Source organism: Eptatretus burgeri, chromosome 2, assembly GCF_056783735.1.
Source record: "Eptatretus burgeri isolate ZD-2024b chromosome 2, Ebu_testis_v1, whole genome shotgun sequence".
NCBI lineage: Eukaryota > Metazoa > Chordata > Myxini > Myxiniformes > Myxinidae > Eptatretus > Eptatretus burgeri.
In genome coordinates, this window is record NC_140962.1 from 114,684,338 (window position 1) to 114,756,426 (window position 72,089).

General features: G+C 43.9%; 1 protein-coding gene and 1 long non-coding RNA gene across 3 annotated transcripts; both read right to left on the reverse strand.

Moving 5' to 3' along the window:
- Nucleotides 1–17,488: 17,488 nt before the first annotated feature.
- Nucleotides 17,489–54,927, reverse strand: LOC147032878 (uncharacterized). Its single transcript, XR_015055385.1, has 4 exons — nucleotides 54,650–54,927; nucleotides 54,201–54,284; nucleotides 19,276–19,379; nucleotides 17,489–18,378 (listed from the first exon to the last, which is right to left on the reverse strand). It is a non-coding gene; the product is annotated as an uncharacterized LOC147032878 (long non-coding RNA).
- Nucleotides 54,928–60,809: 5,882 nt separating this feature from the next.
- Nucleotides 60,810–69,557, reverse strand: GDNF (glial cell derived neurotrophic factor). Of its 2 annotated transcripts, XM_085870836.1 has the most exons (4): nucleotides 69,360–69,557; nucleotides 68,830–69,145; nucleotides 64,333–64,646; nucleotides 60,810–63,798 (listed from the first exon to the last, which is right to left on the reverse strand). In XM_085870836.1, exons 3-4 carry the CDS (start codon nucleotides 64,508–64,510, stop codon nucleotides 63,374–63,376), a joined length of 603 nt encoding a protein of 200 aa, XP_085726962.1. In that variant the 5' UTR covers nucleotides 64,511–64,646; nucleotides 68,830–69,145; nucleotides 69,360–69,557; the 3' UTR covers nucleotides 60,810–63,373. The 2 variants fall into 2 exon arrangements, with proteins under 2 accessions (XP_085726962.1, XP_085726963.1); XM_085870837.1 differs by lacking the exons at nucleotides 68,830–69,145; nucleotides 69,360–69,557 and adding an exon at nucleotides 66,258–66,496.
- Between the last annotated feature and the right edge of the window lie 2,532 nt (nucleotides 69,558–72,089).

The following is a 72,089-nucleotide window of genomic DNA, read 5'->3' on the forward strand; positions in this document are numbered from 1 at the left end:
TCTATCCCTGCTTGCATACAATAATAAATCCATTCACTGTGCCAAATATTTGTCCTCGCCTGTTTGTTGATAAATGCTTGTGTAGAAATGGTCCCAGCTCGTTTTCGTCTTTTCTTTCTTTGGTCCAGCATGTCCCGTGTCCTAGCCGAGCCGGGACTTTATCTCCCATCGATCCATTCTACTAGTCGGTACGTTCCTTGGCAGTTTCGCTCGTGCTGCATCTGACCCGGTAAGGTGACCCGATTCGGACAAGGCGTACCGAGGTGTGTTCCCCGGTAATTAGGTCACATAATTATTTTTGGCAACCGGTTAAACCTTAGACGGAGGATCCTTGGTCACTTGGTTGAGTTATTGGCATTCACTGTCGATTCGCGACCCGCCGCGTCACAGTGTTATCCGTGTGCAACGGCCTGCGATTCCGGAGAGTCTCGTGGGAACCCAAGATAGCTTCCACCCCCCCCCCCCATGGTCATCTTGCCCCGACCCCGGGCCGCAACTATATATGCATGTATATACATATATATATATATATATGTATATATATATATATATATGTATATATATATATATATATATATATATATATATGTATATATATATATATATATATATATGTATATATATATATGTATATATATGTATATATATATATGTATATATATATATATATATATATATATATATATATATATATATATATATATATATATATATATATATATATATATATATATATATATATATATATATATATATATATACTAATGCGTGTGTGTATTTCATTGATCACAGATTGCCTCTACTTAACCTCCTGCTATCAGAGATTGAGAGCATTCTTATTATATTATTATTTTACATGCAATACATGGCTACAGGTAGCATAATTGGCTGAGAGGGGGAGGGATGGGGTGGCTGCACCACTGATGCTGTCCCCTGTATGTTAGAACAGGAATTTTGAATTTGCCCAGTGATAGCTGACCGTGATAGCTTACCACCTCGAGAAAATCTTTTTTGTGGAATCTTTAACGTCCTTCAACTAAAGCCAGCAGACTCACCCAGTTTAACATCCATTTAAGGACAGCACACACATTGATGACTTGATGCATGTGAAACACCAAAATGACAGTTTATGGCTGGGCTGTGATTTGACCCCAGGCTGGACACCTCCAAAGCGAGTATGCATACTTCTGGACCAGTGATCTTCACTATTTTTTTTAGAGGGGGGCCACTTTTGCTCATGAGACGTCAGTGTGAGAGCCTCCACACTGACTGCACGGCACCATAATGGCTGCGATTAGGCCCTGCCTCCAAACACTATTCTTCGTTGTGGTTAACTGGGCTGCAAGTGTAATTGTTTATATACTGCAACCATCTCCTGATGTACTTATGTTACTTTTATGCCTCGTGTTGGAACACTCATTTTAAATCATTGGGTCAATTGGATAGCATTTATGGTGGATTATGAAGGGGTGTTTTCACATTTGTGTATTATCGGCTGCACGCCAAAGGGCCACACTTTAGGCCACCAGGGGCCGCCAGTGGCTCGCGGGCCGTGCAATGAATAACAGGGCTCTGGACTATATTGTACCCCCATGGAGAGCATAAAATTCTGGGAACTACCTGGGTTTATGTTGATTATTTATTTTCTAAGATTTGGTGGGGGGGTCTACCAATTGGCACCCATTGCATGTATCCCATTGGGCTACTCACAGTACATGTCCTTCCCAAACAAAAAGAACAAGTCAAACATGGAATTAGATCTACAAGATGCAGTTATAAAGTAATTTCCTTTCCAAAATGTTTCAGAACCAAAAACATGACTTCAATTCCATCAGGAAACACACTGCTAAATAATGCATGAAACTAGTTGGAAACTACACAGAGTATGACTAATATCTATTTCAAATAATTCCCTGCTGCAGTTTCATTCATTCCTCAGGAAAAAAACCTTTTGATGTGTGTGTGTGTGTGTGTGTGTGTGTGTGTGTGTGTGTGTGTGTGTGTGTGTGTGTGTGTGTGTGTGTGTGTGTGTGTGTGTGTGTGTGTGTGTGTGTGTGTGTGTGTGTGTGTGTGTGTCGTTGGTTGTTATCTCCACATGCAGGTTTCAGAAGATGGAATGCTAATGACAATTAACATCATGTACGTTTTAGGATGCTCATGCATGACTAGGATGCTAATGACAATCAACAAATCGTCAACGTTTCAAGTCAGCTTTCCAATTTTTCAGATAACACTAACCTTAACGAAGAATGATGTAGATAGTCGAGGGGAGGAGGGGTGGGTGGAGATGATCATATTCAGGATACCTTTATAGACTGTGAAGAACCTGACTTTAAGGACGGTTTAATTACCCACAGAATGAAGGATGGGTTAATTCCCCTAGAATTATGGACAGGTTAAATTTCCCCAAAAATACAAACGGGATAATTCCTCCGGAATTGGCATATTATAATACCATACACATTTATGTGCAATTTATTTTAAATGAAGAAATGTTTATTTTGTGTAACCAATTTGTGTCCCTGCTCCTGCCCCTCTGTTCTCCCCCTCCCTCTCCCCCCACAACCATCACACTCACTCGCCCCACAGAATATGAGTCCATAAATTGATTGATTGGATTAATGTGATATTGATGTAGTGCAAGCATAATGGGCCAATTTACTTTGTCCCACATTAAAGCTCCTTGTATTTCCTTGTGAGAGCATGGATAAACCTAAACACTGAAATTTTTACATGGAAACGTTGTGTCGCTTCCTCAACATTGTCTCCTCAAATACAACCGTGCCCAGAGGTTGTCAATACCTATATGTACTCAAATTTTACTTTGTCAAGCTTGTGGCTCTTCAGACTGCTTTCTTCAGCAGGTTTTATCTTCTGAGCCATCCTCCATTCACATTGAAAAATAGCAAATATCACCCTTATCCAAAATATTGATGCAAACACGAATCATGTCACATGGCCAGTGTGATTCCAATTATAAGCAAAATGAGAGGGCTGCAATTAGAGATAGTTGATGGTTCCAGTCTCACCAACTCGTAATATTTCTCAAATGGTAACACATGAAATTCTGCCTCAAAATGAAAACAAACGTTTTTCTTTCCAAAAAGCAGACATGGAAAAATGAAATAATTGGAAATATTTAAATAACTGGAAATTGGGAGAAAAAAAAATGGAATCTAAATATTTGAAAATTGGAAAAAAAAAATAATTGAAAATTTAAAAAACACAATTAAATATTCAAATAAATGAAAAATTAAATAATTGAATTTTTTTATAATATAAAATATAAAAAGTAAATAATTAAATAATACTTTTAATAATTAAATAATGGAAAGACTATTCTTCAAAAAGCGGAACACCACGGACACCAAGACAATGCCTCCTTTGGAAACCAAAAGCAGCACACAACTTCAAGTCGTGATTCTGACATCTCCAGTAATGTTCTGCTCATTAATTCCCAGCTATATTTTGGCCTGATCACTCAACACAAATATTTTACTCTTTGTTAATGGTGAGAGATGAAAGTTCTGAAACTCAAACAAGGTGTTGGAGTCATGTCTCTGGACATGTAAATCAACTGATCCATCAATCACTGCTTTCATGCTTGTCATTCGAGTCCACTTTTTTCCCCCTTTTCTTTCCCACCTGTGAAATCATGTCTTTTCGCACCACACCAACCCCACTCAAGTCATTTTCACAGGATTTTTTTTAATATATACATGATGGAGGCTAGTGGAAGAACAAGAGAAGAAAAATAACGGAACAAAATGGAAAGGGAGAAACACCGACAGCAGAGTAGAAGTGAGAGTTTGATCAAGTGGAGGGGGCGGACACACGGCGTGAACAAGCTACACATGAGCTGAATGAACACAGCAAAAAGAGGAAGGGGGAAAGCATGGATGAAACAGAAAAGGAACAAAACAACCGACAACTAACAAATGAAAAGAGGTGAAAAAAATCACAACAATCTGGAAAAAAGGGAGTGCTTGGAAAGGGGTCATTTGGGTAGACGTGATCATGGGTATAGATGGTTGATGACCAGAGGTAGTAGTGAACAGCCTTGAAGGGAAGAATGGGAGGGGGGGGTTCACCAGGTGCACGTGAACCCCCCCTCCCCTCCGCCCTTACAATTATGTCACATGATCCTCGTGCAAGATATCACTGGACAATTGAAGTCTTGAAGCCTTGAAGGGAAGAATGGGACTAAAGAGACTGGGGAAGGTTTTTCCACAGAAAGGAGAAAAGAGGAACAAAGGAGTGGGTGTGAGCAGTAATCCTGGATTTAGAGAGTTTAACAGGAAGAGGGTTACTGCAAGATAATGTGCACCCTGCAGAAACCTGGGAGGGACAAAGCCAAGAGAGGGATGAGGGAGCAAGACAAGAAAGAGGCGGTATAATACAGAGAGGCCCACCAACCTCTGTGTGATGCAAAAGTAACAGGCCAAGACACTCAACTTCTTCGTGGGAGATCCCAATCATTTTGAGGGTCTTGCTTTCCATGGCATCAAGAAGGGCAAGATGTAAGGCAAGGGTGCCAGCCCAAAGGGAGGAGCGGTACCCCATCAATCTGTGAATGAAGGCCCTGTAGGTTGTCATAAGTTCATATTGGCCAAAAATAGACATTGCATGATGAAGGATTTCCAGTTGGCTGGCTTTGGAGGCCATCTTGGAAATATGGTCTGCCCAAGAAAGATCATGGCTGATGGTGAGGCCCAAATGTTTGAGTGAATTAACCTCTTCAAGTGGTTTGTTAAGGAAGTAGATGGGAGGGTTTGCCAGCCTGTATTTTTTGAGAGACAAGGTCAGTGTGTCAAATTTGTCAGGGTTGAAAGATATTGTTATGTTTTGGTGGAGGGTTAGATATTCCCAGAGAGAAAATAGAAATGTATAAAGTAGCATAATCCGTGTATGAGTAGTTAGCTATCTCGATGTACAAGTCGGGAAATATCAGCTTAAGAATTGTCTTGTTTGTATGTGCACCATACAGAGGGTGGTGCATGTTAGGGATTATGGTAAGGAAATTGTGTGTGTAAAACGTCGATGTAAACCTCTATCGGGGGGGGGGGGCGCCAGGAGACTTGGAAAAAGACAGGGGCGGAGCTATGAACGCCTTCATGGGTGAAGTTATGGATGCCTCCCAAGGGGGTGGAGCATTGCCCAGACAGAGAAGAGGGTGGGGCTAATCGGGCAGTTGGTATGAGGAGAGCAAGAGAAAGAACCAAGAGTTGGAAGGTCGGAGCAGAAAGTCGGTCTGAGGAGAACGCGGCTGGGAATTTTGTGTGCGAGTCTGAGGTAGACTGAGAAGAAAGAGGAGGTCTCTGAGGAGAAAAAGTTGAGGAGGTCATCTTGCCTGCCTGCCTCTGCCTATGTTCATAACCTGAAGCCTATTCGTCCTCTTGCCCATCACCTCATCATCCATGACCACTATCCTGCCCATCGTCTGCTCACCTCATTGTTGTCCTGCTCGTCCCTCTTCATCGCCTGCTCGCCCGCGCTGCCACCAGAGCTGAGTCCCCCGGTTTTGTCCCCTTCCCATCAGTGACTGAGTCTGGTGTGGGGTGCCGTAGTTTTATTCTCATTGAATATAAATATTTATTCATTGCATCCCTTCTTCCCAACCTGCCATCATCTCCTCATGATTACATCATCCCTGGTTCTTTTTTATTTATTGTGGGAAATAAACCAGTTGGTTGTAAAAAGCTTTAAGGCTTTCGTGTCTCTCCTCACGACCCGCACACTTTGTCCACCATTAATTTGGAACGTCTCCTCAGGAGTTAAGCCGCTTGGACATCATGGGATTTTAACCTCCTGTCACAATGAGTTTGATGTTAGTTGAGCCATCTATGCTTCAATATTTTTCAAGTGTTATACCAACTCCTGTTTTTATCAAGGTCTGTGGAGAGGACAGAGGCCCCTGCCTGCCTGTGTGAAGGATGATGAATTATATGGCACAGGGTGGGTGAAATCATCAGCAAAAAGATAGGCAGGATTTTCCAGGGAATTCAAAAGATTGTTGATGAAGATGAGGAAAATCACTGGGCCATCAGTAGGGCGGGTTTTTAGGACAGATGCACTGATGCCACTTGGGACTGTTGCAGAATCAGAGTTCAGGTTTGCGAGGATGTCACAAAATATTTATTTTAAAGTTTGTTCTAGACTTACTCATCTCTGTCCTTGCCTTTTATTTTCATTTTGTCTCGTTTTGAACAAGCCAAATGTGCGTGTTAGTGGCAGCATTGTGTACTCCATTAGATGCTCCATTCCCCATATTCACTGAATCAACCTGCCTGTCCCCCATAATCCCTTTGGAATATCTTTGTATTTGTCTCCCTCTCCTTAGCAAATGTTCTGTTTATGTGTGTGGTCTACTATCCTTCCAACTGTGATAAATCTGTATATCAGACTTTCTCAGCCAATTTGGAATGCCTTCTGTCTTTCCTTCCCAACTCTCCTTTCCTAATCCATGGTGACTTCAACTGTCACCATTATCAGTCGCGGTGTCAGTCCCTACACCATTGTCAATAGTATTGCAGCCAAGGCCATTTATAACACTTCTGGCCTCATCCAATCTGTTGTATTTCTATTGCATATTTCCACGACTAGCTGCCACTCTGCCTGGCTTGATCATGTCCATATTTTCCTGTTATTCATTCACTCCCCTTGGCTCTCATAAACTCTTGAAAATGTCTGTTGGACAGATTGGTGTGGTCTGCAGCCCATTATATTTTCCACTGATTGGTCCACTATCTCACCTCTTAACATACAGTATCTCTTCTCTTTCTCTCTCTCTCTCTCTCTCTCTCTCTCTCTCTCTCTCTCTCTCTCTCTTTTTCTCTTTCTCTCTCTCTCTCTCTCTCTCTCTCTCTCTGTCTCTCTCTCTCTCTCTCTGTCTCTGTCCCTCTCTGTCTCTGTCCCTCTCTGTCTCTGTCCCTCTCTGTCTCTGTCCCTCTCTGTCTCTGTCCCTGTCCCTGTCCCTCTCTCTCTCTCATTCTCTCTTTTCCTTCACCCACCTACTTCAGTAAAAAAAACAGCAAAAAATATAAAAAACGATTATATATATTTTTGGGCCTCCCTATCAGCCGTGATCATGATTGGGCAAACCACACTTCTTAGTTGGCCTCCAAAGCCAGTCGCCCACTTGGCATCCTCCATCATACAAAGTCCTCCCTTGGTACACCTGAACTATGATCAACCTACAAGACTGTTATCCACAGCTTGATGGTGGATTTAGTGTGGGGGGAGGGGGTTCACCAGGTGCACGTGAACCCCCCCACTCCCCTCCACTCTTACAATTATGTCACATGATCCTCGTGCAAGATATCACTTGACAATCGGCAATCGCACGTCTTTTGCTTTCCATCGGCAATTAATCCGAGCCACGATACTTTTCACCGCTGGTTCTGTGTTCATCCCTGTCGTGGGGCAGATAACAGCAATTTTTGAGAGGAATCGTGCAAATGATGATACAAGCATCAAATTTTACACATTTGTTCTCCAGGGGATTCTAATCAAACCTGCCTCAGTGGCCATTTGAAAATCCAAATTTTGAAAAATTTGAAAAAAAAAAAAAACTCAAAAAAGTCAAGATCACGAATCAATGTTGGATGCTGGCTGAGATTGGTGAATGTTTCAGAAACATCATCAAAGACGTTCCAAGTCTGCCATGCAGTTTTCTTCCCTTTACCGTGGAAGGCAGACATGACGTCACATCCAGTGAACGCATGGAAGTATGGGATCCCTCACTTTCTCAGGCCCTATTGCAGAAACTACCTCATGAACTGGAATCCATCACGCATTGGCTCCTTGGCCAAAGGCAATCCACATGTTCTCAAGACCTAGTTCCTGTAAGGATGGCAGTACAGATATTGCTATGACTAGTACGTCCGTATCATTAGTCTTATGATAATGGACTTGCCACCATCCGTCGTTGCATCCCTGGCGTGTACAAATATTTGAGTGTCAGCTTCTTCATGACAACATGGAGACACAGCATCCAGTGACTTTGTGTTGCTAATGGCATCTTCTCCTTTTGTGACAATGACTGTGCTTCACACATCTTTTCCGCAAGGAAGTGAAACAGCTCAGTCTTGTTGCTGTCATCTCGAAGAAAGCTTCTCCAGTTACTTGGGGTCTTACTGGCTCCTGTCACTCTTCTTCTGATTCCTTGCCCCCTTTTCGACCTTGCCTCGGACTTCAGACTTGACTTCTTGTACACATCAAACACTACGTCCACCCTCTCGTACCTGGCACCATAGGATTCCACCTTTGGGATGATGTCTTCTTTAGCATAGTCATCAAATATCTTTGAAGTGCGTGGAGGTAGGGCATTGATAAGTGCTGAGCCATCAATGATGACTGCATCTCCCCTTGGTTCTCTGTCTGGGATGTTCACTTGCGCTTCAAGAATTTCAGCCAGCTGTGACTTCAAATTTTTTTGAAGTTTTTTTTTTTTTTCAAATTTTTCAAAATTTGGATTTTCAAATGGCCAATTAAGCAGATTTGATCAGAAAGCCCTGCAGAACAGAAATGCCAAATTTGATGCTTGTATCATAATTTGCACGATTTTTCTATTATATACTACACTACTGTGACTCAATGTTTAATTATGGCTCCGAAGAGAAAGGCAACATTTTCGGGATTGTGTCCTACAGCAAAGCGCAGGACAATTCAAGGATTCAGTGGCTACATCGTCTATTATTGTAATTAATGATCTGATGATCCGCAATAGCGAGTTCAAGTTTCGTGCTCAGGGTCATTCCGCCGCATTTTGTTCTTGTCCGTTCGATATTGTGACGTCCACGGGACTTGAACAGTCCCGCCAACGTAGAATGAGCCGAAACGATGGAGGCGGTTTATTTGTTTATAACCCAAACATGGCGGTTCTAATCGCTCTTCCGCAAACGGGACGAGGAAGGTGGCACGAGTCACTTTTCACTGAGTTGATGATGTTTATTTGTTTTTACTATTAACCAGAAATAATAAGACTCGGCAAGAAAAGGGATCCGGGGCGATTCGACGGGATGGTGTGGGATCGGGCGTGGGGAAAAACACAGACAATTCCAATGAATATACAGATCTCAAACCCTCTAAGGCGCCAAGCACACACACACACACACACACACACACACACACACACACACACACACACACACACACACACACACACACACACACACACACACACACACACACACACACACACACACACACACACACACACACACACACACACACACACAAAACGTAGCTATTTCTGGTGGTAAGGCTGGACCGTGGTGTGGACGCAACTGTCCCTGGATCGGCGTCGGACGAGCTGGCCTTGCTCTCGTCAGGGGGGCAGGAGAAACCGTGGTGCTGTCGACCTCCTGGTCCTGGCCCAAGTCCGCTCACAGCCACCAGGGAACCAGTTCTGGCGCCAAGTTGCGAGCAGGAGAGGGAGGCAGGTCCGCCCGCCGTTCGACCCCGTACTCCGAGTCAGCAGAACCCCAGAGCCAACCAAGGTGAGGCACGAGGCTCAGCAAGGCTCCAAGACACGATGAAAAACACGATCGAATCAGCGCAACAACAAGGACGCTCTCCGCGCAACAGCCTCCACACCAAAAAAACACGATCTTTTTGTCCCGATCTTCTTCCTCTTCCTTTTCGACCCCGAACAGAACCTTTTTATCCTCCTGTCCTCGTCACTTCCAATTGAGCCGTTTATTGGCCCACCGCCGTTACCTTCTGCCAATCATGACCACGGGGTGGAGCCATCCGCTGCACTGTCCTGTGGCGTCACGGCCAGCTTCCAGAGAATACCAAAAGGGGTTTACGCAGACACACTTACCCTATCCCGTGTCCCTATCTAATTACGTGACAATTATCATTTCCCCCTTGAAGAAATGAACATTTACTAGACAACTTATCACCACTGAATTGCTACTTATTACATCGAGATCCTGGTAAACTCGAACAGCATGGCATACCTAATTAAACATCCTAATTACCCTTTGAATGCATACCCCCCCCTCAAACGTAACACTGCCCCCTCCTCTGGTACCGCAGCTCCTGCAAGGTATATCACAGGCGCTACCGTACCAGCCTTAACACTTACTGACTCACACCTAATTAACCTAACGAAATAAAGTAGGAGGGGCAATGGGCAGTGAGTCGCAGCTAACTTACCTATCCTGCTTAATGTACTACCCCCTTATGGCCTTATCCTCGCCTAAACAATCATTCATTTTTTTAATTATTTTATTTTATCACATGAGAGCACTGAGCGAAGTTGCACTCCATCCTCTGGATCATCGCTCTTGCCCAACACTCTTCCAGTGATCTGGGGAGGGGAAACAAAAGGTTCCACAAAAACACAACTTATACTTTACATTCCTACTCTAAGCCTTAACGACACTATTCACAGGATATATACACTTGACCGCCTCCCCCAGTGGATGCTAATAGACCCAGCGTTACCTGGGGAGCCAATTTTCAAATTTGCTTGCCCCAAAATTATGCGGACATCATGCCCTTGCTGCACATGTCAAGTTGTGCGGGATCGAGTGGGGCTCATACATCTTTACAACACTCACACCATGGTCATCATCACATTTCTAGGTCATGGTCCTCATTTTAATCATGCAGGCTGAATCCCGTCATGGCCGTGGGGTGGGTTACCACAAGATGATGGGGGCATCTCAGGTGCAACCATGCCCACAGGTAAGCTTTAATCCAACCCGGACGTTTCTCCGCCCCGCTCCCTTTGATTCCCTCCCCCCTGGTAGCCATCAGCTCTAATTCCGTACAACACTCTGGAAGGGGTCTCACTGGCTCCTCTGGCCTTCCTGGGTCGCCAAGGTCCTACCCGCCTTGGTCGCCCAACCAGACCCTCTCCCAGTTGCCTCCAGACACTGTCACCATTAGCCACCAGGTGGTGAATCTCCTTGAAGGGGGTCGCAATTCACGCTCACCGTCAGCTTCAGCAATCCCTGTGGACAAGCACATCATCCCCACCCACAAAACCCACATGACTCCCCCACCCCATCGGCCTTACATGTGACACCTGAATTTCTAACACTTCGCCGACCATGACCTTCCCTGTTACCACACCATGTCCAATAAAAATCAATGTGTGCACCATACATTTCACTTCTTAACTTGAAGCAACTCACACAGCACTTCTCCTCACCCGATCCACGCACCAGCCATTGGACAGCCACTCGTGCCCGCTTTGTTACCAATTACCCACTGTCCCGATTGTCACTCTAAAACCCAGCAGAACTTACAAACACATGCCAATTTTCCCACAATTCATTTTTTTCCACCAAAGGAGGGCACTTTGCCACAATCTCAGCAGCCGAGCATGGCCGTATATGCTCAGCCCAATCTAGTCTCCCCGACCCCCGACAGTGATCTCCGGACCCGACCTATGAAAGGGCATCTCGGATAGACCTGGCGGTTCAGCAGGAGGATTCACCCTCTCCGAGTCTAAAAGTCTATTGGAGGGTCCCTCCATCGCCGGGTACGGCAATATCGTTGCATGTGTCCTCTTCGCCCGCACCGGAAACAACTCCCCATAAAAGGCCCCTGTGAGTATCGGTGAAATGTCTCTTCCGGTTCCGGACCCCCTCGGCCATAATCGAATTGCTCTATTGGCTGGGCTGGACCCCGCCGCTTTGGCACACCAACTACCGAATTACCCCTTATCAAACTTAACAGTTTCTGGCAAATTTCCTGTAACATTTGGGTAATGCCAATTTCTCCCAGCCCCTCTCCTTGATCCTGGATCTCCGCCTGTCGGACCGTCACCGATGGCCTCTCGGGCACCCGACCCGGCCGCCTCCACGAGGCCAGTCTGGCTGCGCACTCAGCCGCTTGGTGAACGGTGGGTGGATCCTGTAGCTCCACTAGCGCTCGGACCTCAGGGTCAGGAAGGGCAGCTAAAAATTTCTCTAGTGCCACTCTGTCCCACGCCTCCACTGTAAGGTCCTGATACGCGATCCTGACTGATTGGTAAATGTCCTGTGCCAGCTCCTGCACCGTCTCACCCGGCTTTAATCTGCGATGCTGGAGTTGAGCCCGCACCAGATCACAGTTTGCCGCGAACCCAAACCGACGGCTCAACTCCTCGCAAATGTGGGAGCTGGTCAACATCCCCTCCGCGATCATGTTTAACACATCTGCGGCTGGTCCCCGCAACGTTGCCACCAAATTCCCTGTACGTTCCCGCTCATTCCACCCGTTTAGTCGGGAAATGCACTCAAATTGCGTCAGAAAAGCTTCAACGCTCCCTGACCCGTCAAAATTTACCAGGGGGATCACTTTTACGGTGGCCCGCTTCTCGGTTTCTCCCTTGTCCGAATCCAGCCCAGGGATCAAACACCCTTGTGGCTGCGTATCCAATTTCGGAGCCCACTGTGGCCAAAGATGTTTTGTGGTGAGGGTCTCATGGGTCAATTTTGCCTCCTGTTCCAAACGTTGAATGGACCGATTCACCTCTTCCCGCAGGATCTTCTGGGCCCGCACAACCTCCTCCAAGGCTCCGTCGCGAGTTTGTAGCTGCTCCTCAACCAACCCGGCCACTCTACTTACAAAAGACGGCTCTACCAGGCCTTTATCCAAGACTTCATCTTGGCTCATAATTTTATCTTGTTCATCCAAACGAGCCTCCAATCGTTTTACCTCCTCCGCCAAATTCATCCCTTGCTTCCTCAGCTCTCCCCACTCTTCAACTTGCAGCTGCATACGAGCATCCACACAGGCACGATGACGTTCCAGGCTTTCATCCACTTTATCAACCCGAATGTTCGTTGCATCAATTTTATCTACCAATTTTTTCCGTATATTTTCCCCCTCCAATGTAATTTCTACCTTTGTTTCCTCCAATCTATCCTCGAATTTACTTTGTATTTCCCCCAATTTAACATCCACACACTCCTGCATCTCAGTTTTCATTTTCTCCATCTTTTCCCCCAATTCATCCCTCATTAAATCAATCCCTGCACCCAACTGTACCCCCATTACCCCCAATTGATCTGTCATTTCTGCCCTCTGTGTCACGAATTGATTTTCCATTTGTGCCGTCATTTCTGCCATTTGTGCCCCCTGTGCCGTCATTTTTGCCCCCTGTGCTGTAATTGCACTCATTAAACGTTCCAACATTGTCCAGATCGTCATCGTGCCGGTTTCCGGCGCTGCCGGCTCCGTTACGGGCGATGAAGCACGGTCCACGCTCGGAATGGGGGAGGTTCCAACCCTACCCCCGTCTCTCCCTTCTTCCCCCGACTCGCTGCCAGACACGTGGCCTTCCTCCTCAAACATCTGCACATCCGCCATGGTGCAGAAGTCCCGTTTGCCGCCAATTAATTTAAATTTGAAAAATCCCACCAAAATTTTCCCGCGCTCGCGCGCTTTTCTGTAGTACTTTTATATTCCAATTCGTGGCGAGATTTTAATCTTGGTATATTCTCCCGATACCAAATATAATTTAGAGGGGTTCGAACATCCCACTCCTTACACCAATGTGACGTCCACGGGACTTGAACAGTCCCGCCAACGTAGAATGAGCCAAAACGATGGAGGCAGTTTATTTGTTTATAACCCAAACATGGCGGTTCTAATCGCTCTACCGCAAACGGGACGATGAAGGTGGCATGAGTCACTTTTCACTGAGTTGATGATGTTTATTTGTTTTTACTATTAACCAGAAATAATAAGACTCGGCAAGAAAAGGGATCCGGGGCGATTCGACGGGATGGTGTGGGATCGGGCGTGGGGAAAAACACAGACAATTCCAATGAATATACAGATCTCAAACCATCTAAGGCGCCAAGCACACGCACGCACGCACGCACGCACGCACGCACGCACGCACGCACGCACGCACACACACACACACACACACACACACACACACACACACACACACAACGTAGCTATTTCTGGTGGTCAGGCTGGACCGTGGTGTGGACGCAACTGTCCCTGGATCGGCGTCGGACGAGCTGGCCTTGCTCTCGTCAGGGGGGCAGGAGAAACCGTGGTGCTGTCGACCTCCTGGTCCTGGCCCAAGTCCGCTCACAGCCACCAGGGAACCAGTTCTGGCGCCAAGTTGCGAGCAGGAGAGGGAGGCAGGTCCGCCCGCCGTTCGACCCCGTACTCCGAGTCAGCAGAACCCCAGAGCCAACCAAGGTGAGGCACGAGGCTCAGCAAGGCTCCAAGACACGATGAAGAACACGATCGAATCAGCACAACAACAAGGACGCTCTCCGCGCAACAGCCTCCACACCAAAAAAACACGATCTTTTTGTCCCGATCTTCTTCCTCTTCCTTTTCGACCCCGAACAGAACCTTTTTATCCTCCTGTCCTCGTCACTTCCAATCGAGCCGTTTATTGGCCCACCGCCGTTGCCTTCTGCCAATCGTGACCACGGGGCGGAGCCATCCGCTGCACTGTCCTGTGACATCACGGCCAGCCTCCAGAGAATACCAAAAGGGGTTTACGCAGACACACTTACCCTATCCCGTGTCCCTATCTAATTACGTGACAATTATCATTTCCCCCTTGAAGAAATGAACATTTACTAGACAACTTATCACCACTGAATTGCTACTTATTACATCGAGATCCTGGTATACGTAATTAAACATCCTAATTACCCTTTGAATGCATACCCCCCCCCCCCCTCAAACGTAACAATATTTTCATTGGATTTGCATTGGAAACATTTTGTGTATTTACATTGTTGTTGTAAAGATCCGTCGCAAAGATTCCAAAATCTTCAGCTTTTCTTTAGAATCAGTTAGTGACAGGCCTGAGGCCTTTTCGTCAAGTAGCTCGATATTCCCAAATTTTACTGTGGAGAAAGTAAATTTATGGTCGGACACTGCGAGCTCTGGATAAATTAACCATTTTTTTTCTCGACGATTACATTGACTTGACTAAGACTTGGTGGTATATTTCACAATATGAGAACATCTTAACCTTAAGTTAACCCCCCCTCCTAAAAAAATTCTGGATCTGCCCCTGTGCTTTCCCCTCTGGGTTGAAGCCCATGCCTCACACCTTACTCAGGTTGATGCTGTAGAAACCAAGACCTTCAACATCATTGGAATCTCTAGCGATGAAGCTGAGTCTATGGGCCTATCACATTCACATCCACAGACAGGTCGATGGTTTCCCTGTGTTCTACCACCTCCTTTCTGGTATTGTATGCTCTGTCCTGTCACCCCCTCCCAACCCCAAGGTTTTCCGCAGGGCGCACGCAGTCTGCCAGCAACCCCCTTCTGGCAAAACTCCTAAAATCCAGAATCACTCCTCACCTCCACTCATTCGTTCCTCTTTCTTCTCACCTGTGCAACCAACTTCCACATTCTCTTCAATGTCATTCTTATCTCCAAGTCTTCAATATAGCTGTTCACCACCTTCTCAGATTATCCTCCATCCAAAACCATGATGTTCTCTATGTCAAACTACTGCTAAACGGAAGGGGTTTGAAAGTGCTAAAAAGGTGATTTGTGTTCTCATGTTCAATTTATCATTATTATTATTTTGACCCTGAACAATAACAAAAAAACACCACCTTATTTAACACATTACATTAGTACTTCATGTCTGTTGTTTGTGACCTTTATGACGTCCTTAAAAACGGTAAGATTCCTGTTTGGAATTATTTTCAATTTTGACAGCCAGCCAGACAGAGTACAAAAATTATCTCACTCTTCTCTGCGAATGTGCAATTGGGATGGATTCAGAGACAAAGTACTGTTAAACTATAGGTCCGTTTTCTGATGTGTGTTCAAAATATAACATTCAATTAAAATTAAGTTGTTCCTCGATCATAAACTGAAGTTCGTAGATAGACAGACAGAAAAAGTGAACCAATTGCTTAACCCTGCTTTTCAGTTTGCATGCGTGGGGTAAAAACCCCACCCCATTGCTTACTATCCCCCCCTCCCCCCCCTCCCTCATACCCAACCTCCACCTATTCGTTCACAATGCCTTCCCACATTACAGAGCATCTCATGTGATTCTCAGTCTCGCAGCTACCACTGAAAAGCTAACTAAAGCAATTTGCTGTTCATACAAAAGAGAGAGTTTAATGGAACGTGAGGAGTGACTGATCGGAGAAAAGTCCCTTCAGTGCGAAATATGTGTCACTTCTCCAGTGCCTATAGGAATGCCGATGCAATGAGAAAAGCAGGTGCACGTGGTACATGAAGTGCTGCGCAGGAGGGGCTACATTCGAACAGCGACCAGACGATTTCCGCAGACAACCTGCTTTCTCAATCCCAAGCAGTAGAGTGCAGTCCAAATGGGGAGATGTGATTAGAATGCACGCATTGCGTGATCTGTGACCATATGCTGGAGATGTCGTTGATGGCGTGCACGGGTCCCAGCTCACGCCAGATGGGTTTAGTCCGAATCGGATGAATGAATCAAAGAATCGCCAACTGGAAGAGCGGCTCAAGCAGGCCAAGCCCCACCGCCTGTAATTTCCCCTTCCTTGTAATAACTCCCTCTGATCCAAGCCTTACCGCGTGCCTTCCTGCTCATTCCAGATTCCACCTGGTCCCACTTCACTGCTGGAGCCTCCAGGCTAATGGCGCCTGTATAACTTGTGTGTATGCGAGGCCCTGCATCACTAAAGTGACCCCAAATCAACCCTGCTTCCTCTCCACTTCTTTGTGTACCTGTGTTTATTTCCATATGTTTACATACACCTCCAGCCCATCCAACCTGACTGCATGATAGTGTGGGGCTCATTGTGACTACAGTGGTTCATGTGGCAGCAATTATTTGTTTTGTTCATCTATTCTTCACTGGATTAGGACTCACCTTTGATTTGTTCGTTTATGGCCGAGCAATTCACTGGTGCTTATTTCATGTGGAGGCGCAGCACCTTGCATGCCAGTATATATCATTTCAGGGGGGCAGGGGTGTGACGATGATACAGCGTCTCCTCCCAACCCCTCTCTTCCATTCCCACATTCATTGGGGCAGGAATTTATCATTTGGTCAGGCGACTAGCACAAAAGGTGTAATTTGACTTCCACAAGAAATTTTAGCAAATGTGATAGCTGGCTTGACATCACCTATCAAGACAGCTCAAGTCAAGTATGCTATCTCTAAGTTTAAGCTAAACTGTCAGTAAAGTTTTGTGAATAAATACAAGGATACACAAATATAGCATATCCATCCATCCATTGGAACCATACTCTGTGCAGAGCGTCGGTGCTGCTGAAGCAGTTTCCTTGGCTATTGGGCACAATCCTGGACGGGTCGCCACTCCGACGCAGGATACTCGAATGACTGGATCATCCCAGCAAGCTGGTACTCATTTTGCCGACCTCTGAAGGATGGCAGGTTGAGTCAACCCCCTGGTGAAGTAATTCAGCGGGCAACGAGGCTTGAACTCAGGACCCTTGGATCCCAAGCCACCACCCTAACCACTGAGCCAACACCAGGCTTAATATAGCATATGGGAGAGTTGAAATACAGTTAAATATACTCTTCCTAGATTATTTTTTATTGAGCAACCAGAAGGATACACTGTTAAGTCAAAGAACAATAAATATTTGCTTTGTAGAGTTTGCATTATCCTGTGTTCTATACATTCTACCATATATAACACAATGTGTGTTTGTGTATTTGTTTGTGTGATGTCTGTCCCCCTTCAAAAGGATGATTTAAGAAGGGTTTTAAAGGACAGTCTTTTAACTCGACTGTGTGTTCACTACGGTCTATTTTTTCAGGATAAAAAAACACTTGAAAAACATTTTCCATTAAAGAGCAGTTACGTCTCTTCTTTTGGAAATGTGGACAGTGACTTGCAGCCAGGCCTCAATGGTGGTGTACAGAAACGGTTAAAAAAATATATATATATAACAATAAATACAAGGTGCAGGGAGTGAAATTCGCTACACGTGGTGTGTAATGCATGCAGAGTAAAACGAGTGTTCATTTACGTACGTGTGATGTCTAAAAAATAAAGAAGATATAAGCACACCTGACGCTAGGCCAAGGCTTCAGGATTTCACACGCTGATGAGGCTGTACCCTCGAAATGTAAGGTCCCAGAAGATAAAGAAAGTAGGATAACATTTGAACATGTAGTGTAAAAAAAACACGCCTTTTCTTGCTACAAAACATCATATCTTCCAGTCTCTGAATATTTTGAATAAAACAATTCTAACCCATCATTTTTTATGGGCTTTTATGCTAGTTATCGATAAGTATCAGGCTGGCAGGATGGCCGAGAGGTATGCATACTCGCCTTTAAGCTGTCTAGCCTGGGTTTGAATCTTGACCCAACTACAAACTGTCGTCCTGGTGCTTAGCAGGCAAGATGGTTCATCAATGTGTGCGCTGTCCCTCGGATAGACGTTCAACTGGGTGTCCAATCTGCAGGCATTCGTCGGTGGACATTAAACATCCCGTGGTGTCCTTCATGAAGAGTAGGCGAGCTATCGCCGGCATCCTGACAAAATTACAAATTCCTGTCCTAATCTACAAAAACGGACTTTGCATCAGCAGCATAGCTGCACCATCAGCCAATGATACTACACGCAGCCTTGTGCTGCAGATAACGAAGAAGAAGAAGAAGAAGAAGAAGAAGAAGAAGAAGAAGAAGAAGGAGGTGAAAAAGAAGTAGAAGTAGAAGTAGAAGTAGAAGTAGAAGTAGAATCAATAAGTATATAAATTTATTTCCCAACTGGTAAACGTTTTACGCCATAAATGAATAAGTCGCGGAAGATGCACATCCCAAAGTCGGTTTATGATTCAACACAAATAGTGGAATATATCTTTCCGAACAGCTCAGACAGAGGAATTTGCACGTTTCATGCAGAAGAGGAACATTAGGACACATTGCTGTACTTTTCCATGAATTTGAAGGGTATTGAAAGACAATGCACAAATCAACACAGTATTTTGGATCTGTAGCTTTCAGATATAAGCATCACAAACAAACAAGTTGAACTGAAATAACAAATAGCCAATGATTATAGGCATGGTCAGTCTTCATGTTATAGTATTATATGGTTCTTGTGTTTTGTACATTTGAAATTTTATTGTTATTTGAACATCTATTTATTGACGTATTGTATCTTAATGTAGGATGGAGAACATCAGAAATTCACCCAGTAACTCCAGAACAATTGTGTTTATGCGCCATTGCTGGGATCAACATTACATCATTTGTGGGAGCACGGCTGTGCCGGTGATGCAGTGCCCTCTGTTACCAGCAGGCTGATACTCATTTAGCAAACCTCGGAAGGATGACAGGTTGAGTCAACCCACCTGGTGTTAATGTACAGCACGACAGGGGCTCGAACTCAAGACTGGAAGATCTTAATTAGCCAGTGTTGCTGTCATTGGAGTCAGGCCAGGATAGGGATCATAGCCTGAAAATATAGAAAAAAAAATGGTGACCTATCTGCAATCATTAAACTTCCTGTGGTTTCTTGTTTTTTTCAATGAAGACAAGGGTGTTGCTGTCACTGGCAGCTGGCCAAATCATCATCATCATCATCATCATCATCATCATCATCATGTACCATCATGCCCTATTCAGAGCGTTGGTGCTGCTGAAGCAGTTACTAGGTTATAATCATGGTCGGGTCGCCACTCAGACTCGGGAAGTCAGGGCAGGAATTTGTAATATATTAATGGTGCCGGCGATAGCTCGCCCACTCTTCACAAAGGATACTGTAGCATCTTTAACGTCCACCAACTAATTCCGACAGATGGGACACCCAGTTTAACGTCCATCTGAGGGATGGCACACACATTGATGAATCACCCTGCCTGTGAATCACCATAGCTGGGTCGGGATTCAAAGCCAGGCTTGACATCTTAGAGGTGAGTGTGCGTACCTGTAAGCCATCCTGCAACCCCCCAGTAAACCTCATTTTTCTGATATTCAACAGGATATTAAAAACACGCAATCCTTAGCATCCAAAAATATTTTGAAACACAGTGTACGAATGCCATGGTGGAAATGTGAGTGATTGCCTTCTATAGGTTGAAAGAAACAATGAGATAAATGAGTCAGATATTTTGATGAAGAAAAACTTTCATCTCAATTTGCCAGGATGAGTCACAGCCTGGCAATCCTACAATCTAACAAAGGGAGTTTTGTTGGCATTTGTCTACAAACGTTAGAGGACAAGACTCGTGTTCCGGCAAGCCATGCATTGTGTGTTGTGTAACCCAGTCATTGCTCGCAGCAGTCAACAAACTCACGTGACCCTGTGTTGTACAGAGATGGGGATGTAAAATCATCCCAAGGCCTTGAGGCAAAATAACCCCAAATCATAAGTATGTCACCGAAGATAAATGTATCTACTTCTGCCAGATTAAAGCGTTCACCATTCATATGGCAATGAATGAAGAAAACAACAAGGTAAGAACGAGAAAGGCACTCTTTGACATCGCGATGTTGCCAGATATGCCTGCTCCCATATTATTACATCATTGTACATACTTGTACCAAGTTTGATTTAAATCCCTGAACGCAGATTCAAATAATTAAATAACTCTGGCCACCAGACCATGTGTCCGATCAGGTTGAAATTTAAAACATATATTCCACATCGCTCGTACACCATAATTGTGACGTTTCACGTCGCTCGATGATGCAGTTCAAGAGAAATATATTTTTTTTTTTAAAGATTTTCGTTCAATCCAATATGGCTGTCAAACCATGTGACCTATTAATTATTTGTAAACACCCTGGTATCCCCAAGGCTTGGGGAACATGTGAGTGAAGTTTCCCTGCAATTTGTCAAGCCATTATGGAGGAGAGAATGAAAAAAAAAAACTCATAGCTGCCAAACCATGTGACCTATGACGTTATAGGTGGAGAACTTTTTGTTCGTCATGGATAGGCGATCATACTGTAAAGTTTCACCTTGATCTGTTCAGCCGTTTCAGAGAAGAAGATTTTTTTATAGGTGTGATTCTTGACCCCACTATAAACTGTTGGAATCGTCATTGTTGGTAGGTTGTCACATCATTAAGTGTACTGTTCTTCATATGTAAATTAGGCTGGTGACCTGTCAAGGGTATTACTTATCATTTCGTATGCAGCCTGTGACTGATGGTTACATCATTGCTGGGTGCATAGCTGTTCTGCTGATGCAGTGCCCTCTGTTCCCAGAAAGCTGGTACTCATTTTTCCAATCTTGGAAGGATGACAGGCTGAGTCAACCCACCTGGTGTTATTTAATCGCACAACAGGGGCTCAAACTCAAGACCTGAAGATCTTAAGCCAGCCACCCTTACCGTTAAGCCAACACCAGGCTAAGGGTATTGCTATCATTGGAGTCAGGCCAGGATAGGGATCATAGTCTGAATTTTTTTTTTTTTTAATTGGTGTCCTGTTTGCAATCATTAAATATCCTATGGTTTCTTTCAATGATGACAAGGGTGTTGCTATCACTGGCAGTTTGGCCAAATTATAAATTATTTACTTCATGTGGAAGGGCATTGTATCAGCAGCATCGCCATACCTCAGCAAAAATGCAAACAGCAAATAAAATTCATAATTGATATCCGAGTCCAATAAGCATTCGCTAACAATAACTTCCTTACGTGCTGCAGGCGACTTGACTGCATAACTGTATGTATGCATGACAAGCCGTTGCAGGTCTGTTCCCAAAGAAGGTGTCATTTCTCATAGTGTTGGCTTGTTTTTGGCAGTACCATACTTTAGCAATAGTGCTCCTTTATTTCTTGTACACAAATTTAAGCTTTTGCATTTTATCCTGACATTGCTTCACAGAACGATGCACATCCTTGAGTAACAGCGAAGCTGAGATGCGACTGAAGTCCTTTAAATTTCTCACACGTGACACCTTGCCAGCCTGCATATTCTCTTATGCCCGATGTACCAGCAATTTTCCAATTGCAAAACAGCAACTAGATGAGACCCTCAATTAAGAAAATGATAATGCGACTCGACCAATGCAATGTTCCATCTGCTGGCATGAGATTGGAGAGCATGCCAAATGATATTTCAGCAGCTTTTTTGAAGATGACTTCCTGTGTATAACCTGGGACTAAGGGGGAAAAGGAACTGTCTCCAGCTTTATGGTCTTTGACCAAACAGAAAGGGGGCAAAAAGAAAGGGGGTAGCAAGGTTTGCAGTGAAAAGTGAGGAGAGAATTAAAGTAATGGATTCTGTTTGGATAGAGACTGGAGATTGTAAGAAGAGTAAGATATGTGCAGAATGGTTTTATCAGGATCCTGGTGTCATGAAAGAGGATAGAAGGGTTCATGAAGAATTATGAAAGGCACACGCTCACTGCTCAGGAAATAGAATTGAATTATGGGGGATATAATTTTCCAGTGATAAATTTGTTCCAAGAAAAACAATTAAAAGACATAAACTGTCATAGCCCTCATTGTTTTAGTAATTTTGCTGTACGGAGTTAAAGGGGTAGCCCATATTTATGTCCAACTAAAATGGCCACCAGTCTACCAGTCAACCATCTTTGATCAGATTGAAAAATAACATGAGGTGCACATGTATGCCATCATTTACTGTGCTTGTGCCAAGTTTGAACAAAATTGGACCATGCATGTCTGAGAAATGGTTGGGGACACATTCGAGCAACAAAATAGCTGCCAGTCGGCCATCTTGCATCTGATCTCGAAAAAAAAAAATGATACGCATATGTTTGCCATCATTCCTTATCTGTGTGCCAAGTTTGAACCAGAAAAGGCATGTCCGAGAAATGTTTGAGGATGTGTTCGACACTGGGTTTTTTTTTTTACAACTAAAATGGCCGCAAGTCGGCCATCTTTGATCGCATCATGAAACAAAATGATGTGCTTTATGTACACCATCATTTGTTGCCTTTGTGCCAAGTTCGAAAAAAAATTGGTCCATACATGTCCGAGATTTGGTTGCGGCCGCACGCACACACTGCCACGAAAATTGAGACCAAATCCTTAAGCCCCCGTTTCAGACAAAGTCAAACAGGGGCCTAATAAAAGTGCAGAGCACAGGAGGAATTTCTACATCGAGTGAACGTGTTGGACCTCCTTTTAAGTAATGCTCCTCCAAATATGGTGGAGAAGTTTGAGGACGGGGAGAATTTAGGGACAAGTGACCATAACATAGTGTGTGCAAGTATTCTGTGAATAGTTAGAATACAATTAGAAAAGGGATAATAAAGTTACTATTACATTTCAGAAAGATTAACCTTATAGGTATGAGGAAAGAGTTATGTGCTTTAGTTTGAGACAAGCTAACAGAAGGGCATTCAGCATCAGATAAAGGGGAAACATTCAAGGAGCAAATATGATGCGCAGAGAAAGTATGTGTTAGACACAAGCAGGGGTACCCAGCGTTGCCCGGTCGATTTTTGTGTGGGGGGCCTAAAACACTTCCCCACACTCACTTAAAGGAATGGGGTCGGGGATAATTTAATATTATCTTTCAGGTAGCTACAAATGATTAGGCACGATACAGCGATTAAAATTTTAAAATCCCCAAAAATCGAACTTATTTTTCAATTTTATTATTGCACAAAACACTCCCCGTCATTCACTGATGACCCTCTAAAAGTTAGACGAAGATCCATTCAGCCATCTCTGAGAGAAATAGACACACACACACACACACACACACACACCTCTTATAGTTTCGATACGGTTCCAATAATGATTTTGGTGATGACAAGTGACAACAAAATACTGATTTAACTGGCGGCCAGGCCCAGTTAATCTACACTTGTTAACAAAGCAGGCAGCCCACCTACCTATGGGCAAGCATGACCCAAGACATGTTGTCTGCGTTGGCCTGAATGGACATTCACTATGACGTTGAGGTTGATGAGGAAAGGGTGGTGGATCAGTTTGCCAGGAAGCACCGCAGAAGCCTGGAACCTGGAACTCGCTAAAAGACTCAGCGAACGATTAGTACCTGCCTCGATGTATTTTTAAATTTGATCAGATCCTGTCATTATCCTTTATGAGGCTCATGTTTACCTTTGAGAATGTAATTGTTTACCTGTGAAAATGTAGTTGTTTACCTGTGAGAATGTAATTGTTTACCTGTGAGAATGTAATTGCTTACCTGTAATAATGTAATCGTTTACCTGTGAGAATGTAATTGTTTACGTGTGAGAATGTAATCGTTTACCTGTGAGAATGTAATCGTTTAGCTGTGAGAATGTAATTGTTTACCTGTGAGAATGTAATTGTTTACCTGTGAGAATGTAATCGTTTACCTGTGAGAATGTAATTGTTTACCTGTAAGAATGTAGTTGTGTACCTGTGAGAATGAAATCGTTTCCCTAAGAGAATGTAATTGTTTACCTGTGAAAATGTCATTGTTTACCTGCGAGAATGTAATTGTTTTCCTGTGAGAATGTAGTTGTTTTCCTGTGAGAATGTAGTTGTTTACCTGTGAGAATGTAATTGTTTACGTGTGAGAATGTAGTTGTTTACCTGTGAGAATGTAGTTGTTTACCTGTGAAAATGAAATTTAAGATAATGCTTTTGATCATTCAATTCGTGTGCAATAAATTTTCTCGTCTTTTCCTCCCCCTCCACGAGTATTGACCACAAACAAACACGACTTCGATAGACCTTATAATGATGAACCTGACGAATATCAGAACGCACTGTGGTCACAACCTGTGAAAAAATCCCGTCACGGTCCGATAAGGAAACGCACACTTACCACGTTATTAAAATATTAACTCGACACCTCTAATCCATGTCAACCTCCACCACGGTTATATCCGAACGAGCTGATTCGTTACGTGGTCATGGATTGTTTAACCCCAACAAGGGGCCATTTACAAACGAGGTAACACTTCTTTTTTTTTTTTTAGTAATTCACGTTGTAACGTAATACTTGATTACATAATGTAACACTTGATTACTGTGGATTCTGACAGACTTGATTAAGCCTGACGAATAATTTTCATTCGACATATGATTATATTTTGTTGGTGTCCCTCATTGTGATTAACACTCAATCCAAACAAAGCCAATGGAAATCTGAAGCAACAAAGCTAGACAGTGTATCACCAACAGAGGCCTACAGGCCAGATGTGTTGGACCCGCCGGAAAACCAAGAAAGCAGCCATATCATTTTGTTTGGGTGCCATGGTGGGTGGAGTCAAGCCACAGATGTGGGTTCGGCAGCTGTCCGACCAATGGGTAAACGTTTCAAAAATCGACCCCCAACAAGAACACCAACAAACGCAGCGACAGAAGCTCTTGTCGACCTGTGATATGTGGCAGGTGAAAAGAGAAGTACATGTATATTCAAAGCTGCGTATTCATATTATGTTCCTTTTTCTGATGTGGCATTTCCCATCACGAGTCACTTGGTGAATTGAACTTAAATTAGAACATCGATTCGACGATTTATAATTAACTAGTGCGTTCCCGTACGTGCGTGGCCGTACATGCAAAAAAAAAAACTTTCAAACCGCGTGCCAGAAACAACAACACAGGCCGTTCCTTCACTCTAGCGTGCCCGTACGTACGTGGCCGTATGTGCAACGCCCCCCCCCCCCAAAAAAAAACTTTCAAACAACCACACAGGCCGTTCCTTCGCTCTCGTAAACAACGACTGGATTGGGGCATTATGTTTATCTATAAATGCGCATAAGAAATCGAGAAATTATTAGAGTACAGTAAGTCATCACTATCCGGAAGTGGTGCGTGCCCATACAGAATGTTTACATTCATCCCACGAATTATCGCTTGCATTGAAGTAACAACTGCTGTGATACTTACACACACAGAGTTAATTAAAATCAAGTTTACCTCCCTGTCTTTGCTTGCCATGACATTCGCTGCCATTGACCATTGCCACTCGTACGCCACGGTCACTGAGGCACCGATCGATCCCCATCGTAACCGGCACGGTACGTGACGTCATCGTCGGCCAGCCGCGCACCGGCCTACACAGCCACGCCTACGCAGCAACGTGTCTTGTTATTGGTTTGGTAAATTAATGGCCGCAGCAACGTGTCCTGTCATTGGTTTGGTCAATAAATGACCATAACTTGGGGAGCACTTGTCCGATTAATATCAAATCTTGAAAAGGCACATCCTCAGGACCCCAGCAATATACCTGGGAAGTTTCAATTAGATCGGACCAGAGGTTGTCGAGAAACAGCGGTCAGAGACACACACAAAGACACACACACACACACACACACACACACACACCTGGAATTATAGATAGATGAAATAGTATTTTAAATGCTGCCATATTATTGTCGTCCTGACGGGAAGCCTGAAAACACCTCAAAATGATAAGCTATTGAGCTCTGTATTTTCGACACTTTCACTTTCTGCAGTAAAGCAATGTAGAGTGTATCCAATCCCACAACGGGCATGGTGGTGAGGAGTGTATCCCAACCCACAAAGGGCATGGTGGTGTGGAGTGCATCCAATCACACAATGGACATGGTGGTGAGGAGTGTATCCCAACCCACAAAGGGCATGGTGATGTGGAGTGCATCTCACCCCACAAAGGGCATGGTTATGTGGAGTGCATCCCATCTCACAATGGGCATGGTGGTGTGGCATGCATCCCCACACAATGGGCATGGTGGTGTGGAGTGCATCCCACCCACAATGGGCATGGTGATGTGGAGTGCATCCCACCCCACAAAGGGCATGGTGGTGAGGCGTGCATCCCATCTCACAATAGGCATGGTGATGTGGAGTGCATCCCACCCCACAAAGGGCATGGTGGTGAGGTGTGCATCCCATCTCACAATGGGCATGGTGGTGTGGAGTGCATCCCACCCACAATGGGCATGGTGATGTGGAGTGCATCCCACCCCACAAAGGGCATGGTGGTGAGGCGTGCATCCAATCTCACAATAGGCATGGTGATGTGGAGTGCATCCCACCCCACAAAGGGCATGGTGGTGAGGCGTGCATCCCATCTCACAATAGGCATGGTGATGTGGAGTGCATCCCATCCCATAAAGGGCATGGTGGTGAGGCATGCATCCCCCCACAATGGACATGGTGGTGTGGAGTGCATCCCACCCCACAATGGGCATGGTGGTGTGGAGTGCATCCAATCACACAATGGACATGGTGGTGTGGAGTGCATCCCAGCCCATAATTGACATGGTGGTGTGGAGTGCATCCCAACCCACAAAGGGCATGGTGGTGAGACGTGCATCCCATCTCACAATGGTCATGGTGGTGTGGAGTGCATCCAATCTCACAATGGGCATGATGGTGTGGAGTGCATTCCCACACAATGGACATGGTGGTGTGGAGTGCATCCCCCCACAATGGACATGGTGGTGTGGAGTGCATCCCACCCCACAATGGGCATGGTGGTGTGGAGTGCATCCAATCTCACAATGGGCATGATGGTGTGGAGTGCATTCCCACACAATGGGCATAGTGGTGTTGAGTGCATCCAATCTCACAATCAGCACGGTGCTGTGGAGTGCATCCAATCTCACAATAGGCATGATGGTGTGGAGTGTATTCCCACACAATGGGCATAGTGGTGTGGAGTGCATCCAATCTCGCAATGGGAATGGTGGTGTGGAGTGAATCCCATCTCACAGTGGACATGGTGATGTGGAATGCATCCCACCCCACAATGGGCACGGTGGTGTGGAGTGCATCCAATCTCACAATGGGCATGATGCTGTGGTGTGCATCCCCCCACAATTGACATGGTGTTGTGGCGTGCATCGCACCCCACAATGGGCATGGTGGTGTGGCGTGCATCTCACCCCACCATCGGCATGATGGTGCAGCGTGCATCCCATCTCACAATGGGCATGATGGTGTGGCGTGCATCTCATCCCACAATGGGAATAGTGGTGCGACATACATCCCATCCCACAACGAGCATGATGGTGGGATGTGCATCCCATCTCACAATGGGCATGGTGGTGAGGAGTGCATGACCCCCCCCACAACGGGCATGGTGGTGAGGAGTGCATCTCATCCCACAACGGGCAAGGTGGTGCGGTGTGCATCCCCCCCCACAACAGACATGATGGTGCAGCGTGCATCCCATCCCACAATGGGCATGGTGGTGAGGTGTGCATCCCACCAATCAATGGGCATGGTGGTCCAGTGATATCATTGTCTCCCAACTCCCATCTAAGATCTTGCAGACGGGCATGGGTTAGTTAAGAAAACAAGAGGGAGAATTGTTCAGTATTGCAAAACATGCCCCTACAGGTCCCAATGAATGTTCATATATTTGGGTGGTGTTTATGTCACGCTCGGTGTCTAAAATAATAAAAATAATGCGATGTTCATACATGAAGCAAAAACATGTGTACGGCTGAGGTCCATTTATAATACATCATGGTTATGGACATACCTGGGATAATTCCAATTGCACTAGGCCATGGACCCAGGCCTTGAGCCTGAGGCCTGCCAATCTGTGCTGCTTCATGCAATGGTGGCACATTATTTTATTGGGGTGGAGTAAGACCAGCTGTCCAGCCAATGGGTCTAAAGTAGACGGACGGAGAGCAAACCCATAGTTTGCTCCGGTGAAACCGGTCGGGGACTAAAAACGAGGCAAGCCAATAAATAATGTGAGAAGGATATGGCCAATAATATTAAATATATTAGCAAAGTATTTTTTATGGTAAATGGTGAAGACAAGTGTGCACAGACTGAGGGATAGGAGAGGAAGATTGGTTGGTGATTAAAGTAACATGGCATGCGTATTACACAGTTATTTTGCTTCAACATCTTTTACAAGAATAGTCAGGGGAATTAGCAGTCGCTGAGAGAATCTGTCTCAAAGGTGAGGAAGGGAGGATTTCCTTGTAGGAGCAGCGGAAGTAAAGAAAGAGCTAGGAAAGCAGAAGATAAAGCTCCGGGGCTAGATAATACCGAATTCATCCGAGAGTATTGAGGGAGGTGTCAGACAGAGCACCGAAGCATGATGTTTCACCGATATCTTCAACGGCTCATTGGAGTCAGGCACGGATAGGGACTACAGCCTAAAAATAAAGAAGAGGAGAGAATTAGGACTTGGTAAGGCCAGGGGACTTTGACTCAGAGAGAAGTTGATGCATGGAATGGTGTCCCTGGATTGGTAGTGACAGCAGAAACACTAGATGAGTTTAAACTGGAATTATATGGGTATCTAAAATCAATGGGGCCATGAAAAAGTAGATGCGCTCTCGGTGTTTGTTCAAATTCCTCAACTTCCAACCATCCTCCTCCAAAAAAAAACAAAGAATGTGAATTTTTTTTTTTTAAACCAAGATGATTTCTGTTTGTCTGCTCCTCTGCTCTCCTCCTTATTCATCCTCCCTCCCCCCTGTGAAATTAAGTAGGCAAGATGCTGATAGAATGCAGGCATGATGGGCCGGATGGCTTCCTCCAGTGTCAAAGTTGTTTCTGCATTCCTTAATGCTGTTTGAGATTTTCAGATGCAAGGCAATAGCTTCCATCCTTTTGGTTTTCTAAACAAATACATGTGACCTTTGCCACAAGGCTTGCTGGGAAGGAAACGCCCATGTCTGTAGAAATATCCCATTGTATGGAAACAGAGTCTTTTCACTCAATACGAGTAAACAGTCAGTCAACGGAGTTTGTGGGTGAACCTAATCAAGCTCACATTTGCTCAATGAAATGAGGTACAGCATACCGGTAAGTGAATTCGAGAGAGTAGGGCTACAGATTATGGTATTATGTATTAGTGTTTGGGTATATTGATTTTGTAACGACCGGTACGTACCATGTAGACAATAACGATTTATAGAAATTTTTAATTTTTTATTATTATTATTCTTTTAATGCTCAATTATTTATTTTTCTCCAATTTCCAATTATCTAAATATTTTCGATATTAAATTATTATTTTTCACTATTTTATGATCGCTTTTTCATTATGAGGCAGAATTTCAAGAGCTATTATAACGAGTTGGCCCTACTGGGAACCATCAGCGATCTCCGATCGCAGCCCTCTAGATACGGCTTGCAATACCAACTTCCACAAAGTAGAACTCTTTTACAAAGAGAAAATTGGGGTCCTCTGATGAGAACTTGCCTACTGTTAATTGAAAGAAACTATAAGATGTTTATATTGCCCACCATTTATTTTCAGAACATGAGTCACCGACTTATCGGACATCCAAGAGACAGCACACTTAATGCTCTGCCTGAAAATCACCAATCCAGTAATTTGTAGTTGGGCCAAGATTTGAACCCTGACCAGACAGCTCACAGATAAGTGTGCAGATAAGTGTGCTTCCTCCACACCACCCTGTCAGAACATTTATTGAAGTAAAGGATTTAACATCTATTTGTGGTTAACCATTTTATTAAGTTGAAGGGTTTAAAATATTTTAGTTTCTTTTTGTAAACGAGCTGTCTGGGTCCTTTATTTATCAGGCACTGTTGAGCTTGCACAAAGTAAAATTTTGGTTACAATTGTAAGGCCTTATCATTGAGCTATTCCTTGTGATAGAACAACGGTGAGAAGGTTATTAAGACCATTGGGTCTGTGGCACATAATTTATTTGGCAAATTCAATTGAACCATTGAGGCATTACTGAGACCCATCATGTGACAACAGCGTGTGGGTAGTGAATGTGTGCGTGTGTGTATTGTGTATAAATAGTGTATATATTGTGTGTGTATATATATATATATATATATATATATATATATATATATATATATATATATATATATATATATATATATATATATATATATATATATATATATATATATATATATATATATATATATATATATATATATATATATATATATATGTTCTAATTGTGATGTACCATACTCTGTTACAAAGTGTCAGTGCTGCCGAAGCAGTTTCTTGGCAAGCATCCTGGATGGTTTGCCATTGCCTTCCCTGCAGTAGTTCATGGAGGAATTTGGAATTTGTTCAGAGTGCCAGTAATAGTTCACCTACTCTTCACGAAGGACACCGTGGCATCTTTAAAATTCATCAACGATTCCTGGCAGATGGATCGCCCAGTTTAACATCAATCCGAGGGATGGTCCAACCATTGATGAATCACCCTGCCAGTGAAGCACCAGGACGACAGTTGAAAGCTGGGTCGGGATTTGAACCCAGGATAAATAGCTTAGAGGCAAGTGTGCGTGCCTGTCGGCCATCCTGCCAGGATTCGTTTTTTATTTATTTATTTATTTTACGGTTTTTATTATAGCTGTTTGGAATTATATATATATAAATATATATAATTCTAAACAGGTATAATAACACATGGGAATAATAAGATGTATGGAAAACCCTGTACATTACTTTCACGTTCTTGGAATTTTCACTTTCGTATGCCAAACCATCCTGGCGTTTATACTTATTTTCGTGAGAGCAATTCGGCAGCGTCTAGTCTCCCGCCAGCAAAAATGGGACTACTTCGGACTGGATTAACGAGATGATTACCAAAACTTCAAACCACCATTCATCCCAACTTCAAACGTCGCAACAAACTTCCATTCATCCCAACAACTTTCCCAATCCATCCTCCCCTCTCAAGGAGAACATGTCACGCACTTGCGCTGTGCTTATCAAGACACTCCAATATGCTGCTGGAGATCATGTTGCTCCTCAATACAGGATCAAAACCGTGCTCTTGCGGTACTTCAAACAGTTTGGAGAGCACGGGTGAAGGTGTCTCTGCATGTTGGTCCTGATATACTGTGGATTTCCTTCCCACAGTCATCTCGTTCCCAATCCCCTCCCTTATTCCCTCAACCCCTCGGAGGGCATTCCTTAGAGCTAGTTCATACGAACAAACCCGAGGCAAATTCCGACGAACCTCTCAACATTATGAACAAAATTCTTATGCTCAACCTACGTGTATCATATAATAATGGTCATAATAATGATGACAACTATAATGATAGTAAAAATTATGAGAACAACAAGAATAATACTGACTCCAATCTTCTTAATTATCAGTTTTTTGCACTAAAAATTAATCACTTGGCAACACAATCCTTTAGAGATGGAATAACTCTGTCAAAATACTGAACTTGCATGTTGGAGGTAAGAGTGCTTCTGCTTTCCCACCTTGAAAGCATTCAAAATATGTCCTTTCCCACGAAACATTTCAGCAAATTGCAGTACTTAATGCTGTGCATGCTACACTATGTTGTAGTGAAACAGGTGAGTAAACTGGACTGAGACCTTGTTCACCTTCCATTGCATTTAAGTCTATTTCATTACACAATGCAATTTTATTAAGTATCTCTGATAGGAAAATAAGTTGAGTGAATGATTGTTTACTTTGACAAAAAACATACGATGGTTCAATCATTTTGAACCCCACCTGCAGCACTTCGACACACTTCTGTGTGAGACACCTATGACCGAGATGTGCAGCTAAACTGTACGTTCCTGGTTCCTCATTGGTTGTTCAACACAAAATTCATGACACCGTACTGTCTCATACCACTTGAAATACTGTTCGCTCTCATCTTGGAAATGCCCAGAATACTTTGTACAGCTGTGATAGTCACTTCACACTGAATTTGCCAGATGTTTCCACTGCCACTCCACAGACCTTCAGCAAATCAGGCATTATTTTAATGTCTTTTCAATGATCTAGGAATATATAAAAGTAAAATGGCAGGCTATCCTTAACCAAGAAGAATACTAGACTTTCCTCTTGCTCTCATGAAAGACCAACGCCTGAGACGTCAGCTACGTATACTTTGCTTCCCACGGCAGTTAGGGTGAGCAGAGCTTTATAAAGCAGCAGTTGATAAAACTTCTCTTTGACCAACACTCCTATGTCAGGTCCTCATACGTATGCTGTTCACTTCCTTCCTTTGTTGCATACATTGTTTTTTTATGAACCTAGACTTGTGTATCTATAAATATTTTCAAGTGTTTGTGCGTTTGTATGTTCTTCTTTGATGGCTGAACCGTAGCATCTAGAGACCCCAAGTTTTAGTTGTAGGTACTTCCGAATCTGGGCAAGGTTTTAATCTACTGCGAGTTAGCCTTGACATCCATTTTGAGGCCACCAAAGGCCACTACAAAGTGTATATTAGGATGTGGGGTCAGGTAGTGCTGCCGCCAGCCCGCAGGCAAAAGGTAACCACCTTGAGGCCAATGACTCCATCATTTTTTAATGTCCAACACGTTCTGAAACCACTTCCGGGAAAAGCTCACCCAGCTGGACAGAGCCGGGTACCCCTCCCCCCCACCCTCACTAGGCAGCACCAGGTAGCCCCTGCTACTGGATAAAATAATACTCACATATTTGGCTAAAATAAAAAATAGTACATACACTACATGAGTAATTGATTATGGCTACTCAATCTGTTACCTGCATCCTATAAATGAAATGCCAGTCATATAATGGGTATATTCATTTATATCAGTGAGATCAAGTCATGTTATGCTTTTATTGGTTTAATTCAGTCATGTGGTGGTTATGTTTGTTTTGTGCTTGTCTGCATGAGAGAGGTTTGTTTAAAAGTGTTCCCTGAAAAAGGAAGTTCAAAGCAGGAGGGGGCCATTTGGCCCATCAAAGGCTGTGCTATGCTTGCCAACATATGGTTGTTCCCTCCATGCTCTATCTTTCTTTATGCTGAGCATCAAGCAAGGAAGCAACGCGATCCATTTTTATATCTTTGCTATGACTCGACCAGGGTTTGAACCACCAACCTCCCAGACTCAGAGTGGACACTCTAACCATCCATCCATCCATTGAGACAATACTCTGTACAGAGCGTAGGTACTGCCAAAGCAGTCTCCTTGGCTTGTGGGTACAATCCTGGATGGGTCACCACCCCCCGACACAGGATACCAGCAAGCTGGCACTCATTTTGCCAACCTCAGAAGGATGACAGTCAGAGTCAACCCCACCTGGTATTAAATCAACAGCCAAGGGGGATTTAAAACTCAGGATCTTAGGATTCTAGGACCACCCTAACCATAATGCCAACACCAGGCATACTCTAACCAATACACCCCCCAAATCTAGTTTCGTGAACCACCAACCTCCCAGACTCAATATGGACACCATACCCAATACACCGCCAAATCTAGTTAAGTGAACCACCAACCTCCCAGACTCAAAGCGGACACTCGACCCAATACACCCCCAAGTCTAGTTTTTTTTTTGTATACCTTGGTCGAGGCTCGTATGAGAGCTAACACACAACTCACAGCAAGGAGGCATGACACAAGAGGGGTGGGAGTGGAAGGGACAAAACAGTGGGGAACAGACACATTTGGTGAACTGTGGAAGGAAGAGGGATGGGGATGGGACGGGGAACATGGCGAAGAGAATATGGACATTACAGGGACTTTCAGGAAGGAAAGCAGGGGAATTGAAGGAAGTGGGCTTGGGTGGATTATCGGAGGTAGAAAAGATCGAGGATTTGGATGGGGGAAGATAAGAGGTGGTGGTGAACAGCTGTTTTGAAAGCCTGGAGGGAAGAATGGGAAAGAATAGAGTGAGGAAGTTTATTCCAAAGGTGGGAAAAAAAAGAGGAATGAAAGAGTGAAGATAAGCAGTGATTCGTGATTTTGGTAGTTTTACCAGAAGGGGGTTGTTGGCGGACCTTAAGCGCCCTGTGGAAATGTGGTGGGGACAAATCGCAGAGAGAGCAGGGGGGGCAAGGCTGGAGAGAAGTCGGTAGAAGACAGAAAGACCACCGACCAACCTGCGGCAATTGAGTGAGAGGCCCAAAGACTCAGCCTCATTGCGGGAGATGCCGATGATCTTAAATGCCCTGGTTTCGACAGCGTGAAGCCGAGAAAGGTGGGAGGCAGGAGCACCAGCCCAGAGGGGAGAGCAGTACTCCATCAGGCTACGGACAAAAGCTTTGTAAGTGGTCAGGAGCTCAAGAGGGCCGAGGAAGGACTTTGCACGATGGAGGATTCCCAGTCGGCGACTGGCTTTTGAGGCGAGGTTGGAAATGTGACTTTCCCAGGAAAGGTCATGGCAGATAGTGAGACCCAGAAGCTTGAAAAAGACTTCTTCCAGAGGATTGTTGAGAAAGTGGATGGGGGGGTTTCTAAATGGTCCTTTCGAAGAGACATAGTGAGAGTGTGAGATTTGTCTGGATTGAAAGACATGTTCCACGTGTTGGACCAGTTTGTGATTTTATCCAGATCTGCAGTGAGCGAAGAAGCTGCTGCTTGCCGGTCTGAGGGATGACAGATGGTACGGCAGAGGGTGGAGTCGTCGGCAAAGAGAAATAGAGGATTTTCCAGAGTCCGAGAGATCATTGATGAAAACCAGAAAAAGAACAGGGCCCAGAACGCTACCTTGAGGAACTCCAGCCTGCACAGGAAGAGGGGATGAAAGAACTCCATTTAGGGCCACACGTTGACTGCGACAGGAGAGGAAGTCTGCGAGCCATGAGTGGAGATGGCCTTGAATACCATGGGAATACCATAGTTAAGTGAACCACCAACCTCCCAGACTCAAAGTGGACACTCTACCCAATACACCTCCAAGTCTAGTTAAGTGAACCACCAACCTCCCAGACTCAAGGTGGTTACTATACCCAATACACCCCCCCAAGTCTAGTTACGTGAACCACCAACCTCCCAGACTCAAAGTGGACACTCTACCCAATACACCCCCAAGTTTAATTAAGTGAACCACTAACCTCCCAGACTCAATGTAGACACTATACCCAATACACCCCCAAGTCGAGTTAAGTGAACCACCAACCTCCCAGACTCAAAGTGGATACTCTACCCAATACACCCCCAAGTCTAATTAAGTGAACCACCAACCTCCCAGACTCAAAGTGGACACTCTACCCAATACACCTCCAAGTCTAGTTAAGTGAACCACCAACCTCCCAGACTCAATGTGGACACTATACCCAATACACCCCCAAGTCTAGTTAAGTGAACCACCAACCTCCCAGACTCAAAGTGGACACTCTACCCAATACACCTCCAAGTCTAGTTAAGTGAACCACCAACCTCCCAGACTCAAGGTGGTTACTATACCCAATACACCCCCCCAAGTCTAGTTACGTGAACCACCAACCTCCCAGACTCAAAGTGGACACTCTACCCAATACACCCCCAAGTTTAATTAAGTGAACCACTAACCTCCCAGACTCAATGTAGACACTATACCCAATACACCCCCAAGTCGAGTTAAGTGAACCACCAACCTCCCAGACTCAAAGTGGATACTCTACCCAATACACCCCCAAGTCTAATTAAGTGAACCACCAACCTCCCAGACTCAAAGTGGACACTCTACCCAATACACCTCCAAGTCTAGTTAAGTGAACCACCAACCTCCCAGACTCAATGTGGACACTATACCCAATACACCCCCAAGTCTAGTTAAGTGAACCACCAACCTCCCAGACTCAAAGTGGACACTCTACCCAATACACCCCCACGTCTAATTAAGTGAACCACTAACCTCCCAGACTCAAAGTAGACACTCTACCCAATACACCCCCAAGTCTAATTAAGTTGTAAAGTTGAAGTGTGTTCAAATGTTGAAAACTTTCAAGTGGATGAGTGATTTTTTTTTCAACTTTCTCATTTACATTGTCTTCCATAACACAAACTTCTGAGATACTGACACTTTCAATATCAGCATCACCATCAGTTATTCTAATGTTGACCAATAAACAGATATGCCCTTTAAAAGGTGGAATCCATGTGTGGATACAAAGGTAAATCAATATTATTCCAGCATTAGTAGCTGAAGCATGGTGTTCGCCAAGTAGTTAAGGTGGCTGGCTGAAGACCTCAGAGTCCTGAGTTTGAACTCCTGTTCACTGTTGAATCAACACCAGGTGGGGTTGACTCAGCCTGTTATCCTTCTGAGATCAGTGAAATGAGTACCAGTGTACTGGAGTAATAACCATTCAAGGTAACCTGCAATGGAGTGATGACCAATCCAGGACTGCCCTCCTTGCCAATGAAACTGCCTTGGCAGCTTGACGTGCCTTTACAACACAAAAGAATGGTATTATTATTATATTTTGCCTGGTGTTGGCTTAATGGTTCATATGGTGGGCTTTGGATATTAGAATCCTGAGTTCAAATCCCCTTTGGCTGTTGAATTAATACCAGGTGGGGTTGACTGCTTGTCATCCTTCTGAGCTTGGCAAAATGAGTGCCAGCTTGCTGGTATCATGTGTCAGAGTGATGACCCATCCAGGATTGTGCCCAATCGCCAAGGAGACTGCTTAGGCAGCACCAATGCTCTGCACAGAGTGTGTTCCCAATGGATGGATTATTATTATTAAATTAGCTGCTGAGAGACCTTCACAGCCCTTCTATCACACAAAGCTGCACTGATGTTTTGATATAATCTTGCATCATCAATTTTATCTAACACCATGTTTATAGTACCGCCAGTAAAACTTGCAAATGCTCGTGTAAAAGTTTCGGTTTCAGCTGAACCCAAAAATGCCAGGTCCAAAAGGCCTCTCTCTATCTCTCATTCAAGCTTTTGTTTATGTTCAATCACTAACTTAGATTTTTGGTAGAGCTTGGCCCGAAATAAAACATTATCTTTAGAAAGACACATTTTATCATTTCAGATCTTCTTATTTTTCTCTGTGTGCAGCACAAGGCTGAGGGGCAGCATCAATGGCTCAGGGGGCAGCTGTGCCGCTGATGCAATGCCCTCAGTCAGTCAGGGCAGGAATTTGTAATTTGGCCATGGTGTCAGCGATAGCTTGCCTACTCTTCACAATGGCCACTGTGGGATCCTTAACATCCAGCAACTAATGCCGATAGACTGGACTCACAATTTAACGTCCATCCATGGGATGGCACACATATTGATGAATCACGTTGCGTTTGAAACACCAGTGACAGTTTATAGCTGGGTAGGGATTCAAACTCAGGATGGATAGCTCAGAAGTGAGTGTACAAAACTCTAGACCATCCTGCCAGCCCATTACTTCAGCAAGCAATACTATTCATGAGAAGGATGGTGGACCTTTTGCAGTTGTGTTGCTCCATGCTTTTAGAATTGCAAAGATTGTAAATCAAACAATCACAATCATTTAGTCTATCCACATGAGTTGGAGAGGGATGAGGTGAGGAGGATTTACAGGAAAGCAACAACAGAGGTAGAGGGACCCCAAAATTCAATGCTGTACACAGGTTTTAATGCAATGGACACAAAACCTATACAATGTGCAAGTAATTATACTTGCAGAATGAACTCTGCCATCACTGTAAAGGAATAAATATGTTAAAGCATGTGTGTGTTGAGAATATGTAAATCAACTTTTGTCCAATTTGTGATGTCTTACATTACATGCATTTTCCTCCCCACTAACTGGCCTCACTCACACTTACTTTCCCTTTGACACTGAAAATTTAACATTGGATTAGATCATTAAATGCCATTATAAAGCTGTTGTTGCGAGCTAAAACCAAACCATCACATGTTACCTCTCTTAAGAGGATCTCACCCAATCTGTCAACTTCCCAACTCACATCTCTGGTAATTACACGTCCTTCAATCTGGATCTGAATACGACAAACTTTCGATTCAACCTCTCTGGTACCTCCTCTGCCACTCTTGAATCCTCTTAATATGTTCTTGTCAATGCCCATACGTGCCTCACCAGCTTTTTTGAGGAAGCAATCTCAACACTGCGATGCCTGGCTGTTCGCACAGGCCAATTGGCAGAGACTGCAATCTGCCCTCTCACAAAAGAATTGCGTTGCTATCTCGAATACACCTCATATTGATTCCACCTGGAAATACTTTCACAAAATCAATCAATCTCTATCTCTATCTCTATCTCTATCTCTATCTCTCTCTCTCGAAATAGTTTATCCCATCTTTGGCTATCCTATCCAGCCTTTCAGCCCTGGTACAATGGATTCTGCTGCAAGGCTATTGCAGCCAAGCAGCTTGCTTCCTCAACATGGAAAGCTAACCTGACTGAGTGCAACTGTCAGTCACTGTTTAAGGCTCATAACAAGTGTGTCCATTCTTAGGCAAGCTAGAAAACATCATTCTGCTAATCTCAAATCTGAACTCTCCAACCACTCTCTTTCCCCAAATTCAAGGTGGCACATTATTCAGACTGCCTCTGGTCAATGGTCCTCCTCCATCCATTCTCTCACCTCAAATTGGAACAACTGCAGACTGCCTGAGAGAATGAAAGAATTGGTGTCTCAACTCGGTGTTTGCCTCCAAATTTATTTTACCTAACTCATCCTGCTCAGTTCCCTCTAACAGTAACACCAACATACCCACAGTTCACTGTAATTTGTGTCTTTCTCACCTGAGTAGGGACACAGAATTCTGACCATCAGCAGGTTCTGTCTGAATGGGCCCATATGGCATACTGTTATTCTTAAATCCTGCTCTGCTGCCCTTTCTTCTCATCTGTCCGCATTCTTGAATGTCTCCAATCTGCTCGAAGTCAGCACATCACTTCCATTCACAAGATTGGTACAAAAACATATACTTTCAACTTCAAAGCAGGGAATTAATTTACAAATTACAAGCAAAGTCATGGAATCCATCATCACTTCTGGCATAACCTTTCCTCGTTCTGAATATCATGATCTCTTAACATCAGTTTTGATTCCATCTTGATCACTCAAGTCTGGCCATGCTGCCACTTCTCTCCGAACAATGGTCGGATGGCCTAAATATCAAACAAATGGTCAGCTTGTTTGATATTAAGGGCATCCATCCATTGCAAAAAGTTAGCAGCCTTTGGAATACTGTACAAGGCTGTCTTCACACAAGGCTTTCAGACTTGCATGACTTGCACACTCACCACATTGCAATCAATGGAACCCTCTCTCTTCTCCACGAGTAGGGACTGGAGAGCCCCCAAGGCCATGTGTTTGGTGCAGTCTTGTTCTTCCATACATAAACGACTTCTCTGATGCTCCAGAAAACCCCATATTACATTTTACAGATGATTGCTTATTATGACATATACCAACCCATCGTAACAACAGGCAGACAGTAGCTGCATCAATCTCTGCTGATGTAAAATTTATTTCATATTGATTTAACAAAGGGGGCATGTCTTTCAATCCTGATAAATGTCACAGTCTTACCCTGGAAGAATCATCAAAAAAACCCACCGACCTTCCTGGGTTTGAAAATTGATGAGATGGAAAATGTGGAGGTGAAATTCGAAGACGATTAGCATTACAGAGACTAGCAATGACATGATTGGCAAAGATCTGGAAAGATAAAGATGTGACAACACAAACTAAGAGGAGGCTGGTGCAGGGTAGCATCATTGGCTGATGGTGTGGCTGTGCTGCTGACACAATGCCCTCTATAGGTTGGGGCAGGAGTTTGGAATTTGGACAGGGTGCCAGCACCAGATTATTAACACTTTTTTTTTTCTTCTTCCTCTTTTTTCAAAGCCTGGTGTTGGTTTAATGGTTTAGGTCAGCGGTATAGGTCAGATATTTTGGTACTTATCAACCGGCTTGACACAAAGCTACAAGAGGTCACATATGAAAGATGGGGATCTCAGTAACTCATTTTGCCCTGTTGTCCTCATTTTTTGGTGTGCGGCCCATGAAATATTCACACCTGAAGGATACCCCCATTAGAAAATTTTGACCATTTCCGAAAATCAGTGAATTAGCCATAACTACAAGCAATGCGCCCTATTTTTACATGATTGGCATTGAAATGTGCAGAATGAACAGGGGAATACTACTAGTTACTTAATGGAATACCTCTCGATAAATATATGTACATTTGAGTGCTTTTAATAGAAAAAAAGATGTAATTTCTGGACCGCTAACTTCGAAAAGCAACTACAGAAACAAACATCTGCCAATTGTCATATTCTTTCTTTATTTTATATGTGTTCAGTTTACCATATCAATATAATGAGAATATTTTGAAACAAATTTCTACTAGCAAATTATACGATATGGTGACTGAAGTTTGCACAAGTGATGTGATAACTTTCTGTTACACCAATACACATTGTTCTATGAGAAATGAAGGAAAACATATGTTTTGAGCGAGTGTCCTCGATATGTTCAACCATCACTGTCCGTGTCATTTTGGTCACCATGTGACAGTTCCTTGCCACACTGCCTGTAACTGGTGACACACATGCAATCGTTAGTGCAAGGCAAACTGTCTTGTGAGCAGCTGCAGCTGTTGGTACATGGTTCACTACCACGGCATGAACACACAAGACCATCTAACATCTCCGCTGATGTGGGTCCATCAAACAATGTGGGATGCAGCACACCTTCTCCTCTGTACCATCCACGACCCTCTGGTGTGGGAATTTCTGGATTTGCCAGGTGGGCATTCATCCATACTCGGGTTTAGTGAATGGATCTCTTCACATGTTCGAGAAAAGCTGGGTCGGACGGAGGCAACTTACGCACTGGGACATCTTTGGTCGCTGCGAGTTTCTCCTGAAGATCATTCAAATTTGTGTGTGCATCCATATATTTCCCTTGAGAATCATACATGGAACTGACTAAATTTCTTGAAGCAGCCACTGCCTCCTGGAGATCGTCAGTGGCGAGGACTTCGAGGTGTGGACCATTATTCTGAAGATGCAGTGTCTTCATAGCTTTCCATGGTTTATTTTTGCAGAGGCATGATCAGATCTCGTCGAACACAATGAATGGTAGTTTCAAGCAATGAAAGAACTTTACGTCGTTTGTTGTCGTTCAGTAGGTACGTCCCGTCAGCTGTATCAAATGCCTCTTTGCTAATCAGCCATACAAAGAATGTTTTCAACATCGCAGGCAGAGCATTTTCCGATGAATCCATACTGATATCACCAGGTGTTGGGTATTCGGTTGTTGCCATCATCTGACTAATTTCATCACAAATATCTCCAACTACTTTGTGGAGAGCTGACTGACTGGAGTCCAACTGGTTATCGTCCTCTGGCAGCATGGCGTCTGTTTCCATTTGGCTTTGACTGAAGTCTTCTTTGAGCTGTGCAAACGCTCGAACTGCGTCGCCCAATGACACGTGGCTGCTCATGATGATACACGACTTTCATTGCCCACGTTGTGAATGAACAACGATAGCATCTCCGTAGTGATGTTTTAGTTGCCGCTGTAGTTTTTGTGTGGTGTATGAGGTTTCTTCATTGTCCCCTAAGATAGTTTTGAATCGATGTAATAGATTCTTCATTTTGAAGGCTTTCCCTCTTATAAGGTCAGTATCTATCTCATCACCAAGGTGGGAGAAGGCATTTTGATGTTCATCAGATTCAGGTACATCTTGCTGGTATTGCCCAGAGCTCATGTTGATGGTGCTGATGTATGAAGCCATGCAAGTACTATGATATATAGCATTTTTTGCAAACAGGTCCTCGCCTTCAAGAAGACCAAGCATATCCTGATCGTCACATGCTTCTGCAGCTTTGCGAACTGTTGCTTGTCTAGGTCCTGTTCGGACACGGTGAAGTTTATCACGTTTCCTGGAATGGCAGATGAAACAGGTTGACCAATCAGTCATCTTGTGGGTATTTGCTCGCGTGTGTCTAGGCTCCACAATCTTTGGTTTCTCCTGTGATGCATGTTCTGAGAAGAAGTTCCTCTTACTGGTGTACGACTGATAGCAACTGCGGTGGTAGAATACAGACATATCCGTTCCTCCCTTACGTGACTCCAAACACTGGCCAATTTCATCGTTCCCATTCCGTATTTGTGAAGATGACTTCAAAGGTTCCAAACCCGTGCTCCCAGCTTTGCTGACCTTCTCCTTTGACGAATTCTGACATATGATGCATGTATCCCATTCTATCGACAACCTTCGCTTCTTTTTTGGCAACTGTAACTTCAATGGACTCGATCCCAGTTCATCTGGACACCGTTCAGCCATGTTGGAGTCCAAAAATAAAGAGAAATTGAAAATTTCGTTAAATTATTAACAAAAGACCACTTTTAAGCATTATTGCATAATGGGTAGAGCATTTATGATGTGTCCATACAATTGGCATTGGTGTTCTACAACCCTGGAAGAGAAGGAATTGAATAAAAAATAGATATATTAGGTTTAACTAATTGCTTTGCTATAGCCTTTCAATAGTGTCCATTTTTGCACAACCATGCAGGACAACCTCGGTGCATGGATGAGAGCGATGGTGAGGATGATAATTATGTAATCACGTTTTATCATATCTTCTTTAATATTGTAAAGGATGACTACTGAACATAGCAATGTCAAAATCGGTTTTGAAAAATCACCTTCTCTGATATTTTCCTTATTGTGGTCCTAAAATTTTAGAAAATTATCGTATTTTGTCAATAAAGGCATATAAATTTACATATAACGATGTGTTTGTGATACTACATTATTCTCCTGTCCAATCGACACATTTCAATACCAAACGTGTCGGAAGAGGGCTCTTTGTCTTGTAGTTTATGGGAAATTATGTGATTTTCTGAAATGGTCCAAATATTCAGATGGGTGTATCCTTCAAATGTGAATATTTCATGGACCGCACACCAAAATATGAGGACAACAGGGCTAAATGTCTTACTGAGATCACCATCTTTCATGAGTCCTGTGGTAGCTTTGTGTCAAGCTGGTTGATAAAACTCCTAAAATATAGCCCTTTATCGAGGTTTACCGCTGGCCTAGTTAGAGTGGTGGGCTTGGGATCCTACTGTATGGTCCTGAGTTCAAATCCCACTCAGCTGTTGAATTAATACCAGGTGGGGTTAACTCGGCCTGTCATCCTTCTGAGGTCGGCAAAATGAGTGCCAGCATGCTGGTATACTGTGTCGGAGTGACGACCCGTCCACGATTGTGCCCAATAGCCAAAGCACCGATGCTCTGCACAGAGTATGGTCCCAATATCTCTCACTCTCTCACTCTCTCAGTCTCTCAGTCTCACTCTCACTCCCCATTGTGTAAGCATATGAACAGTGCTCTCCCATTGTCCCGGGTCACTCACCTGCATTTGATTTTTCATTTTTTGATTTTCAATTTATTTATATTTTAATTTATGGATGTTGTCCGACAATTCTGTGAAATTTTCCAGTGTACGGGCTTCAATGTCCATCGGCATGCAAAATTTCAGCTTTCTCCGTCACCCGGAAGGTACTGATCTTTATTATCAGTCAGTGAGTGAGTGAGTCAGTAGGTGAGTGAGTCAGTCAATAGTTAGAAAGCGCTTTATATTGTTACGGCTGTGGAAATTCGCAGACCACCATAAAGGACCTTAGATCAGTTATGACGATAAGTATATGTGTAGTTAGATTTCCCCACCGTTGTTTAGAGAGAATTTCTGTGTTCACAGGGCTACGATCCTTTGAGATAGCCGTTTTTCTTTTGCTGTCGTTATTTTGGACCAATCATCCTCCAACAACCAAATCGCCACCACCAACGCCCCAAAACAACTACACCAAACACCACCACCTTCACCTCTTTACCTCCACAACTCCACCCCGCAAACATCGCTTCACCGCCATTCTCAAACGACGCCCGCCAGCAACCAAATCGCCACCACCAACAACCTTCCCAAACCACCAGAGCAAACTCCCACCACCTTCGCCTTTCTACCGAACGTCGTGCCATGGGTTGTGAATGGGATCCTTTCGAAGCAGAAATCGGATCAGGAATGATTCACGCCCACTTTTCATCCCTCCAATGGCTGAGCATCAGGTGGTGTAGCCCCACCTCCAAACCCGCTGTGATCCACAAATTTACATATCCACTCCTCCCCCGGCCTATATAAGCGCAAGCACAACGCAGCTCGCGGCAGTCTGGAGTCGGTGGAGTGGCAGTCAAGTCGGGTCTGGACAGTGGCAGTCTGGAGGAGTCGGAGAACAGGACGGAGCTCGAAGAGGCAAACGGCGGCAGTGCCGGCAGTGGCAGTGTCGGTGGGGCAGAGTCGGGAGACAGAGCTCGAAGCAGACGGGCAGTGGCAGTGTCGGTGGGGCAGAGTCGGGAGACGGAGCTCGAAGCAGATGGGGAAAGGCAGACGGGGGCCGATCGATGGAGAGGAAGGAGCTCAGAGCTCAGGTCGAAGTTGAGGGGCAATGAGGGCGAGTTGCTGAGTGGAGCAGGGACGCGGAGGAGGGCTCAGAGGCGAACCAGAGGACTGAAGTGGGGACCGCCGCCGGAGAAGGGGTGTAGTGGAGGCCACAGCCAGGAGGAGTTCGCCGGAGCCAGTGCGGTCCAGAGCGTCAACTCGTTGGACGGAGCGTCAGCAATTCCCCTCTCCCTTACCGAACTCCGCGCTAAGAAAGCGCCGGTAACCCCATCCGTTCCCCTCCCCAACCGTAGTGCCGACGGTGAAACATGTGCCTGCGCGGGGAATGCCGGAGAGAGCTCACCGGCCACGCCAGGGACACGAAGCCGAGCGCAGCTACGCTCACATCGCGGCTTGCCCGCCATCGCACCACGAGGGCGCGGGTAAGACCCTTCGGTCTAGTGGACCTGGCCGCTCATCCAGGTTCCACGCACATTTGGTCCACGGACCTGTCTGCCACCCTTGCCTTTGAGGGTGGCTTTTTCCTTTGCTTTTGTGTAAATGCATGTGGTGGCGCTGTCTTATAAGTATAATTGTGTAAGTGTGTATGTGGAATAAAGACACTTGATTCGGCTGTAATTCTTCATTTGCTTGCTTGACTGTTCTTATACGTGCATGATTTTCTGTATGGCTGTAAAATACGTGCTTGTCTGAGTGTGCAATAAATGTGCTTGTTGAACTGTTCCCCGTTTCGTTGCGTCCTTTCCCTTGTTTGAAAGTTCCATCTTGCATCACGGAAGGAATTGGTAGAGGGGTGTAAGCACCCGATAAATAGAATCACATCCGTCGGGGTCGGCGATAACACTGCTCGGTTATCACTGAAGCACGGAACGGACCGCTTAAGCGGTTCGTGTCCGAGGCCGGCCAGCGGCAAGGTACGATCGCTCGGTTAACTACCCGCGCAGGTACTTCGGTAGGTCCAGTTTGGCGAACAACCCTATCCTGCACGGGTGGCCGATTGGCACGATTGTGGTGTGGTCAAAAGACCCACCCGTGACTAGCTCCTGCCGGTAGTTCCAAGGAGGGTCACGACTGAATTGTCCGTTCCAGTGGGCGACGCGGTCGCGATTCGAGTTACGTGGCCGATCGCACGCCGGGCGGACCGAAATTCGCAACAATATATTAGATGTAGCTTCATGGTCATTATAATGATTCTGCTGCAACTCGACCAGAGTCAGCGCCTTATGACAGAGACTCCATCCACACTCTGAGAGGAATCAATGACTAAACTGACAAGCTGCTTGCTTCTCGACCACACTCCAGAAACGATTGTCTAATCTCAGTCAGAGCAGTATATTTTTCCTTGCCCTCTTTAATTTTTGTTATTTGTTTATTGAAATTCCCCCAAAACAAGGATGAAAGCTACTCTGGGTTTTTGGGTTCTATACAGCACATACTGTAGTTGGAAGTCATACTGACTCCAATCTGACGATTCTTGAAAAATTGCCGATATCTGGATGGTGTTTGTGTCCAGGTGTTGTTTGTCTCCAGACGTGTCAAGGAGATGTTTATGTCTGGGTGGTGTTTGTCTCCGGAAGGAGTATGTATCCAGGCGTTGTTTATCTCCAGACAGTGTTCGTCTCCGGACCTGTCCGTGCCGTGTCTGTTTGTCTCTGGACGTGGCCGGGCAGTGCTTGTCTCTGGACGTGTCTGTGTTTGGCTCCGGACGTGTCTGGGCGGTGTTGATAGTATGACCGATAGAAAATGGATTTCAGACATTATTTTGTTTCCATCTTCACTGTTCTTCTATGCAGAATCATTTTGATGAGACGGCATGAATCGTAATTAATGCTCCACTGCATGTCTGCCTTCCCTTCCTCTCACCTCACACTGCCTTCCCTTCCCCCACCCTCCTCACTCTCCCTCTCTCTTCGCTCCCCTTCCCTCCTCTCTCTTTTCCCCTCCACCTCCAAGCGATGGGTGGTATTTGCCAGTACATACTAAAGAATAATGTTTCAGTCTCCTTTCTGTTTTTAACTTTCTCCATGAGATCAAACTTGCAATCTGCAAGGTATTGAATCAGTGCTGCAAGCTGGATGGCTAATAGGGAGGGGGAATTACAGCTCATGGTTCCTGGAGTGAAAGGTACAGTAACAAGATGCTCGTTTCTGGAGAAACTTGAGCACACTCCAGCCACCTTTCTGTGTCCCTGCATGGATTATTATTACAAAATATCAGACCTGAAGTCAATTCCATTAGTATCATCCAAAGAGAAGTTCCAATCTGGCCACATATGTAGTTATTTTGTGCTTGACCTCCAACGCCTCGAGGCCATTAAGTAATCCCCCACCCCACCTATCTTGCGACTCTGACATCATTGGAATGTCCAGGAGATGGCAGAGATTCCAGAGTGTCAGCTCTTAACATGCTGCAAATGAGTCACAATTGATATCTCTCCAAGAAATCTTTGCACAGTTTGCTGAAAACAATGCATCCCATTTCTATCATTACCACACACCCCCAAAGCGAAAAATGGGATTAGGCAATTGGTTCACTTCTGTCCGTCTGTATGTCAACAAATGTCAGCTTGTGATGGAAGAATAACACAACACGAATTGGAACACGAACCTGTAGTTTAGCAGTACATTGGCTCTAAATTCATCCCAATCACACATGCACAGAGAGAAAGGAGTAAGATAATTTGTTTGTTTTTCCTCTGTCTGCCTGTCCGGCAGTCAAACAAAATTGAAAATCATTCCAAATTGGAAACTTGCTGTTTTTAAGGACGTCATAAAGGACATAAACAACAGGCATGAAGAACTCATGTATTGTGTTAAATAAGGTGGTGTAAAAGACTGTGCATCAATAGCGGCAAACTTCCCAATGTTGTTTTTTCCTACAAACTTTAAAATCTTTATTTTATTTAAATTGTATCATATACTTAAACAATGCAAAACACAAATCGCTTTTTTGACACTTTCGGAGACAAATACAGACACGTCCAGAGACAAAACCCTTCTGTTTTGCAGTACTTGGACAAGATGTTATGGTATTTTGAGTCATCACGACCAATCAAATTTGCCACTCGTAGATCCCGCCAATGTCCATGTTTGATGTTTCTCAAGACAGTGTGGAGCAATGTGTTGTGTGAACTCTCGAGTTTTAAATTGAATTATCTTCCAACAAATGCTCAGTAACATCCAGGCAAAAGAGAACAATAATCAAATAAAACAAGCATACCATGATCGATTCAACAGGCACAGGAAAAAAAAATTCTAAAAATCAAAATGCACACATCGTCATTCAATGTACAAGATTAATAAATGTGATTACACTCAATATCTCGCCACGAGCTCACAAACAGTGGTCTATGATAATGTCTTGTGTAGTTCTTTCTTCAACAATTATCATTCCATTTCTTAGGTGAAAACATGTTTTTTGCTTTAGTGTTCCTATGATTTGTTACTGATTTATGCTCCAATATCATCAACTATTTCCATGATCAGCCATGGGAAGGTTCAGTGTAGCCTGGAGTTGGCTTCGCTGATAGGGTGGTGGGCTTGGGATCATAGGATCCTGAGTTCAAATCCCCCTCGGCTGTTGAATTAATACCAGGTGGGGTTGACTCTGCCTGTCATCCTTTCGAGTGCGGCAAAATGAGTGCCAGTTTGCTGGTATCCTGTGTCAGAGTGGCGTCCCGTCCAGGATTGTGCCCAATAGCCAAGGAGACTGCTTAGGCAGCACCAATGCTCTGCACAGTGTATGGTCCCAATGGATGGATAGGGTGGCTGGCTTGGGATCTTCGGGTCCTGAGTTTGAGCCCCTTTTTCCATTGAATTAACACCAGGTGGGGTTGGCTCAGCCTGCCATCCTTCTGAAGTTGGTGAAATGAGTACCAGTGTTCTTGTAATAGGGGCATTGCATCAATGGCACAGCTGGGCCCTCAGCTAATGCTACCTGCAGTCTTGTGCTGCATATGAAGGAGGAGGAGGATGGCCCTCACCATAAACGATGACCTCTTATAGGCCATGCATATAGCAATGCTGGCCTCAGAAGGCAGCCTCAGACTGGGCATGTTCCGTTGATCAGACTGGACTGTTACTCACCATCTATAAGGTGTTTGTCCATATAGCTCAATGGAATATGACTCTCCCATAGGATATCTATCTCTCCAAGATTTTGTGGAATCTACAGCTCTCATCATCATTGGAATCTCCCGCAATGAGACTGAAGCACATGGTCTGTTGCTTTCACATAATAGATAGGTTGGTGTCTCTCTTTTTCTTCCACTTTTTCTCTGATATTGATCCCTTTGTTCTCTCAGTCCTCTAATGTTAACAAGAAAATAAAGTATGCACATATTCTTCCAGTAACCCTGCCCTGCTTAAAATCCAGGCTGATTGCACATCTCAACTCTTTTATTCCTCACTTCTCCCCAGGAGCAGTTTCAACCATGGGCAACCCGGACAATTCCAATTCCAGAGAGCTCCACCCAAGGGAAGGAAGGGGCGATCGGTGTTCTCAGTCCATTTTTTTTTGGAGTTCTCCAGTGACTTTACAATGTCCAGCTCCTCTGTGAAGCGCTGGTCAATCCTTCAAGAACATCTCAAGCAGCTAACTGTGAAGGGCCTCTCCACCGCACGATGGAAGTGTCACACTTTGCAGTATGAAGGCCCTGCGTTATCAGATACCAGAGATAGTGAAGGTCTTAAATGTGCTAACAGAGTACGGTGTTGAGAGAAAAAAAAATGTTGGAGATGGCGTCTCCAACATTCAACCTGTCTAAATAAATCAAATTGTGGCATTTTACCCTGTCTATGATCATTTGGTACAATGTGCTGTTCCAAGTTCACAATGTCAGCAAAATCTTCCAGAGCCCCCAAATATCAATTGAAACACTGAAAAGTCAGATGGATGGTATGCGAAAATTTCTCCAGCAATACTGACACAGTGGCCTCTCATCCGTACAGACGGAAGGCAAATTGCAGAGAAATTGGAAGTGGAAACTACCTTCCCAGAGGAGAGCCAAAGAAAAAGAGCTCCACACAATCATTGATGAGTCATATACAAGAATGTTTGTTTACTACTTAATGCTCTGTTAAAATAGGTCTATTAAATCTAATATTATTAATTGGGAGGATTAAGTGCTTTTTAATCAGTGTGGGGGGGCCCATGGTTGAATTTTACCTGGGGCTCCAGAATCAGTCAGACCGCTCCTGCTTCTCTCGTATATGGAACCATCTTCAAAAGGCCAGTCTTTCCCACTCTTCCCTATCGGCATCTAGGGCTTCAAGTGGGCAGTGCACCATCACTTCATGTCATCCACCATCCTGACCCATAATCCTTATTACCCCCATTAACCTTTCTAACACAACCTCTTATTTGCTGATATATATATATCTCTATCTCTATCTCTATCTCTATCTCTATCTCTATCTCTATCTCTATCTCTATCTCTATCTCTATCTCTATCTCTATCTCTATCTCTATCTCTATCTCTATCTCTATCTCTATCTCTATCTCTCTCTGATTGCGCCCAATTGTTACCCCACCACTTCAGTGTCAATTTAACCTGGCTCTTCCATTAGCCTCGCTTTTGTGGACAAAAATAAAACTCGTTACCTACTCTGAAACATACTGCATATCCATCAACGCAGAAGGAAACATTTAACAATTATAAGCACATAAAATACATTTCTAACGAATTAAGCACATAAGGGAGTTCTAAACACAAAATACAATGCATTCCAAGGCACACAAGTAAATACTGTCTGTATCGGGGTAAGATAGAACCCATTCTTAAACAAAAGCCCTCTCCTCAGTCCAATTTCAGTCTATACCAATTCCCCCAGCATTGTCACAGCCCCACCTTGTTCGCTGGTAAAGTCTGCTAGCCGGTGGCATGAAAACAGGCACACAGTAGTTGGTAGAGCAGGAAGTAGCCACGACCAGTTGGTCCTGAGGGAGGGTGCCTTGGCAACGTTGCAGTGTGCCTTTGTGGGACAACCATTCCCAGTCATTTGTGGAGTAGCCACTGAAACCCGAATCCTATCCAGGTTCCTCCTGATGACTCCATATTTGCTCTTTACTTCTTCAGATTCCTTCTTGGTCTTCCATTTCATTACCAATTTAGTGCACACTCATGAGGCAAAGCAGGAAACACCTCGACTTCTATCTATTCTCCAGCAACCCTTATTATCTCTCCCTCGATGGAAGCCTGCTCAGACCATGGCTTTGCTACCTGTTCTTGTCGGAGCTTCTGGCTTGGCAGCCTCTGCTGGTCTCCCTAGCTCTCCACCTGCGACAACCACCTTGTCTCCTTTTATGTCCCTTAACTGTTCAAAATCGCAGAACTACCCTTGACTCCCTTTGCCAAACAGTCCCTCTGTCACGTGGCCTCTTCCAAGATATTGTTACGGATCTGGAAACCATATGCATTCAACAAACAGATGTCCCAAAAGTCAGTTATGTCGTTAAGTATGTGTGTAGTCAGATCCCCTTCCTTTTGACTTGTGGGAGAATCAAAGGCATGTGTTGCAATTTCTTTCAGTGAGGTTATTACATCGAACAAGCCATCTAACAACCATCCCATCCCCCGTTACAATCCACCACCAACTGGCTGCCTTCTCGCACCCTGACGTGCTGAGGCGGGATCTCGCGGTTCCAGTTTCTCAGCTTCCACAAATGTTGCAACTCTTTCACGCCAACCTTTGCAACATTGATACTGTTGCTCAACAAGTATGAACCCACGTGGAAGAGTTGGTGGGATTTCCCGGCAGGGGCCGAAACCCCACCCAAAAAGGGCAAACCCATAGGAGCCTGTCCAATCAGGGCGGGAAGTGACGTCTGTTCGAGTGAGCCCCGCCCCGTTGAAGGAGGTCCATAAAATTCCCGAGCACTCTCTGAGGCAGGGGGTTGTTACAAAGGCTTTTCTGAGGTTTTTGACAGGGTTGTGGTGGTTGAGAGTCGAGTGAGGAAGAAGGGTCTTGGAGGAAGTTCTACAAGGGTTTCTGACAAGGTTTTGATGTTGAGCGTGCAGTTCTTTTGAAGCGGAGGGTTGAGCAGAAGGTCGTGAAGGTGGCAAACATGTCCCTGCTGGCCCTCTACAAGGAAAGGAAAGAGCGACCATGACCCCCCTCCATGGACCCCGCTATTCACCACCCGAGCTCTGCCACGAACCACGAGTCCCACACGTATGACTGGGGACCAAACCAACGACCTTTGTCAGGTGCCACACCACAGAGCACCCCCTTCCTCCGACGGTCAGGTACCCAGCTGGACTCTGACCCCTAGCTCGTCTCTCTCCTCGGCTGTGAGGGTGCAATAAAGAACTCTGGGTTAATTTTCATTTGTGAGTGTGTCTGCGTGTGGGCCGGTCTTTAAGTAGAACTGAACAAGTGTTTTTGGATCATTGTAAATATTTCTTGCTTGCATATTTGTGTTAAGTCTTGCTTTGTGTCTTCATTTACTGTAAATAAATCATCACAGAAATGTTCCCAGTCCGTTTCCGTCTCTTCTTGCATTGGTCCAGCATGGTTCGAATCTGAGTTTTGGTGGGGTTTTATCTCCGGTAATCAGACAATTGTAGCCGGGACGTCCTGGGCAGGCCCGCTCGACTGCATCCGAGCCGGAAAGGTGGGTGGCAGAGTGGTAGTCGGTAGGTGTAATTTTACTGCTACCGGTCGAGTGAATCCGTTTCGGCCAGGCATTCCGAGGGCATGGATCCCCGGTAGCCGAGACTGCATGGTTACTTTGGTACATTGGAGAGACAAAATAACCCTATGCCACGCGGTCGAGATATTGGCATTCCATGGTCGGTTAAACGACCTGCCGGCTCACGGAGTTATCCGAGCGACGGCGTACAATTCCGGAGAGTCCCGTGGGGATCGACGTAACCTCCCCCACCTTGTGGTCATTCTCGCCACCGGACCCCCAGCCCACAATATATATATATATATATATATATATATATATATATATATATATATATATATATATATATATATATATATATATATATATATATATATATAGAAATGGAAACCTATTTTACTGCTGTAGTCTCTTCTTCCTCTTCTCAGGGAGGTGGAGTCACTTTTTTATTCCATCGACCAGCTTACAGTGAGATCTCTTGACAAAGCCGTGGGTAAATAGAGAAAAGCTCAATCAGAACCTCATTCAAGGTTTCGGGAAAGCTCACACAGAAACATCCTTTTATTGCTCGGTTTAATAGGTGATGAAAAAGGTCGTCATGTGATGGCTCTGGAAACACCTCCCAACTACCTGTAAAACTCAATGACGTTTGGACATACACTCACCCCCACCCACCTCCCACTCCACTCTAAACCCAAGCCCCCACACGTTAGGGACGTAATTTTGGATTAGCCCCTGATATAAGATTTCATTAAGAGGTCGGAGATATCGATAATATTGTAAGAAATGAAATATATCTCACCTGTGATTGAATATTTCTGTGATGGTGAACAAAAACCATTTGAGAAATGAAAAAAATTAATGGTTGCTGGGATTACTGGGTCCACCCACGACGATATCTCATCACTGAATTTTTTTTAACTGAATTTCTGTTTCTACCAATAATACCACACTCCAAAAAATTGCTCATTTGAGGTAAGACATATCAAATTATGATCAAAAATGTTAAATTGGTTCTTTTAAACTGGAGAGGATGTGCATTTGGAGTGAATATTTGGAGGTGTATATTTGGTGAAGTTAGCTAAGGTGGAATCTATTTTTCTACAACCTCTTCTTTCACCCTTGAGAGTTATGTCATTACATGAGCAAGTACAGCAAGTTATCTTTAAATCGATGTGTGGGTTGTGTTTACATTATTTTGGGTTTTTGGATGATGAACGCATTTGAGAGGTCACGTGACTCCTTCATCGATCTTCAAATATTCTTCATCTTCATCCTTCAAATAATGTATTTACAAAATTACAATCATGGTAACGTTTCACAGTTTTTTTTTTTAAACCTTTGATACCATATTTGATGATCGGAGGTCAGCACCTCACCAAATATATTGGTATCCAGGTTGAAATCCAAAGAAAATTGGCCTTTTTATGAAGCATTGCAAAAATGGTTCGACCTTCGCAGAGATGGCGCCGCTCGGTGGCAGCTCATGTGTTTATAATTTAATAATTTTGAGAAAATGACTGCTTCAAACCCCTATTTCGGTGCATCATGGAAAAACAAATGTGATCCTCTGAAGTTTTGTGCCGATTAACCTTGGGAGCTCAGAGTAGGGTCACAGACAAACATTTCGCTTGATTGATATATACATATACATATATCAGAGTACTCACCCTACGGGTGATCTTGTTCCAAGCATGCACCGCTTTTTTCTGACGCATACCTTTAATTGGGTGGTGTATAGGTAACTGACAGCTCTGCATACGCAAAAAATAAAATAACCCGGGTTACGTGCATGAAGCAAAAACATACCCACTGCTTATAATTCAAAACACCTCACGACACCGAAAAACGTGGGGAAAGGAATACAATACTGTAAATTGGAGAGAATTGTAATACCATCCCCCACCTGGAGGCGGCGCTACACAATACACATTTACATCGAGAATTTGCGTCTCTCCCTTGACGGTTGGACATACACTCACCCCAACCCACCTCCCACTCCACTCTAAACCCCAACCCCCACACGTTAGGTACATAATTTTGGATTAGCCCCTGAGATAACATATCATTAAGAGGTCGGGGATATCGATAATATTGTAAGAAATTAAATATATCTCACCTGTGATTGAATATTTCTGTGATGGTGAACAAACCAAGCAAACCGAGCTGGGATTAAAATCAATTCAATTCGAATCAAACAGAAGACCACACAGGTACAGTCCTGCGTTGGAGTAATCAGAAGGAACGCAAACAAGCAAAAAGCGAAGATGAAGTCATCAGGAGGAACCTGGATAGGATTCACATTTCAGCTGCTACTACTCCTCGACCCTCGAACCCATCCAGGCACAGCCAAGTGATCCTTTAAAAAAAAAAAAAAAAACTTTTAAAAAAACGAACCCATATCAAAAACAAGGGCAAATGTGTCCAAGAGCCGCGTCCTAAAGGTTTTGTCTTCACCAGAAGAAGAAGAGAAGGAAGTGGAACAGGAAGAAGAGAAGAGAAAAAACAACAACAACAACAACTTCCGATATTTCGTCACGTGCCTTGATTGAGCCAATAGCGACACCCGTCATGGACGATCGTCGTTCATGACGAGAAAATAATGTATTTACAAAATTACAATACATTAAATGGAATAATCTTTAAATAGTAACGTGAACTTTTCGAAACTTTAAAGCAAATGTCCGAATATATTTAAAAGTTCATGAAAGACGCTCTCAAAAGGATGTGTAGAGGTGTTTAGTATTTAAGGAGATCCGGATCCTGGATATAAAAGAGCCGAGTCCTAAAGGTCTTCAGAAGAACAGGAAGAAGGAGAAGGAGAAGGAGAAGGAGAAGGAGAAGGAGAAGGAGAAGGAGAAGGAGAAGGAGAAGGAGAAGGAGGAAGAAGTAGAAGGAGAAGGAGAAAGAAGTAGAAGGAGAAGGAGAAGGAGGAAGAGGGAGAAGAAGAAGAAGAGGAAGAAGAAGAAGAAGAAGGAGAAGAAGAAGAAAAGGAAGAAGACGAGGTAGAAGAAGAAGAAGAATTATTCTGGCTGCCGGGTCATGCGTCGGATCAAGTTGAAATTTAAAACATGCATTCCCCATGACTACTAGATCATTAGTTTGAAGTTTGATGTTGATTAAACGGTTCAAGAGAAACAATTTTAAAAGATTTTCGTTCAATGCAAATGGCTGCCAGACAATGTGACATCAGTTCTGTTCTCGATCTATCCAGCCATCTGGAGAAGATTTTTTTTTATAAGTTTTATGTTAAATCCAATATGGCTGACAAACCATGTGCTCTATGATGTCATATGTGTGATTCTTTTGTTCCTTGTGGATAGGCAGTCATACGTGTAAAGTTTCGCCTCGATCTGTTCAGTCACTTCAGAGAAGAAGATTTTTGAAGGTTAAAAAAACCCAAAACAATATAGCTGCTAAATCATGTGACAAATGGCATCAGAAATTTCTTTTTCTGTGGACCATTTTATTCCTAGATGAGCGTCAAAAAATTTCCGACTGATCAGATGTAGTGTATTCCATTGCAATTATGACATCATAACGAAAGCACCTATGATGTCATAAAAAATCACACTCATTCCCCATGAGGCGTACTTGCCATGTGCCATTTCAGTTTTTTCCTTGGTGCGATTTCAGAGATACAGAAGTGAAAAGTTTTTCCATTTTTCCAACATGGATGCCCTACCACGTGACCTCTGATGTCATAAATTATCAGCAAAATATTCCACATGAATAGCCGCTCCAATGGTGAAAATTTGACCTCAATCGGACAAGCGGTTGCGGAGAAAAGCATGAAAGTTCTGTGCGAACAAACAAACAAACAGACAGACAAACGGACCAAAATGCAATACCCTCTCCAACAGCGAGGTTAATAAACAAGCAGCAAAGTAATCAACAAAATAACTCCACAGCATGTTCATACACCAGTGAAATAGTCCATGCCATTGAGGTATAATGTATTTTAAATGGAGGTGGGAGAGGCGTGGCGGGATTAAATCATAAAGTGGACATAATACGGTTGAACACAGGCTTGCCAAACTCTTTGTGGTCTCAATTGATTGACAGATGGTTACAAATCCAAGCCCTTCTGCAAAGTCGAAACCGACACCAAAAAACACTCCGTCATGTTTCTTTTTCATTTTTTTCTATAAGAGAACTCATTAAAGATCAAGGTTAAATTGACAGTGGGGCAACATTTGGGCACAACCATCAAGGGGATAATGAAAGAGAGAGAGAGAGAGAGAGAGAGAGAGAGGGGGAGAGAGAGAGAGAGAGAGAGAGAGAGAGAGAGAGAGAGAGAGAGAGAGAGAGAGAGAAAGAAAGAAAGAAAGAAAGAAAGAAAGAAAGAAAGAAAGAAAGAAAGAAAAAACGAAAACACTGAAAAAGCAAGTAGGAGGGTTGGGTTATAAAGGGTTAATGGTGGTAAAAAAAGAACATGGATCAGGGTGGGGGGTGTCATGATGTGACCAAGCACTGCCTGCTTGAAACCCTGGAGAGAACAATGAGACAGAACATCTTCTGGAAGGGGGTTCCACGGAAGGGGAAACATGGAATAAAAGAGTCGAGGTGTGCAGCCATCCTGTATTTTGCATGTTTAACCAGACGGAGGTTATTGGAAGACAGTATGCATCCTGGAGTTGCTGAGGAGAGTAGGAGAGTTGTCGGACTGAAAGAGTGGAGGGAGAAATGTTGGAGAATAGACAGTAGAAAGCAGAGAGACACTGACTTGCTGCGATATGAGAGCAACAAACCTTGTGCTTCGGCCTCATGATGGAAGACACCAATCATTTTGTGAGCTTTAGATTCAATAGAATTCAAGAGTGAGATGTGATGCTGGAGCACCAGCTCATTACAGAGAGCAGTACTCCTATTGAGGTACGAACAAATGCTACATAGAATGTGATTAGTTTTGATTTTCCAAGGAAAGTCTTGGCTCGACAGAGGGTCGCCAATCTGTGGCTGGCTTTGTAGGCCAGCTTTCCTGTGTGGTCAGCCCTGGAATGGTCATGGCTGATGGTGAGGCATTGAGGTTCAAGAGATTCAACCTCTTCCAGTGGGTGACCAACGAAATAGGTAGGTGGGTTCATTTGATGATCATTTTGAAGCGATAGATTGAGGCGGTGGGATTTCCCACGATTGAAGGACATGTAATATTCTTCTTCTTTCATGTTGCTCCACTATTCTCAGCCACTGCAAAACACAAGCTCTGGCACAGGAGTGGAGAGCCTTCAAATCATCTGGTCTGCCAGGCTCTGGTAAGAGAGGGCAAATCCAGAGATGCTCCACTGTTTGAGGAGCCTCTCCACAGTCACAATCGATTGGGCCATTTTCATTATATCCACACTTCTGCAAATGTTGCATTTATCAGACCAGAGTCTAACTATTTTAAGATCAGGAGAGAGAAAGAGAGAGAGAGAGAGAGAGAGAGAGAGAGAGAGAGAGAGAGAGAGAGAGAGAGAGAGAGAGAGAGAGAGAGAGAGAGAGAGAGGAGAGAGAGAAAGAGAGAGATGCAACTGCTGTCTACCCATCAGAGGGTGGAAATAAATAGTGAAGGAAAGAAATCTGCAAAAAGAAATAGTGTTTTCCAGATCTTCGCAAAGGTCATAATGTCGATTAATAAAAAGACAGGACTGAAAATTGCCCTGAGGAACTCCAGTCTCCAATGGGAGAGAGGACGAGAGGGTTACATTAATGGCAACACTTTGTGTGAGTGTCAGAAACAAGTCAGCAATCCAGGAATGAAGGCCACCTTATATGCCACAGGCAGAGCTTGGCAAGCAATGCAGAAGCCAGACTGTATTGAATGCCCGAGATAGGTCCAGGGAGATGCTCCTGACCTCTTGATTGAGATTGAGCGCCTCCATTCATTGCTGAAATAGGAGTTGAAGCATGTTCAAAGTTGAGTGACCAGGACAGAATCCAAACTGATGGTCAGAGATCTGATTTGAAAACACTAATGCTTTAACACCAATACTTATGTTTGATTGAAATACAAACTTAACACTTTCCTAATTACATTTTACCTTGGTCTAAAAAATGTACCTATCATGTTTGAAAATATTGAACCTTTATTTAAGAGACTTGAACCTTGTTTCGGCAATTCAACAAAAATTTAAATACTTCAGAGTGGAAAACGGAAAGGCATAACCAATTATTTTGACCCAAAAAACTAAAGCTCAGTAAATCAAGTGATTCAACCACAGAGTTCAAACTTCATTATTGACTAACATCGGCCATACATGCTCGAGAAGGGAATGGGGAAAAATTGACACAGTCGTGCAACCGGTTGAGTTGGTCATGCTGTTGCATTTCTGCTCTGCATTTCTCACATTTTTATGGATATGGATTATCCCAACTTCAAACTGTTCTTTGATAACTTCATTTTATTCCAGTCCCTTTCAGTGAACTGCAAGATGAAAGTGTCCATCAATTCACATTGGGAGTTATTTTGCATACTCCCCATGCTTTCCAAGTGAGGCTTGGCAAGAAAGTCAGGGCAGGAATTTGGGATGTGTTCAAGGTGCCTGCAATAACTCGCGTACTCTTTACCGAAAGACACCGTGGGATTTTTAATTCCCACTAACTAATTCTGAGAGATGAGACACCTGGATGGATGGCATCCGATGAACGGCATACTCACTGAATCAACACTCTGCTTGTGAAACATCAATCCAACCGCTTAAGGCTAATCCAGAATCGAAACAGACTGGAAAGCCGAAAGGTAAATGAAAAAAATTGCTGGAAAATTCATAACCTTCTATTTCTTGCTTCGTGGAACATTTATATAAATGAGTGTGAAGTGAAAAAAATTCTCAATTTTGAAATTGGAGTTAAGTTTTTCTTTGGAAACCAGATAATTTTAAAATCAAACAGCATATCTCATCTAATCTATAAGCAGAGAATTTGGTTACGATACCAGAAAACAATAGACCACTCTTTTGAAAAGATAGTGTGATTTTTTTTAAATGTCCACAAGCGGATGCAAGAAGACAAGCAAAGTGGCTTCATGTCCTCAATAAACATGCTTCTAATCTATCTTTTTTCACATTTCATGTAAATTTGTGATTGTGTATAAATACCCACATGAAGTTGAATGGCAAAGACGAGAACAGACGTGGGAACAACCTGTTAATTACCTCGCCTGTTAATTATTTTCAGTATTAGGTTATTCCTTTGTCACCTTTAAGCTCAAAAATTTATCTCGTCTTGTACTACCCCAGTAACACTCATGGACAAACCCTCGTTTTTAGTGTTTTTACTGGAAACTTACTGTTTTTAAGGAAGCCATAAAGGACAAAAACACCAGGCACAAATAACTAATGTAACGTGATAAATAAGGTGGTGTCTAGGACGCTGCATCAATGGCGGTAAACTTCTGAATTGTTTTTTCGACAACCTTTAAAATCTTTACTTTATTTCAATTGAATTATATACCTGTACACTGTGAAGCACAAATCACCTTTTTGTCACTTTCGAAAACCTTTCATTTCGCAGGACTTGGAAAAACAAATTCATGCACTGAGGACAGAGTAACTACAAGAAAAGCTATAAGAATCAGCATTCCCACCATCGTGCCCTGATGGCAGAATAAGTTTGAGATCCTGCATTCTGACAAATATGGTGGTCAATTGCGCTGTCCTGTTATCATCACGCCTATTATGCAGAGTTCGGGAACAAAACGATTGTAGATCGTGCTCACAGATGTAAAGCAACAGTTGAAAAGACCTTCCCATGTCCATTTTCTCGAGACTGTATGGAGTAAGGTGTTCTATGAACTCTTTGGTTGGCTCTTCATTTGGTCCTTCTTCATTTGTAATTTTATGTCTGGAGTCACTATCCTGACATAACAACAGCTGAATGTGGTTGCACAAACATAGTCGGCCACAGTATCACTGAAAAACAAAATTACATGAGTACCAATGATAAAAAAATACTATTATCAGCACTGTACTCATCTAAGTTTGCTTTCAACACTGATTCTCAGAATAAAATACAGTATTTGCAAGAACATGTTTTGAATGCAGGTGATGTTACTTTATTGAAATGCTTGGTTTGGTTAAACCATCAGGACACACAAAGGCCGCTGCTTGAGGCATTTGATGTCACAACTAGAACAGCACTCGGTAGAGCGCGTCCCTCTGACAGGCTGAACAGTTTACGTTTTGTATCCCACTGATAGGCTGGAAACAGCAATAATGATAATGATGATGATAACGATGATAATATAAATAATAATGATTGTTATTATATTAAATGAATACAGCCACAAGGAAACCATAGGCATTTCCATTCGGAATGGATTCGAATAGTTTTAATGTAAACAATTCAGGTACAAAACTGAGTCACACAGAGGGTCTCTCTTTAGAGCATCGCGAGGCATTTGGCTCGAGATCGTGGAAGGGTGATGTGTTAAATGATGAGGAGACACCATGGAAGGAAGTAAGGTAGAAGGGGCTGGAATTGTGGCTCAAGGGCTTTTGTTGGTGTTTGAATGTGCTCAAAGAGGCATAACCTTGGCTGATTGCCAATCGGCACCAACTACATTTCTGGATAGAATCAGCGCCATGTCAAGGAAGTTCACAGCCAAATAGGCTGCTGTCACGCAATCGCCAGTTACCCTCTGTGTTCACCGACCTGCAGCGTGAGGCCGCCATTGGAACATAAGGGGGTGGTGATGTAACTGCTCATCCTTGCTCTTGGTCCCAAAGTGGAAAGATTCGAACCTAAGACCTTCAATTACCGCCAACACGAGGAAACATGCCATCTCGGATTACGAGTATGTTAACTGTCGCTAGCTGTTGGATTGATAAAGAAGCTGAGACAACCAAAAAAACAAAAAAATGAGGTCACACTTTACAAACATAAGAACAAGAAAAACACAAGAATTAAGCTGCTTGAGAAACCAATGCACAGTTGCTGGTGCAACTGCTGTGTTTCTGTGAGCAGTTTTAGGAAAGCACTGGACCAAGTATACCAGCAGTCTTCTACAAGTCCATCAAGATGCTCATATAGTGCGGTACAAGAGGAATTAAAATGGAACAAACTTTGGTGTAAAACAGACCTTAGATAAGAAAATAAATATGCATTTTTTTCAAAAATCAGAATATACATTTTAATAAATAAATAATCAAATAAGTTAGGATATTAAATATTTATTACATTGCTCGGGAGGCGTAGGAAGTGGCGATAACTATAGTCACCATATGTGATTGGGTGGTGTATACACTGCGGGCCAGAAATTTTTTTTATGGAGAGGAGCAATTTGACACCCCCACACCCCTACATGCGCAATTGTATCATGGCAGAGTTATTGGCCACACTGGTGGCAATTTTTTTTAAAAAGTAGATACCCTTTGTTTCATGACAAAATCATAGTATTTGAGATTGGCAGTTCAAAGATTTGCGCCATTGTGTTGCAAAGTCGGATAGTTCTGGATGTAATCTCGCACGTCTCTCTTGTTAGTTGGATGCCTCATCAAACTGAGTGATGTCAGAAGTTGAAAGCATTGGTGGTCAGGATGCTCCAGTGAGAATGGCTTTTTGAGAGGGTAATGATGTTATCCTCCATAACGCACCAAAGATGCAACACTTCAGACCCACGAAACAGACTCTCTACCCTCACACGGAGACAATTATGTCTGCTAGTCTCATTTGATGTACTGTTTACTTTGGACGCAGAAGCGCATAATGTCAAAGACCGATTCTTTGCGACCACCCTAATGTTTGGCGCATGCTTGGATTGTGTACTAATTGGGGTTCAGGTCACGGGTGGAGCGTGGCGTGCCGAGCCGTTGGAATCTCTTATTGAGGAACCCGTCCGTGCATGCAAAGTGACATATGGTTGTGCTTTTCCATCCAACTTTCTGACTCATATTTTCGCTTTTGTGCAAAATTCCTTGAATAGGAATAAAATAATTTTGCACAAAAATCACGCGAAACAAATATCAAATGAAAAATCATTTCAATTGACTTATTAACTTGCACGACTACTTTTCTACTGTGTGGTTGAATGGTTTTCGCCAGTGTACATAACTTTACACATAAAAAAATAGATTGGAAACAAATCGTTTGCAGCACTGGAGACTGCACGGAGGCGAGCACAGTGGCTTCTCCACATCATGCTCCTTTGGAACCTGCTGCCTGTGCGTCACGTCATAATGCTACACATGTTTGCGTGACCGACAGGTCATTAGCTCACCAATCAGAGCCATCTGTCTCTCTCTCTCTCTCTCTCTCTCTCTCTCTCTCTCTCTCTCTCTCTCTCTCTCTCTCTCTCTCTCTCTCTCTGCGCTCCAAACACCTCCAAGCAAATCTTTTGGAAAAATACGAGGTATAAAAATAGGAGAAAAGAATAAAATAAGTCGCCTCGACATCTCTGAAAGTATATGTACAATGGTTCAAAGGAAGGGTGCAAAGGCTGCTTAAACTAGATATTAAAGTTTATGGGTTTGGGGACATTATACATACTTCCCGTCAATGATGTCAAGCCAAGAAACTGTCGAGGTACTAAAATCTGAGCTTCCTTAGGTGATCATATTGCTGGATGTGGAGATGGTGTCCACAAAAGGAGTGCTTTCATCAACTGAATGTCCCAACCTTCCCAACCCACCATCCCCATGATTCCCCACCCACTCCGCCACCCAATTATCCCACCACTCATCTAAGCCTCAACACTCCCCATCGCGACACCTTCTATTCTAGCAACTAACCAGCGTAATTTTTTATCAATAATTTAATAGAAAGCTCGGTCCCTAAAAACCACCTCATAATGATCATTTGAAATAAAGTCACAATAGAGGACAGGTGCTGAAAGAAATATACTCTTATGCAATCAGATAACACATCAAACCATGCAGACACAAGCTGCAGCAGACACCTGGATGCTGTGATAGTCATTGTTGTTGTCCAGAAAAGCAGAGTTCACAAAAGATTTGGGTCTGCAGCATGGGTTGCTTTCTCGTGCTCTACTAATCGCTGCATCGCTCTTTGCAAGATGCGAAATTACGACATCATATGTTATACGACGATCCTCGCATGTTCCACTGCAAAAACCAAAGTCTATCACTTCGTCTGAGTCAAAACCCAGGCCGAGATCGCGGACGGCCACCAATCGTTGCTGCAGTTTGCAGAAAGGGCTCTTCAGTATATGTCGTCTCCTTTTTCTACGAGTCCGACCGAGCTTGCCTCGAGGACGCTGCCGGGAATGTCTTGACCTTGCCACAGCCCGTGGTGTTGCCGCTGAGCCATGAGGTTTGTCCATGAGTGGTACTGGGGTAGTACAAGACGAGATAAATTTTTGAGCTTAAAGGTGACAAAGGAATAACCTAATACTGAAAATAAATGGGATGGATTCTGATAGACGGATAGGCAACAAAGTAACAACAAAGTATGTGGGGAGTTTGGGATGGTTGAGAGATTGAGGTGAACATGGTGGGGGAGAGATTGGGGTCGAATGAAAAACTAGTCTTGATTGGTGTTGTTGAGTTATCCAATTTAGGAAACGTGGAATTTTACTGCATTTATATTTCTCCTGATTATTTTCATCTGAAGGTCAAGGTTGCTTCGTTCCCTCTAGTATTTAGGAATTTCATAAACAAAACATTGGACAAACTTACATAAACTGAAATTGATAAACACACCTTGCTCAATAAACATAAGATGGTGGAAGCCGACATTCCTGTATGCACATTACTCAGGTGCTGTTTATCAAAGTTTGTGAGCTGTGTGGTTACTGTGCAAGGACTTAGTCATAAAGAGGGTTTAATTTAGCTACCGAGGGAAGGAATAGACCAAGCACCTCACCAGAAGCAATTGAGTTTTGTGGTGTAAGAGGCACTGCGACAGCTTTGGCCAGAGCCCCCTCGGCAGGCCGATTGTGGAGATAGTCGACAGGGGAGGTCAAGATGGAAGAGATCAGCAAAACAAGGCACAGGCTCAGCGCACACAGCGCTCTCCAGCTGCCGTGTTCCAGGAAGTTCATAGCCGAACTAGGGAGAAGTTCCGGTCACCATGGCATTGGGTGCCCGGAGGTGGATGCTGAGCTAGCATGCGGGGTGGTCTTGCTCTTCCCGACACTCCTTGCTGGTGTAGTAGTCGTACGAAAATGTTTCTTTGTGCTGTGGGGAACCACACCATTACAGCCACTGTAAGCCTCATAATAATAATGTATGCATACGTGGACATAACTAGCACACACACACACACACACACACACACACACACACACACACACACACACACACACACACACACACACACACACACACACACACACACACACACAAGTTTTTCCTTGACCAAGAGGGAATGATCCTACACCAGCGGTTTGGACAATATATTCATCTTCCTGAAGGTAGTTTCCAGCAGGCATTTCCTTGTAACATTGGACCAGAGACCATGTTTCTGTTTCTGAAACTTTTTGAAAAGGGATTTTTCAGCTCAGGTGTGTGTGTGTGTGTGTGTGTGTGTGTGTGTGTGTGTGTGTGTGTGTGTGTGTGTGTGTGTGTGTGTGTGTGTGTGTGTCAATGGACTCCACATGTGCTGCTACTTTAGCACAGAGGGTTCCTTGCATTGTTATCGGGGTCATAAAGAATCAACTACATCCAAGTTAGCGAGGCCCTCATTCTCTCAAAAATACCTAGAGCGAAGAATGATCTGGCACCCGATGGAGGTTAATGGCCGGAACGGATTGAAACAAAGCTGTTTCGCAAACATTATGACTCAAAACGTGCTCTCACGGTCGGAAAACTGAACACTGTAAACAACTTCTCCAAGCATTTCCACTCGCAAGACCACCTTCCCACCGCTTGCTGAAAAGTCATCCAATGTACAACCACCTCCATTGCACCCACATCTATACCCACTTCACCTCCTTCCTACGACTCATCATACATCTTCCATTCTCATTTACCGGTCTCTTAACTTTAACCATATTCCTTGTAACATTGTAACAACTAACTGTTGTAAATGTGTATATTTGTGACAAAAATTTCAAAATTGATCAATTGGTGTCTTTCTGTTGCAAAAAAAAAAACTTTACAGTGTGGTCCGGCAAGGTGAAATATGGTTACAGTCTGTCCCACAATAATTTTCAAGTGCACAGTGCGTCCTAGAAAACATCCCTTGGTGGAAGCATCACCACTTTAAATTGGCCACCGAAGGTGGGCCGAAATGGGCACTCCCGCTAGTATAGTTAAACGCCAAAAAGGAATGTGGTTGGCCATGCGTTACGATTGTTGAAAAAAAATTCCAAGTAAACACGTCTGCCCCAGACGTCACAAAAGGATGGGAGAGACATCACGGAGGCGCCGCGTCGGAGTGTGCAGGGCAGAACGCCTCCCGATCCATCAAGGATTTGAACCCCTGGTTCATCCATCAGTGTTCACATGCGAAGAGCGAATACGTGGGTCCATCCCACGGGACGTTCAGCTCGCAGATACACCAACTCGTTTTCAGGCGCGCACCCGCTTCGTTTGTTCGCGCCGTGGTTAACCGAGCCGTCATCTTTCACAAGCCGAGAGACGATTTGCAAAAAAATCATGTTGAGCTTTCATCAGAGCCCTTGAAGAAGCGGTGAAAAGCCGACGTAATTGAAATGACGCGCTTGCGAAATTTGCGCAATTGCGAAACGCTCGCGGAGCGGACCTCGGAGAGAAAGGGTTTGCGGTTTAGACCCTCGAGTTAACGGAAGCAAAATGAAAACTCATTTTCACTCGATTCCAACTCACCCTTCCCCCTGCCCATCCTCTTTAAATAACCTGAACATGCTCCAGAGGAGCTTGTTCGAGATTATCGCGTCCGGCGTTGACAGGCAGGTGACGCCGCGCGCGTGTGCGGCGCGGGACGCGCTGGGACTCGCGCGGGACTTGCGCCGATTACGCACGTTGCTCTCGGAATGCGAGCGGAGGCGTCGCCGGGAGGAGGGTTCCCCCCATTCCCTTGCACTCCCTAATCTATTTGCCACCCCTACGCCGCCTGACAGGCAGACGAAAACACGGTAAATTATGCTGTTTCGTGACCACCCCCTCTTCTTTCTGCGCTCATGATGGCAATGCGGTCAACGTATCACACGCAGCAGGTACATAGCAAGTTCGTTTTCTTTTCTACAGAAATACCAATCTACCAATCCACCAATATACCAATCAAAGCAAAGAGTAAAACCATTCACAGGAGGCTCAAAGGAAATTTAAAGATATAAATTAAAAAAAAAAAAATCCCATCCAAAAGCAGGTCTCTCAAACTGTGTTCAGGGGCAAAAGGAACTTTTCAAAGGTTTCCTTTCCGCAATTATAGCGGTTCCGTGCTGGCGAGGCTGGAACGTGCCGCTTGCACGGGGTCTGGGCCAGCAGGGGTCCAGGAGAGGGGAAGGGGGTACTTGTAGCCTGAGAAGCAACAGCCCGGAGCACCGAGGGAGCCCCTTTTTGTCGGCAGTGTTTTTGCTCGAACTCGGAATAGTTCACATGCGGCCACAGCGGAGGTTTGCAATGAAGCAGAGAAACGACGAAAGAGTTAGCGACGCGGCCCGGGTTTACATTCGTTAACATTCACCGGTCGGATGGTGGAGGAGAGTGCGGTTTTCGCTTTGCCTGCATTCAATTCGTGCCACGTTCTGCTCCAAGGGCTCCATCAACCCTGAGCTATCATTTCCTTGCGGTACAACCCCCATTTCTCTTTGTTCCACAACTGTAATACCGCCACATTCTATATAACTCTCACGTCCATTCGCTCACTCCCAGTCACGTTCAACATGCAACTCTCACCCATCTTCACCACCTAAGCTCTTTTCTTTACCCATACATCTCACCCTCATCACCCCAACCTTTTGTGTGGTGTCTGGAAATTTAAGGATCTTTTCACTTGCCTACCTGTCATTCTTTTCACCTCTTCTTTTTCTCACCTTCGTGAACTCCATAATCTCCACACTCACACTCCTTCAACGGCTAAGCCTCATGTTAATCCACACTCCCGAACCCTCATCTTCACCCCAAAATTCTCTTCTGTCTTTCATCCCCTAAATCCTCACTCTCCTTAACTCCATTCTTTCCATACGTCCTCCTTCAATCCATAATCCTCATTTTCACCCACACTCCGAAAACCTCTTCCTTTACCTTGCAAAACTCTTCTCTCATTCATCTCCTAAACCCTCATCCTCCTTAGCCTCACAACCTCCACACTCATCCTCCTTCAATCCACAATCCTCATCTCCACCCACACTCTGAAAACCTCCTCCTCTACTTCAGAATCCTCATCTCTCTTTCATCCCCTAAACCATAATCTTCCTTAACCCCTTAACTTCAACACTCATCCTCCTTTTTGTCCACATTCACAAACACTCCTCCTCTACCCCAGAACTCTCATCTCTCTTCTCATTCATCCTCTAAACCCTCAGCTGCCTTCTCCGCATAATTTTGACACATCCTCCTTCAATCCCCAAACCTCATCTGCTTCTACACTCCCAAACCCTCCTCCTCCACCCCAGAATCCTCATCTTGCTTTCATCCCCCAAACCCTCACCCTCAGAAAGATGTAGCTTTGGAAGTGAGACCCTTAAGCAGAGGATCCTTCGCCATATTTGATCATGATTTGTGGGAATGACACCCTTAAGCAGGGGATCCTTCCCCATATTTGATCATGATTTGCGGGAGTGAGACCCTTAAGCAGGGGATCCTTCCCCATATTTTATCATGACTTGCGGGAGTGAGACCCTTAAGCAGGGGATCCTTCCCCATATTTGATCATGATTTGTGGGAATGACACCCTTAAGCAGGGGATCCTTCCCCATATTTGATCATGATTTGTAGGAGTGAGACCCTTAAGCAGGGGATCCTTCCCCATATTTGATCATGATTTGTGGGAATGACACCCTGAAGCAGGGGATCCTTCCCCATATTTGATCATGATTTGATTTGTCGGTTTGTTTTTCTTTGCCATATATTCAAGGAGATTGCATTAATAAATATTTTATAATTCACTCAAAGCCGTTTAATATGAACCAACTTCAAACACATTCATCAAATTACAATAAGACGCCACCGAATCATCTACCACCCAGAACACCCTTTCAGAACACCCTGCTAACGCAAGACCTTTGCAGATCTCGTGGTTATATCGGCCGCGGTAACAGCGCACCTGAAGGACTCACGCTTGGTAATATCGTCAGAATTAGATGTTTGAGTCGTTGCATGTTAACAGCCACTGATGATTGCGAAAAGTGCCTCTGGTAGACTACTACACAAGCCCAGACGGATGCATGCAGATAGGATAACTGTGAGACAGACAAACCGGCCAGCCAGTACTTACCTAGGACAGGTATTTGCAGGTGATCCTGCGATCTCTCTAATCGCTTCTTAGCGTCCTGCGACCCAGGCTTAATCCGCTTGGACTGGTCCTCGAGTCAAGGTTGCAAAATGAAGTCCGTGAGGCCGCAGCCAACTCTTCAAGTGGCGGAGAGGTCATCAACTCAGAATGGGGTGATCGTGAAAGGTACGTTTAAAGGTCTTGCAATCGACAAAGAGCGTCAACCATCACCACGCCTTCTCTCTTCAACAACCTTGACCTCTACCCTCTCGTTTTCTCGACAATGAGTGCTGCAGTCTCGTTGTCACGATGCGCAAACCTGTAGGAGTAGAGAGGAGAAAGTGAATAGTGTGTTTGGTGGGAGAAGGTGAAGGTAGAGGAAAGGTGTTGATCATCCCGAATATCACCCCCATCTACAAAGTCATCTCCAAGTTGAAACGCTCATTAAGATTTCACATTCTTGCAAGCCCGGCAACAGTCACCAATTAGATGGTTGGTAATTCTACCGGAGGGACCCAAGTTTGGAAGCTCACCTGTGCGGTCGCACGTACTGGGAAGGGCGAGCGCGAGACGTGGAGCCACTGTTCGGTGGGTGCAGTCGAGGGGCTTCTCGTACTCGGTGTGCAACACTGTCTCGGTATAAGTGGGAGGTTAGGGTGTTCCGGGAGGAGGGCAATGGGATTCGGGGTTGCAAGGAAGAGGAGGCCGCCGTACGGGTGGGGTGCGAGGGAGTACGCGAGTGGGACGTTGCGAAAGGCGTGGCGGCTTGCTCGATAGGAGGCGTAATAGGAAAGGAGAGGAGGATAATGGGGTTAGGGAAGCAGAGTGGAAAGGATTCAGGGGGTCAACATGTGGTCAGATGGCAAATTCTATTAACATGCGATGTTAAACTCTGGAATATTCAAACGAGACCTGTTAACCGAGATGATAAAGGAAGGTGGGGAAGGATCGGGATCAAGGAGAGAAGTCTGAGCGAAGCAACACGACAGGTTGTCTCTGTGATGCCCCCACGCACCAAACATCATGAAATTGGAAAGGGCATAAATTATCCTGAAAAGTCATCCTGAAATCCTTCGCTGTATGCAGTTAACTTTCCGATGGTCGTTTCTTCAGCCCACGCTGCTCAGATCAAAGTGAAGTTGAACCGAGCTGTTAGCCAGGCATCTGACTCAATTCTAGATGAGTAAAATGCAGTTCTCCAAGTAGAAAATTTTGGTGAACATTTACATTCTCCACACGCCAGTAATCGTACTTGGGGAAACTTTGGAATTCTTCATTAGGACATTTTTACATGTTTTGGAAATTTTATGATGCCAGAGAGTTAGTTACAAAGTTATGTTAATTGTTGCCTTGCTCACTCCCTATTCACCAACGAGAACCTCCCCCCCCTCACTTCATCCACCACCACTACCTGCTACTGAAGTTAGCCAGAAGGTGTTCCACCCAATCAGACCCAATGCTGTGGTCCAAGTACTGGTGAAGTGTAGCGTATAATCAGCATTGCAAGCTGCATCACCTGATTGAAGAACGTTTTAAAATAAAGAGAAAAAAATCATTTATCGACAATGTACACATATATATATATATATATATATATATATATATATATATATATATATATATATATATATATATATATATATATATATATATATATATATATATATTTTTTTTTTTTTTAAACAAAAAAAATTCACCCATGGCTGAAGGAAGTGGTTCACTTTGTCATTTTTAATATGAAGTAGGTAAAGCCTAGAAACGAACAAATCCCATTGGAATTATCCTTTTGAATTACCCACTAGAATTACCATTAAGAATCCTTGAGAATTACCCTTTAGAACCCTGTAGAATAACCTTTATAACTCTTTAGAACCCTGTAGAATAACCTTTATAACTCTTTAGAATTACCCTTTAGAACCCTGTAGAATAACCTTTATAACTCTTTAGAATTACCCTTTAGAACCCTGTAGAATAATCTTTATAACTCTTCAGAATTAGCCTTTAGAACCCTGTAGAATAACCTTTATAACTCTTTAGAATTACCCTTTAGAACCTTGAAGAATAACCTTTATAACTCTTTGGAATTACCCTTGTGGAACCTTTTAGAATTACCCTTTAGAGTTACGCTATAGAATAACCATTTAGAATTACCCTTTAGAACTACCCTTTAGAATTACCCATTAGAATTACCATTTTGAACTACCCTATTGAGTTACCCTTTAGAATTACCCTTTAGAATTACCTTTTAGAATTACCCTTCAGAGTTAATATCCTTTGGAATTACCTTTTAGAGTTACCCTTTGAAGTTACCCTTTGGAATTACCTTCAGCATTACCCTTTAGAGTTACCCTTTAGAATTACCCTTTAGAATTTCCCTTTATAGTTACCCTTTAGAGTCAGCCTTTGGTATTACCCTTAGGAGTTACCCTTTAGAATTACCCTTTAGAATTACCTTTTATAGTTGCCCTTTAGAGTTACCCTTTAGAATCACCCTTTCCAATTACCCTTTAGAATTACCCTTTCTAATTACCCTTCAGAGTTACCCTTCAGAGTTACCCTTCATAGTTACCCTTTAGAATTACCCTTTAGAGTTAATATCCTATGGTGTTACCTTTTAGAGTTACCCTTTGAAGTTACCCTTTGGCATTACCTTCAGCATTACCCTTTAGAATTATCCTTTAGAGTTACCCTTTAGAGTTACCCTTTAGAATCACCCTTTCTTATTACCCTTTGGAATTACCCTTTAGAATCACCCTTTGTAATGATCCTTTGGAATTTTCTTTTTGAATTACCCTTTGGAATTACCCTTTAGAATTACACTTTAGAGTTACCCTTTAGAGTTGTCGTTTAGCATTACCCTTTCGAATTACCCTTTAGAACTTTCCTTTACAATTACCCTTTATAATTACCCTTTTAGAGTTACCCTTTGGAACTTTCCTTTACAATTACCGTTTAGAATTACTCTTTAGAGTTACCCTTTAGAGTTGTCGTTTAGCATTACCCTTTCGAATTACCCTTTGGAACTTTCCTTTACAATTACCCTTTAGAATTACTCTTTAGAGTTATCCTTTAGAGTTGTCGTTTAGAATTACCCTTTTAGAGTTACCCTTTTAGAGTTACCCTTAAGAATTACCCCTTCGAGTTAACCTTTAGAGTTAATACCCTTTGGAAATACCCTTTCAAATTGCCCTTAACTATTAAACCAGTGGGTTAGATAGGTTCTTCTTTTTCATTTTGGACGGACGGATGGATAGAAGGAAGGA

Coding starts and splice junctions, on each gene's coding strand:
- GDNF (XM_085870836.1), bottom strand. CDS start 64,510: ATGAACTTCCTGGAACACGGCAGCTGGAGAGCGCTGTGTGCGCTGAGC. Junction 63,799..64,332: donor ACAAAACTCAATTGCTTCTG/GTGAGGTGCTTG, acceptor GTACTACCCCAG/TACCACTCATGGACAAACCT.